The following is a 72,089-nucleotide window of genomic DNA, read 5'->3' on the forward strand; positions in this document are numbered from 1 at the left end:
AACAAAAAAATAGATAATTCAATAAATTACATAAAACTATTGTCCTTTAATCAGATCTTTACATATATATATATATATATAATATATATATATATATATATATATATATATATATATATATATATATATATATATATATATATATATATATATATATATATATATATATATATATATATATATATATATATATATATATATATATATATATATATATATATATATATATATATATATAATATATATATATATATATATATATATATATATATATATATATATATATATATATATATATATATATATATATATATATATATATAGTAAGCATCATAGCATGTCTATACATGTAGCTTCTTTATAATAGAATATTACTCCTACTCAATTCCTTCTTTCATAAAGCGGAGTTGACATTAATATGCAAATAAGTACAATTACAATGAGTTCGATCCGAATTGCAATTACATAACTTTCCATAATGAATTATTTGATGCATTTCAGATAACGATAAATCAAGGGGAAGTATGATGAAATCAACAGATTTTGCATCCGGTGGAATAGTTCATCAAGCACTCAATAAAGACAACTATGAAAGATGGAGCTGTGTTATACAAAACTATCTGCAGGGGCAAGGTCTATGGGACGATGTCATCCTGAATGTTGACGCTAATCATCTTCTTACTGATCATGCTTCCTCTTCCAACAAGATGCAGGCTGGAACTCGAAATGTTTTCCGTATCTTTAAACAATCCGGGAAAAATGATATCGAGCAAGGTGAACATAAAATAGAAAATAAATTTGTGTTTGTTAATATATGTAAATTTTAATTCATTTTATCATATTTATTATTAGCATTTTAAAATATACTGATTAATACTGTCCAAATATTTTACTGGATATTTTTGATTAAATATAAAAGGATATGATTGTTATGACGAGCAAAGTTTTTGGAGGGAAGTTGATATTGAAGCGGTAAGGAAAACAAAGAATGCGAAAGCTTTGCATATGATTCAACTATCATGTGGACGAGAGATTGTGGATGAAATTAGTCATTTCCCTACCGCCAAAGAAGCCTGGAATCATTTGAGAATACTATATGGCAAAGAGATAAAAGCCACTGCCCATATTGAACAAGGTACATATAGTTACACACATTTTAGTCTCCTTACTTTTTATTATTTTTTAATTTTAATGGTATGCAGCTGATTTAGAGAGTAGCATTGATCAACTGCATAAAGATGTGTTCAGGCGTGTTGAGAGAGGTCAAGATATTCAAAACACTGATATTGGTGAAGATGTATTATACATGACCTCGACTTTAGGTAGGACACTTCTTCACGTTGCAGTGATTGCTGGAAATGTGAGGAACGTAGAAACGTTAGTGGCAAAAGGGAAAGACACATTATTAGATATGCAAGACAGAAATGGTGACACGGCTCTAGCTCTGGTTGCTCGTTATACTGGAAACACCTATGTGGCAAAATGCATGGTCGAGACAAATAATTATAAGGGTTTCCGTCACAATTTGCTAGTGTTGCAGAACAATGAAAATGTTATCCCTATTCTTATGGCTGCTGCTAATGGACACAAACAACTCACTACCTATCTTTACACTAGAACGGATCTTTCTCAAGATAACAATTCACGTATTTTGCTTCTTTCATTATGTATCACTGCTGAAATATTTGGTAAGTAATAAACTTAAACTTTGTATATCATCATTAGAATTTTCGTTATTTCAAATGTGCGGTTTGATTTGATCTATCAGATGTCGCGTTAAGATTGCTCGTCAGTTACCCGGATCTCCCCAGGGAATCGTTACCATTATCCATCCCAAAGATGCTTAGACAATCCTTTCCTGATAAATTCTCTCCCTTAGTTGCATTATCCAAAATGCCTTCGGCTTTCCCAAGTGGCACCCGATTCGGTCGTCTAGAACAATTCTTTTATGATAGTAAGTTTTCACACTTTTCTCAACCTACAACCACTTTATGGTACATGATCAGAATGGCTATAGAGAGCCATTGGATTAAAACAAAAACCATGTATGGATCCTCTATCATAGTTGTGAGTACAGTTAGATGCTGGAGAGGATCTATATATATAGATATGAACCTCATTGACAAACACAAACAAATTATATATATATGTTGAATGCAGTTTTGAGTGTTGAAAGAGAATTCAGAGGAAACTATGAGATTCCTGACATTGCAAACTCCGTCCAAAGGGTAACACGTATCGCAGTTGTTAATGAGGAAAGAAAAAGAACACTAAAAAAATCTTCCGTACGTACGTACTTCTAACGAAATCATAACCAATTGTTTTATTTTATTTTAGTTCATTAGACAAAGATAATATTTCCTGAATCTTATCCTTCACTTTTTTCTCTCCTTCTCTCTTGATTATATTTTTATTTTAAAAGAGATAGTAAAATTAACCGAGAAAGATAGAGAGTAAGGAGAAAGAAGAAGAGAAAAATAAAGGAAAGGATCTAAAATCATCTCTTTGACTTATCTACATAACCTATATCGAAATGACTCAACTTTTTTTTTAGGTTGGCTTTCGTGCAAATGGTTGGTTTTGATATTTCTCGTTTGGCCCATAAAGTATTTGTGTATGTCGTCTCTCATTAACAGTTGTTAATATATATATATATATATATATATATATATATATATATATATATATATATATATATATATATATATATATATATATATATGATACACAGGTGGAATTTAATCAAATTTTTTAAATTTTTTTACTCTGATTGGTTGATTTGTCAGGTGTGATACTTCGGATAATATTTGGTGGAATTATATACTTGTTAGTTGGAAGTTTCAAATGGCTAAATATGTTTGGTAAGTTAAATTAAATGCAAAAGTTTAACTCATCTCTTTAGTTAAAATAACTAAAATGAATGACTCATATTTAAGCACCAAAAGGTCTATTATCAGCTTTTTACTCATTTTTTGAACAATATATTAGAATAACTAAATGATGATGCTTTATAATTCAAATTGATTTTGGGTTTAAGATGAAGAGAGGGATCATATTTGCAATAATTCTAAGGTAACAAGTGAAAGACTGATTATATGCTTTGAATTGTGACAGGAATCAGAAAAATATATGGCAAGAAATATAGTCATTATGAAGTTATAGGTATATTGTGTTACTTCTCCCGAAGTGTGAAAGCTTTTAGTGCTTCACGGCTGGAAGAGGCATCCGCATACGAAAGCATGTTGCATGGAGCCCAAAATGGAATAATTGAGTTCATAAATGCCATGAGGGAGGCTAATCCTCATTTGCTTTCAGCCGTTGATAGCTGCCATAGAGGCATATTTTCGCATGCAGTTTTGCATCGTAAGCAAAATGTGTTTCAACTCATACACTGTCTCCCTGGAGGGAAGGAGTTATTTAGATATAGTATAGACAAGTTTGGCAATAACTTGTTGCATCTCGCTGCACAGTTAGGTCCTTCCTCTGATCGCGATACAAGACCCGGTGCTGCTCTGCAAATGCAAAGAGAAATTCAATGGTTTAAGGTATTTATTCTACATATACACTATTACAAAAATATAACTCATATAATTAACATCATAATGACAACAGGCCGTGGAGAAAGTAGTGCATCCCAAGTTTAAAGAAGCCAAAAATGGTGACGGCAAGAAGCCTTACGAAATATTAGCAGAAAGCCACGAAGAGCTAGTGAAAGACGGAGAGAAATGGGCAAAAGAGACAGCTACATCGTTCACAATTGTAGGCACTCTCATCACTACCATCATGTTCGCCGCAGCATTTACCGTTCCAGGCGGAAACAATGGTAACGGTTTGCCCAACTTCTTGCACGACAAAAGGTTCATTACGTTTCTCATAGCAGACGCATTCTCTCTCTTCACGTCAACCACTTCGGTGTTGATTTTCATTGGGATTCTTACCTCCCGTTATGCTGAAAGAGATTTTCTCAGGACCTTGCCCGGGAAGTTATGGTTTGGTCTTTTGTTCCTTGTGCTCTCTGTTTGTTCCATGATAGTTGCATTTTGTGCTGCTATTGATATGATCTTAAAGGGATATAAAATCACTAGGTGGTTAATTATTGTACCAACCATGTCACTTGGGAGTCTTCCAATTACCTTTCTTGTACTATCGCAGCTGCCCCTCATGTATCAAATATTTCACTTTACAAGGAAGAATCCCATCAGCAGAATCAAAAACTGACCACAATGTATGTGCTTGAAAATCCTCAAAAATTTATTTACTCTTGACAACGATTCAGATTCTAGCAACTAGGGAAAACTTTCTACTGTTTCTCGTGATTTGTCATTTAGAGAATCGATAATCATGTGCCATGTTTTAGAAATATTTAGAAGTGCGAAACAAACACACAAGTTGAGCATGGATACATTCAGACCATATATGAGCAAGTAATAATGGATTCTTACAAAATTATGTGGAAAATTACACACCACCTTAAATTACTAAAACAACTTTGCAGTCTCTTAGACATCAAATGGATGATAGTAATAAAAAATATAATGAATATGATAACTCATCAAATGTCTACAACGTTCAATCCAATCCTAGATATTTCCACTGCATGCCGTACGTATTCCTGTAGAAAGTAATAATTAATTCCCAATATTTAGGATTGTTGAAAAATGCAACGGAAGAGAGCTAGTTATGTACACAAAAAATTGAAAATTAATTATTCGAAATAAATGATTTAATGAATGCATGTATTGGTGAGTTTTATTTGGAAAGATAAAGTAAATGGTGGATAAAATGAGGGTAGATAGGAATTTCTTTTTATAATAATCTATTATCTTGGTTAGAGAGATTTATGTTAAAATAACACTTAAAAAGAATTAAAAAGAATCGGAGAGAATAATAAATATTGATTACCCAACTAAGTAGAATCGTTGATGTTATGTGGGCGACAATTGAAGGTGTTAAGAATAATATGGTGATGAACAATGACATCCAACTAGGAATTCCATATCCCCACGTTTTACAAAGGCCACAAGTTGACCTTCTCAATGTAATGATGTCTAATAGAAACAATAATGCAAATATTCTAATCCATTAGATAAGGTATAATGTTGGTTGGTGTACAAGATGAAGAAGATGAAGATGGAAAAAGAGAGAGAAGAGAGAATAATAAACTTCCATTAGTCTATTAAAACGATTATAACGAAATGGTTGCACACACACTGCACTACAATACTCAGTGGATATAACTGTTGACAATTATAGTACTATATATAAACAAATAATAGTGTCACGTAGCGAAATACTAAAATACTGAATTATCCTTCAACATTATCCCTTAATTCAGGATTTAACTAATTAAAACTAATAACATCAATTTCATCCCTTAAGTGGAGAAATTGATCGGTCTTGTTTGCTTTTGTAAGAACATCTGTCATCTGCTTCTGAGTGCTACAGTGCATAACTTCTAGCACTCCATTCTGAACAGACTTCTCAAAAAATGATACTTAGTCTCAATATGCTTATTCTTCCATGCAACACTGGGTTATTGGCAAGATCGATTGCAGACTTGTTATCAATCATTAGCTTCAGATGCTTATTTACCTTGATCTTCAGATCCTGAAGTAAATTCAGAAGTCAGACAACTTGACATGCAACCACAACACCTGCAATATAGTCTGATTCACAGGTTGACAAAGTAACGACGAATTTCTTCTTGGAACACCAAGAAATAAGACTTCCCAAATACTTAAGCAAATATCCATAAGTACTTCTTCTGTCAACTTTATCTCCACACCAATTAAAGTTTGAGTAACACATCAACTTTGAATTAGTTCTCTCTTCAGAAGGGAACAAAACTCTATACTTCAGAGTTCTCTTTATATACATCAGAATCTTAATAGTAGCTTGGTAATGAGACCACTTTAGTTTACTCATGAACCTACTAACCATTCCAACTGCATAACAAATGCCAGGTCTGATATTACACAGATACCTCAGAGAGCCAACCAACTGCTTGAAAGTTGTGGCATCTACATCATCACCTTTAAAATCAGAATTCAATTTGTGATTTTTTTTACAGTGTGACAACAACCTTACAATTCAACAGCTCGAATCTCTTTAGAAACTCAAGTTTTTATTTCATGATCTCCAATAACACTTTCTTCTTGAGAGCTTCTTCAATACTCACTAGTTTAGAGTCTACTAACATGGCATACTGGGCGACTTCTCCCTCAAAGTCTACTTCAGTATCTTGCAACATGTTAAACTCTGCAAATCTTATTGGTATTTCTCTGATTCTTTGTGGCCTCTGAACTTGTTCAGAATCTCCTTCTGATTCTTGAACAGTATCAAATGCTTGACCACCCTCAAAAGTTTGACCACCTTCAGAGGCTCCGCCTTCAGAAGCTCTTCCTTTAGAAGCTCTACCTCCATAAGCTCCATCTCCAGAGATTGGATTGCTTCTAGATTTTGGATCATCATCAGAATCTGGATCAAAATCAGGTTTACCTTCAGAATCGGACTCGCCTCCATAGTCTTCTTCATCTTTAGAGTCACCTTAAGACTCTAACTCATCTTCAGCTTCAAAGTCATCTTCTGACTCTGACTCATCTTCAGAACCCTTAGATTCTGACTCTTCTTTAGAACCTTTAGATTTTGACTCATCTTCTGATTCTGACTCATATTCAGAATCAAACTCGACTTCAGATTCAGAGTCATCTTCTGACTTTGAATCATATTCAGAGTCATCTTCTGACTCTGAATCATATTCAGAGTTCATTCAGAATTAGAAATTCCCAGTCGCACAGGTTCATCACCATCAAATTCATAAGCCATCAATAACACAGGTTCATCATCATAATCTCCTCTGACTATGTTTGCTTCTTATGACTTCTTTTCCTTGTTTAACCAACAATCAGTAGCGAAGTGGCCAAAATTCTTATGATAGTAGCACTCAACTTTCTTCTTGTCATACTTCTCATTACCATTTCGAGCACTCTTTTGTCTTCCAAAAGTTGATATTTTTGACTTTTGAACACCATCAGATCTCTTCCTGGCTTCTGACCAAGACTGCTTATGATATTTCTTACCAGAAGCTGCTTTCAGAGCTTGCTGCTCTACCTCCATTTCAGAGCTTCTTTGACTCAGACATAATTCTTATGCCTCTAGACTACTTCGCAGCTCTTTTATCCTCATGGTGCTAAGATCCTTAGAATGTTCAATTGCTACAATGATGAAATCAAACTAAGGAGTAAGCGATCTAAGTACCTTCTCAATGATACTTTCTTCATAGAGAGTTTTTCCACACGACTTCATCTCATTTGTGATCAGAATCACTCTAGATATGTAGTCAGGTAACTTCTAATTGTTTTTTATGTTGAAATTCTCATACTGCGTACGTAAATACTAAAGCTTTACCTTCTTCACTGATGCATCACCGTACCAATATGTCTCACATAACCTTAATCATTGTTAAATCAACGATTGTATCGAACACGTTCATATCCACACACTGATGGATGTAGAACAACGCCTTCTGATCCTTCTTCCTCAGATCACGCCGAACATTTCTCCGCGGATCCGTTGCATTTGCTGGAAGTGCAACCTGAATGTAACCTTCATTGACGAGATCAAGAACATCTTGAGCGCCAAACAAAATACACATCTTAATCATCCAACATTTTTAGTTCTTTCCATTAAACATTGGAAGCTTGGTACTCAGATTACCATTTTTCATCTTCAACCTTGTGCAAAACTCAGATCTCACCAAACACTAATGTTTCCCAATCCCTCAGAATCAAGAAATATGATTTTGTTACGATTCCAATCAAAAGTTCACACGAACTCAAGAAACGAAATCAATCACACAACGCCTCACCGTTAACTCGTGTTTCTTTGTGTTTCTCTATGGATCTGAACCAGAGGTCTAAATATCAATTGTTGGTACACAAGATGAAGAAGATGAAGATGGAAGAAGAGAAAGAATAGAAAATAACAAACTTTCACCACTATACTAAAACGGTACAACAAAATGGTTGCACACGCATTGCACTATAATACTCAATAGATACAGTTGTTGACAACTATAGAATTATATGTACACAAATAATAATTTCATGTAGGCGAAATACTAAAATACTAAATTACCCTTCAACAATGTTGAGGGGGACATGTTGAGAATGCCGTAGAAAATGCTTTAAACAAATATGGATTCAACATAGGGTATGCCAATAAACATTATTATAAATATGCATTCTCAAATAATGTTTTGCAAGCAGAATATTCCTGAGGAACCAAAGTCCTCAATTTCACCAAATTTGCTGGTGAAGTATGGGGGGTCAATAGTAGAACACATATCCATATACCAAATTGAATGTGGAGATTTGGATAATGATGATTAATTGAAAACGAACCATATTCATAGCTCCTTAACTAAAGACATGTTTATATTGTTCATTAATTTGCCTATGAATTGAGTTTTAATGTCATAGACTTAGCCAAATCCAAAGAAAATATAATGAGTCTATTGATGATCACATTAGTAAGTTTAGGAAAATAAAGGTTAGATGCTTGACCATGATTCTAAAATAAGATCTAGTACAAATGGCCTCGCCATAATTAAATTATGATGTTCGAAAGAAAATAGCTAGTCAACAACTTAAAGACATGTCACAATTGACAGATATAGTGCCAAAAGGATTGAGAAATTGAATCTCTAAAAATAAAATATGAAGAAAAATGGGAGGTTTGGTATAGAGTAAAAAAATGTTAGATGACTCTTATAATGATTGAAGTTATCAAAGTGTTAATCTGACAAAATTAAAACCAGGGTTAGCTTATAAATGCCTAAATTTTAAATCTATAGAGTCGAGTACTAACTCAAAAATTTAATTAACAAAAGTATGCATTTGATATTAGTAAAGTTTGATCAAATTTTTGATATTTTGTTGAAAGATCGATAAATATTATTAAGTGGATGCCAAAACATCCCTTCTTTTGAATATATAAGAGGGAAAAAAAGATATTGTAATATGCATAACACTTTTGGACATCATAATTAATTTATGAATTTTTTTCAAGGATACAATCAAAAAGGAAATAAAAGAAGGCATAGTTGTGTTTGACGACAAGATAATGACACCAATGAAAGTAGATGGTGATAATTTCCATGTGGCAATGCACTTTGTTGAACCTGACCTCAACTTTTGTATGGTAGAATTTGTATTCATTAAAAACAGAGTATTGATACTATGATTTAGAAGTTCAAAGAAGATTCCTTGGATAAGGTGTATGATAAGAACAACGAGTGTCTATTGGAAGTCCTTCAAAAGAAATGTAACACCAACAAAGAGGTCATATCGGATCCTCGTTGGTATTCAGAGTTCGTCAAAGTTGTTGTAAAAACATTCAAAAAATTTGAAAGAAAGAAAAATTTCAAACATAAAAGGGCTTAAGAGGCAGTCAACCCAGAAATAAATTGACTCCACGAAAAGGATTATCAAAAGAAATTCCATTATTCACGAAGAAGGTATGAGCTTCTAAGAACATAAGAACTTATTTACTTTATATAGAAAGATAAAACACTTACACTTCTCCTTGTAATATCTCAATAAAGCATTGGTTCAGAGAAGATAAACGTTTGAGAAGCAGATAACTACAAACTTTAAGATATCCCCTATAACCACTTAGTATTTCCAAGATAACACTTTGATCAACGAAAATCTTGGAGCTCACCCAACCAGAACAGAGTGCCTACTCTTATGCCAATTGAATTTTTTTTAATAAGCGAAAAGATGTCACACACAATATTGAGACAATGTGTGAAATAATATGAAGTAGAAGTAGGAAGAACAAATAAACAAATTAAATAACACATATAATTGTTAATTGGGCTTGGTGCAACATCACATACATATGAAGGACATCAGGCTTATGAAAGGAAATCCACAAAATCAATAGTTAATATTACACGAAAGTCTTATCTGAACTCTCCCAATTAAGCGTTTTTTTCTTAATATTATCCATGAATTTTGACCCAAGGTATCCATGAAACTGAGACCCCTCACTTTCACTTAAGCACTCTCCCGAGTATTCACAAGATGACAATTATATGTGGCGTGATAAACCATAAAGTTACAAACTAAATAATATATCCTTCTAAAATAAGAAAGTCACTCAAGAATAAAGTATTGCAACAAAAATACAAAAACTCAATAGGAATAGAAAACAATGCACTAAAAGCTTCATGAGGTGAGTGTAACACCCCTTTTTCTACCCCAAATTATTTAGCATATAATCAGAGTAAATAAGCACGCATATAAAGAAAAGGGCGTTACATCGACGTTTTCGAAACTTAAAACTTTTCAAAAACCAACAATACACCTGGTCATTCAAAATAACACATTTCACTCATCATGAATATTCAAGCAATATGCGTTCGCAGCGGAAAATAAAGAATACTCATGTATTTCATAAGATGATCCATGTCCCATACCATGATCAAATAAAATAAAACAATTAATGACATAAAACATATCCAAATAAGATACGAGTTCAATACAACTAATCTACCCAGTGTTACATGACCAGAGCATTGACTCATTACCTAATTTTAAACTAAATACGGAAACTCTCCAGCTAATCTTGAGCGAGCTACCGTCCACCTACGCCAGCAATACTACTCTGTAGTATCTGCACGATACCCATGTAAAGGTAACATTCAAACAGAAAGGGTGAGAATTCAAATTATTATGAAATAGCATAATAAGGCACAATGAATTAAAACACAATTTAAGAATTCATCACACTTTGTATTATTATATCAATGATATTAACAGACAATCATTCCACATATTTCAAACATACATCACACTCACATTAATTATCACATAATTATAAACGACTTAATGCAAGACAATGTGACTCTATGCATGTGGTACCGTAATGTGAACTCAAAGTTTCACCGCTTTCCGATTCAATATCTAGAATCCATGCCACGCTTCCGATCCGGACAAGACCAAAGCCCTACGTCTGTTTCCAATAAAGGATCACCGCTTAATACTACGCCTAATCCCAATTAAGGATTAACGTCTGCTACGTCTGTTTCCAATGAAGGATCACCACTTAAATACTACGCCTAATCCCAATTAAGGATTAACGTCTGCTACGTTTGTTTCCAATGAAGGATCACCGCTTAAATACTACGCCTAATCCCAATTAAGGATTAACATCTGCTACGTCTGTTTCCAATGAAGGATCACCGCTTAACCACTTCCACAATGAAGTCAACCATGCTATGAATGAATGCACACATACCAACACATATGCAATTAAGACCATCTATATATCGTCTTAACATCCCACATATCACCATGACTCACAATTGGTACATATACACATTCATCACAACACATCAATTACGATTACATATACACATCCATAACCATAAATCATTCACAATTCGATAATGGTATACATACACATTCATACAATATATTATTCACCAATATAGGTCAATCATCAAATATGTACACATAGATTCCATTCCAAAACGCACACAACATTTAAATATCAATTTTTCACTTTTCAAACAGTGTTAACCGGTTAACGCCCTGGGTTAATCGGTTAACGCAAAACAGAATGCGCTTCTTGGCAATTTTTAATAGTGTTAACCGGTTAACGCCCTGGGTTAACCGGTTAACGCAAGACAAAATGTAATTTTTCAATTATCATAACAGTGTTAACCGGTTAACACCCTGGGTTAACCGGTTAACGCAAAACAGAAAGCTGTTCCTGCGCTAACAACGAAACAGAATGTAGATTTCCCCGCATTTTTCATCGTTGGAGGACTTCTGGACCTCCGATTTCGATTCCGTAAAAAGCTACACGTTCAGAAAATTATGACTCATCCAAATATATATTCATTCACAGTTTTAGCATAATTTAATCATCACAATTCAAGAGTATTTATCAAGACCTAATAATTCCAAAACCATGCCAATTAAGGATTTCAACCTAAAACATGTTCCTACCCATTGACCCAATCATACTAACCCAAAATAATAAGGATTTCCCCCCTTACCTCGTCAATCTGATGGAAACCCTAGCTCCTTTTTACGTTTCCTCTCCTTTTCCTCTATTGCCTTCAATGCTCAAGTGAATTCTAATTCTCACTTCCTTCACTCTTACTATTTATAATAGTATTCTAGTTGGGCTTAAATCCTCTAATTTAATCACCAGGCCCAAAATACCTAATATTTAAATACCTCTATTTAAATTCAAATAATTAACCACTCACTATGCACACCAAGTTAATTAATTAATTCAATTATTTAATTATTTCTCATATCCACTAGATAATGAATTAATACCCCCAATTAATTAATTAACACTCCACATAATTAAATTAAAATATAATAATAATAGTATAATAATTAAATACTAAAAAAATGGGCTGTTACAGTGAGTCTTCAAACAAGAAGAATCATCTCATTAAATAAAAACCATTATCCAGCCGAAAAGTGTAACACCCTGATTTAGTTAGTCGTTTTTCTAATTATTTAATTAATTAATTTAAACAATTATTTATGTGATTTTATGACGTGTTTGGATGGTATTGACATTTGTGGTGAGTTGTGCTTAATTAAATAGTTTATGTGGGGTTTAATTAATTAAATTAATAGAAAATTTGTAGAATATGAGAAGTTAAGCTAATTTTGTAAATTAAGAGAATTAGGTGGTTAGTGGAGAGAAGCTTATGTTTAGTTGGGGCAAAACTACAATTATAAAGAAACTAAGTAGGTTGTTATATAATTAGAAAATAGAAAATAAGGTTTTTGGAGAGCAATTGTCAACAACACGAAAAAGATAAGAAAAGAGAGCAAGAGGCATTGGAGAGCTAGAGCTTTGAGAAAAGAGAATCATAGAAGAGTTTGTTTTCTTGCTTTGCTTGTTGAATTCATAAGGTAGGAGGATTATTCATCTAAGGGTGCCTTAATCATGAAAGGATATATAGGTTTCCCTTAACCTCCAATATGGTTTTCTTCTTTTGTTTTGATTGAGATTTTGATGAGTTCGATGAATACAATTATGTTTTTATGCAACAAATTGATGAAAATTATTGGTTGAAGTTGTATGGTCTGTTGTTCATGTTGAATTGCTCATGAATGAAGTGTTGTGTTGAAATTGAGGAGTTTTTACGTATAATCATGAATTTGAATTTTTATGGTTAAATGATGAAATAACATGTTAATTTAATGGGAAATAATGTGCTAATATGTGTTAATCATATATGTATCAATTTTGTGTTGTTTTGGGATATTTGGAATTAAATTGGAGGAGTTTGGAGGTTCTACAATGGAAAAATCATGTTCTAGTTTTGCTGGTCTGGACGATCTCGCACAACGAGCCTTCGCCCAACGGGCTGCTATGCTGGCCTGACGAGGATGATAGTACATGGGTGTTTTTTTTGTGTTGAATTGTCGATTTGTTTTTCGATTCCAATGACTATTGGTTGCTGTTTGGTTGAGTTCAATGAGATAAATTAATATGTTTGAACGATGTTTAAATGTATGTTCGATGTGTGAATATACCTGGTGAAATACAAGTTTAATTATGTGAACTAGTGTACAGGCTTCCTAATGAATTGATGAGATGAATAATTTGGAGTGAGAACTATTGGTGATGTATTGAATGCATGATGGTTTACAGTCAATAATGGGGTTGTATTCATTGCTATGTTGTATGATTGTTTACACTCATAGTAAGGTTATATTCATTATTATGTTATTTTTGTTGCATTATTACATGTCATGTTTCATATGTTATCGTTGTTGTGAAAGAGACGGATCACGAATTCAGATAGGAGACTAGTGACTTGTCTCAAGCTCAGAATGGAGGTTTGAAACTCAAAGTAAGGGCTCAGGGTTCAGATGTTAGGACCAAGAGCGGAGCTACATTAAGCAATATGTGGGCACATGCCCCCACTTAAAATTTTAACTTGTAGTATTATAGTATAATGTATAATGTTAACTAACTATTTCTAACTCACAATCTTTCTCCAATTCTACAATAATATGAGTGGTATTTCAATAACTTACCATTGATGTTAGATTATTATATTTATTTTAAATAATTATAATATAATATATATTTTTTTATATTAAGTATATATATCCTTTAAATCATAAGAAATCATTAATAATTTTTTTTGATAAAATTTATAAATAAAAAAAAATCACAAAAAATATTTAATTTCTAAATAATTAACTTTTAATATAATTATTATATATTTTTTGTGAATAACTATTAGCAAGTTATCATTTATTTTTAAATATATTTACTTTGAATTTTTATTTTTCAAAATAAATTGATGGTTTTAATAAAGGATATATTTGAAAAAAATAATAATTAATGCATTTAAAAATTTGTAAATAATTTCTATTAAAGGACAAAATAATGTGAAAGATCCTTGTAAAATAAAGAGATTAATATTTTTTATTTTACAGATTTATATAAAATTTTGCCCCCGCAAACTAGACTTTCTAACTCCGTCACTGATTAGGATCCGGTTCGCATGAAGCACCAAATATTGAGTCGGTACCGCACCATATAGAGTTGAGTTGCGAGTTCGATTTAGAGAGGGGGACTGTGACGAGTATGAGTTGAGTCTATATCACATTACATAAAGGTTGTACAAATGAGATGTTTGAGTGTTGTTGAGAAATCTTGTATGGATTGGTGTGAGTTTGATTGTGAAGTGGGTGAAATGTGAATACATGATATTATGGTGCATATTTGCTATGTGCATAATTTTGTAGCATGTGAATCTACCCTGATGGTTTTTGTGCATCGATTATTATTTGAATGTATTCTCGCCCCCTTTTTATGTTGTTGCGTATGTGCTCCTCTAGAGTACATACAATCATGTACTTGAGTATGAGTTTAATGTTGAGGATGACGTTGTCCCTCTTTAGTTGCTTGTCGAATGAATCTTATATTTGGAATTACTCTTATATGTAACACGTGGGGAACATGATATTCTTTTATTTGTTTTCTTATGTTGCATATGTTTTTCAATTATTTGGATATTTAATCACTTTTTAAACTACTAATGTTGTTTAGACTTTTAATGTTAAGTATCTTATAATTTCCGCTGCTTATCAAATGATTTAATTTTCAATTATGCGGTTCATGTATGTTTTGTTGGCGTTTAAGTAGTATCCTACTTAAAGAATTTATATATTATACATGTTTTATTTAATTATTTGTCGAGTCGGGAAGTAAGGTGTTACAAAAAGTCAATAGAATTTTGACAAAAATCAATTGAATCTAAAAAGCTCAATTTCAATCTTCTCCATTGAAACCAAATTGGAATTTTTAACAAAATCAAATCCAATTAAATCTTTTCCAGACAAATTTAAGATTTTCTAGAATCTTTACCAAACGAATTCAAATCAAAAAGCTTTTCCAAATAATACACATTTATTCACACTTCTATTTGAACTAAAAAGGAAACACATTTGGATCAAAACACTGAACCGATATTCAAACAGATAGAGCATACACACCAAAGTCAAAGAGAGAAAGGATGTCTCACATTAAGTCAAGACATCTTGCTTAATATGTTGGTTAATTTTTTTTGTCAATCAAATCACTACGCCAAAAGAGGGAAAAGAGGACGCTTTTTTTGGCCTATAACAGCGCTTTAAAGCGCCCTCTAATCTGGCGCTGGCATAGGTAAAGACAACGCTTTTTTTCCTGGTGAAAGCGCTGTCTAAAGTGGCTCTTTAAGCCCTTTAAGGGCCACTTTAGAGGGCGCTTTTTAAAGAAAGCGCCCTCTAAAGTGGAAACATTTAAGGGTTTAGAGGGCGCTTTTACTGGAAAGCGCCCTCTAAAGTGGAAACTTTTAAGGGTTTAGAGGGCGCTTTTACTGGAAAGCGCCCTCTAAAGTGGAAATTTAAAGGGTTTAGAGGGCGCTTATTTTGGGAAGCGCCCTCTAAAGTGGGTGGTTATTTAATTTTTTTTTTTTTAAAAAGCGCTATATTTATTTATTTATTTTAGACAACCTGTATATTGAAGCAGTACACCCAAAACTGTATAATTTGAAGCCCTTTTTCACACATTGCATTCAACAAGCCTTATATACAACAATCCATACATATACAACAATCCACTGATATATAATTGTTTAACTTCTAAAGATTCTAAATATACAACCAATTCATAACTTAAAAAGAAATAAAACTAAGTAGCAAAAGCATCTCTGAGATGTATGTTTTTTTTGCTAGCAGCAGTCTTCTTAGCAACAACCTCTTTTTGTTCAATATCAATAGCATGAACCTAAAATATCATAAAATTAGTTAGGTGATGTATAAGATCAAGAATTAACATTTTCTATGCATAAATATCATATAATTGTGTTTATACCTTTTTTTTTTGATGCAACTGACTCGATTTGCTGCGTAATCCCCTTGTATTTTTGGTCTCTTATCTTTTGAAGATAGAATTGATATTTGTTTAGATGGACATGTTCCATTGTCGTAGAGGGATACTTTCAAATATCCAGCATCATCATCTACGCGAATGAGGCTTGACGACAATGGAACATCTCCATCTAAACAAATATCAATTGATACTTTCGAGTATCCCTTGCCCCTTGCACGAATGATTGACTTCATAATAGTCATTTTACCTGTAATAAAGAAAACAATTAAAATCAGATGACAAATGTAAAAACAATTAAAATCATAAAAGTCATTTTACCTGTAATAAAGAAAACAATTAAAATCATTTGACCTGTACCTTTTTCACTAAGTTCTCTTTCTTTTCTTGGTTGGAATATGTTCTACATGTCTCTTAACAACACAGACGGTTGGATTGATCCAAATACCCTCATTATGATCATTTCTAATATATGAATCATTTGATATAATATTCTCATCTTGATCATTTCTGGTAAATGATTCAATCTCAACATCAATATCACCTTGATCTCCAGTGTTTTCATCAATTACTTTGTTGGAAAAAAGAACTATAGACCATTTCGTACTTTTCGGATCATTGACATAGAACACTTGTCTAGCTTGAGAGGCTAGAATAAAAGACTCATCTTTGTATCCCACCCTATTAAGATCCACTTGCAAAAATCCTGACTTATCCATTCGAATGCCGTTATTATTTTCAACCCACTTGCAACCAAATATAGGAATCTGAAACTTCTCATAATCAAACACCCAAATGCGCTCGATAACACCAAAATACGACAGATTTGCAAATTTGGGGTTTAAGTCCTTCACACTTGATATGTGCATTGCTTCAGCTACCACGGTGACACCACTATTCTGCATAGTACTTTTATCATCTTGTTCTTTGGTATAAAATGTGTATCCATTAATCGCGTATGCGCTATAAGAAAAAACATGGAAACTTGGACCATATGCTAAGCATCTCAACCTTTCTGTTATTGAAGCGGGATCTGAATAATACTTTGAATAAATATGATCCTTAAACCAAGGTATAAAACATCGATTGTGCTCTCGTACTATCCAATTTTCATTTCTATTGGGATTTAAACCTCGGAGAACATCCTTGTGAATTTCAACATACGGCTCAACCTCATTCTCATTGTGCAGAACATACAAATACACTTGATCCCGTTCGACCCTTGATACTGCCACGATTTTATTTCCAATTAGATTTTTTCCTTCTTTCTTTTCGACAAGCTGAGACTTGGGGAGTCCGATTGACTGAACATTAGACAAATATTCAGTACAAAACTCAATCGCTTCTTCAACAATGTATCTTTCAACCATACAACCTTCTAGTCGACTTTGGTTCTTCACGTACCCTTTTAATATTTTCATATAATGTTCAACAGGGTACATCCATCTCATATAAGCTGGTCCACACAATTGTGTCTCTTTCACAAGATGAACAACTAGATGTACCATTATGTCAAAAAATGATGGAGGAAAAAACATTTCAAGCTCACACAAAGTAATAACGATTTCTTTTTGCAACATTGGTAAGATCGCAGGATTGATCACCTTACTGCAAATTGACTTGAAGAAAGAACACAACTTAGTTATAAAGCTTCTTACTTTTTCTGGAAGAATAGAACGTATACCTATTGGGAGAAAATGTTCCATTATAACATGGCAATCATGGGTCTTTAAACTCTTTAACTTGAGGTCTTTCATAGACACAAGTCTTCTAATATCTGAAGAGTACCCTTCTGGAACTTTAACTTCACTTAGAAACTTACACAATGTTTTTTTCTCCTTTCTAGATAGAGTATAAGCAGCAGGAGGTAGATATGTTCGTTTTCCTTTCTTCAAGGGTCCTAATTCAGTTCTTATTCCCATCGCTATCAAGTCCTTTCTTGCCTTAAGGCCATCCTTAGACTTTCCTTGTATATTGAGTAACGTGCCAATAACACTTTCAAATACATTTTTTTCAATATGCATAACATCAAGAAAATGTCTCACATACAAGGACTTCCAATACGGCAATTCAAAAAAAACTGACCTCTTCTTCCACCCACTTTTGACAAGTGTGTGGGCAAAAGGCTTGCCAAACTGAGTATCCAAATCTTTCACCTTTTCAAAAATTTGATCACCCGTCAATATAGGTGGAGCTCTGCCTTGTTCTGTCTCTCCATTGAACGCCTTTCTCCATCCACGGTAGTGATGATTTGAATTTAAGAATCTCCGATGACCGAGAAAGACATTCTTCTGACCAAACTCCAAGCGCTTCCAATCTGTTTTATCTTCACAAATAGGACACGCACATTGACCTTTTATGCTATACCCTGATAGATTTCCGTATGCTGGAAAATCATTAATTGTGCCAAACAACATCGCCCTCAAGTTAAAACTTTCTTTCCTATATCCATCATAAACCTCCACACCGGTCTCCCACAAAATCTTTAAATCTTCGATTAAGGGCTTCAAGTACACGTCTATGTCATTCCCTGGTTGTTTAGGTCCAGAAATCAACATAGACAACATCATGTACTTACGCTTCATACATAGCCATGGAGGTAGGTTATAAATCATAATAATCACAGGCCATGTACTGTGTGAGATACTCTGGATACCGTGTGGGTTCATTCCATCAGTAGATAATGCCAAGCGAAGGTTTCTTGATTCTTCTCCAAATTCAGGATAATCATTATCAATTTTCAACCACTGTGGTGAATCTGCCGGATGTCGATACTTTCCATCTATGATTCTTTCATCTGCATGCCAGGTCAAGTGTCTTGAATCGGTTTCACTACGAAACATGCGTCTAAATCTCGGAATAACAGGAAAATACCACAAGACTTTTGCTGGAGACAACTTGTTCTTATATCGCGAGACACCGCATTTAGGACACTCATTTAACGATGCATACTCATTTCGAAACAAAACGCAATCGTTTGGACATGCATGTATCTTATCATAGCTCATGCCAATAGAGCACAACATCTTTTTGGTCTCATATGTTCGATTGGGAAGAACATTATCCTCAGGAAGCATATCTTTCAAAAGGGCTAATAACTCTGTGAAACTTTTATCCGACCATCCATTGCCCGCCTTTAAGTTGTACAACTTTAATACCGCAGACAATCTTGTGAATTTAGTGCAACCATCATACAAAGGTTTCTCTGCATCACTTACCAACCTCTCAAACATTTCGGGACAATCCTTAAGATCTCCTTCAAGTGCTTCTACAATCTCTTCAACTCGATCACAATCGTATGTATCTGCGCCACTATAGTTTGAGGCATATGTCGTACTATCCCCCGGTTCAACATTCTCGTTACTTTTCTCACCATGCAAATTCCAACATGTATAACTTCGATCAATTCCATGCCTCATTAGATGCGATGTCAACTGAACTACGTCAACCCGTTTCCCATAACAACAACCCAAGCAAGGACATATCATTCTACTGGGGTCTTCGGCGTGCGCAACGGCAAACTTAACGAATTCTGATACCCCATTCTCGTACTCTCTCGACAATCGATTGGAAGACATCCATGTATTATCCATTACTAATTAGAATAAACAAAAAACAATTTCAGAAGAGTTCAAACACATTCGGACCTAGGTTTCTAATGATACTGGTGTTGACATAAAATCATATGTTCATAGGTCGTATAACCCTAACTACTGGGTAATGTAGTCCCATTGCATGCGCTATCATGGTCACTAAAAACCAACCGTCAATTTCCTAATAAACCCAAACTATTTAAATGACTATGAATATTGAAACTTTACAGGTCGAAACAAACGTAACATAGACAACAATAACATAAAACAGAAATTGGGCAAAGTTAAAACAAAGCAATAACATAAAACAGAAATTGGGCAAAGCGTGTACCTTTGATTGGTAGAAGGAGGAAACGCGCAGTAATAATGTAGATCTAACAGAGGTGGAAGGAAAACGCCTTAGAACCCTAACGTGAAAAAGAACGAAAATAACAGATAGTGAAATAACAAAACGCGCAGTATGTTATAATTTTAATGTTTACTAAAGGGGACATTAGAGGGCGCTTGTGGAAAAAAAGCGCCCTCTAAAGGGGGCCTAAGAGGGCGCTTATGGAAGCGCTCTCTAAGGCTTTCCAGAAGCGCTTTATAAGCTGGAAATGCACATGGACTTATAACAGCGCTTTTTTAAAAGCGCCCTCTAAGAATAACCTTAGAGGGCGCTTTCTAAAAAGCGCCATGTATTGTTGTCCCTCTATCTCCTCCTTATTTTTTCGTTTCACCTTAGAGGACGCTTGTGGAAAAAAAACGCCCTCTAAAGGGGGCCTAAGAGGGCGCTTATGGAAGCGCTCTCTAAGGCTTTCCAGAAGCGCTTTATAAGCTGGAAATGCACATGGACTTATAACAGCGCTTTAGTAAAAGCGCCCTCTAAGGATAACCTTAGAGGGCGCTTTCTAAAAAGCGCCATGTATTGTTGTCCCTCTATCTCCTCCTTATTTTTTCGCTTCACCTTAGAGGGCGCTTTATTACAAAAGCGTCCTCTAAAGTGCGCTGTCTATTGCTCCTTATTTTTCGCTTCACTTTAGAGAGCGCTTTTGTATTAAAGCGCCCTCTAAGGTGCGCTGTCTATTCCAGTTTTTGGTGTAGTGAATGTAATAACATGGATTCCTCTACATGTGAGCCAAAATTCTTTCTTGAAAGAGGAAAAACTTGTGAGAAAGTGTTAAGAGACAAAAAAGATTGATTCTAGAACTGTATTTCGTATTTCTTGAAATCATTCAAGGCAACTTCACCAGGACAGTTAAGGAAATATATTCTCCTCCTAGGTTTGACAGTTTGACGTAAGAGAATCGAAAGAGGATGATCGTTTCCCGACACCCTCTGTTGGACCGCCTACTCGCGGTTTTAACGCCATCTCACAACCTTTTGGATGTTTTTAATATTTTTTTATTTTTGCAATCTCGAAATATATATTCTTTATCTTCATCACTTAAGCTTTTAAGGTATTCTTCAACATTCTTATTGAGATAATCTTAATGCATGACAAGGATGAACAAGCTAACTATCCTAGAGAGGGATGATGTGAGGATATGATGGCATGTAGCACTACTCTAAGTACCCATCCAAACATTGGTTAAGAAACATCACATCCATTGTATTATCTCGAAGTACAATCTCACGATCAAGTCAGATGGTCCTCCTAAAAAGCCATATGTGGTATGCTCTCCTTCAGGGGCCCACTGATCCTCTACATCATGCCGAGACACATCATGCGGTTCAATTAACGCGTCCAAAAATTATGCTTTTGTACCACATATTTTTTTAATAAATGCAGATAACCGTTTAAGAAACCATGTTTATATACTTTGTACCAATTTCTTTTAGACATTATGATAAAGAAAATACATCCTATTCTTATGATATAACTAAAAATATATAAGTTAAAAAAATACAAACTTGTGAATATCTGTAATTAGTTCGAAGAAATGCAAAATTTTGTTGAAGTTTTTTAAAAGTGCTGAGGAGATAAAAAAAAATCAATTGTTTTACTTATTTTACATTAATGACAAAATTGTCATTTCATATATAATGTAAGGGTGTGAGGTATAAGACTAGGAGTGCTAGTAAACATTTCGATGAATTGAGAATTTCTCTCAAATTGATTGTGGAGGCCCAAATTGGCCTTTTATTGTTTTGTGGGCTTTGCATAAGAAAACACGTAGGAGAGAGAGGTCACAAACAAAACAGTAGAGAATTCGTCTCTCTCAAAAATCACAAACATTTGAAGGTAACCGTGCCTCTCTAAACCTCTCTCTAAACCCTAATTTTTTCTCTGCAGATTTTTGCAACTGTTTCAACGTAGAAAACGGTGAGTCCTTATGCGCTTCCGTTTTCCTTTTCCATTTTCATCTTAGTTAATAGTTTTCTTGTCACAAAAGTGCAAGCTATGCATGTTCTGAAATTGTAACTTTATTCGATTCTTATCTCACTGTATTCAGCTCTTTGATATTTTTGTGTGTGCTCTGAATGGGTTTCTGAGTTGAAGATGTTGGATTCTATTCCATTTTGAATCTCTATGATATTTTATTTCAATTGTTTTTTTTTCAAGTAAAATTTCACTTGCTCTTATGCCATTCTCATCGTGTAAAGAGATGAATTTGTGCTATTGTTCGGTTTCGTTGTTTGTGTTACGTCAGCCAGGAAAGGGTATTCTGTTTTGAGCTGCTAGGGCTAGGTTACAGTAATCACAAACACGGTTTTAAATTGCTGGTGCGGTTGCCTTTGTGGATGTATTGCGGTTGCTGCAATATGAACTGCGGTGTGAATCTTGATTCGGAAGTATTTGAAATATACTGTTGAAAAACTTTTAAAATTAAGATTGTTCACTATATTTTCGTCTGATGCGGTTTGTGTGTTGGTTTGTGTTGTGGTCACACACGTGATTTTAATTAACACCGTGATTGCGGGTTGTGGCCCGATACCATTGCCAGTGTTGCGATTGCGGGTTGTGGCCCGATACCATTGCCAGTGTTGCGATTGCGCCTTGTGGCCCAATACCATTGCCGTGTTGCGATTGCAGTAGCTGCAATGCGTATCCAAATAATGATTGATATGGCTCATGTATCTTAATATTTTGTTTTGAATGTGATGCATTTCCCTGACCTACGTGCTGTTGAACTTTTGTCTTTTGATGTTTTTAATTTTGTTTTTATCTTGTTTTTATATCGGAAATTATAGTTTTGCATGGCAGCTTGCATTATTTTGTTGTAAGATGATTTGTTTTCATTGCTATTTGTATAGATTGAAATGGTGGTGCCTTTGGTTAATGATGATCCAATGATTGATGGTGAAACTGAAGATCTGGACGAGGTACCGTCAGATTCAGATTCAGAAGAAGATGTTAAATTAGCTGAACCGTCAAAAAATGCAGTGAACAACAGAGAAGCTATATTAGATAAACTTGGAGACATAAGCTGGCCCGAGAATGTAGATTGGAAGCACAAACTCTCCGTTGATATTGATCAAGAGCAAGAAGTAGATGTGAACGATGACTTGGCACGAGAGCTATCGTTTTACACACAGGCATTGGAGGGAACTAGACAAGCCTTTGAGAAGCTTGAGTCAATGGGTCTCCCTTTCTTGAGACCTGCCGATTATTATGCAGAAATGGTCAAGGCAGATAGTCACATGGAAAAGGTGAAAAGTCGGCTATTAGAAGAGAAGCGGAAGATGGAAGAGGCTGATGAGAGAAGAAAGGCTAGGGAAGCAAAGAGATTGTCCAAAGAGATTCAGTCACAGAAATTGAAAGAAAGGGCCAAGCAGAAAAAGGACGACATTGAATCTGTTAAGAAGTGGAGGAAGCAGAGACAACAGAGTGGGTTTGCTGATGGCGGCGATGGTCCAGATAAGGCTTTGGGCTTTGAAGATGGGAAAGTGTTTGAGAGATCAAAGAAGAAAAGGCCCGGAGTGTCTCCAGGCGATCGATCAGGAGGTAAGGCAAAGCAAACCTTTGGAAAGGGAAAGATGCAAAAGAAACGAGATACTAAGAATTCCAAATTTGGTTTTGGAGGCCGAAAGGGATCGAAGAAGCAGAATACAGCTGACACAACTAATGATTTTGGTGGATTCAGTAAGGGTGCTGCTGCTGGAAATAAGAAGAGGAAGAGATGAACATAATCTTCATTTGATTTGTTTTCCCACAAAATGGATGTCATGGAATGTTTGTGGCCATGACACATTTTTGGGAATTTTCATCAAATCTGCAGTTGTATGTCTTTGATAGATTATGGTAAGTTGATAAACTTTATTGGCAGTTATAGATTCTTATATATCTACTCCAGTTTTGATGTTTTGTTAAACAATTTTATTACTTTGTTCTGCTCATTACTAAATTATGTGATAGCTCTTGATGTAATGTAGACATATCTAGAATTCTTATGTTATGTTATTTATCTATTGACCACTCTTTAAACTTTGTGCTGCTCATTAAACCAAGCAAAAGTTAAATTTCATTCAGTATTGTAATGTAATTTTGTTCATGAAAACGTCTGTTGTCAACATTGACACAAACATGCATCAAAAGGCAGGTAAAAATGTGCGTACAGGGTTGTTGATCAACGAAGAGTTGCTGATGAAAGAAAACAACAATTTAGATCATGATTATGTAATGTTGAATTCATGTTTTATTTATAAATTCTGGTATGGTCAAGGGGTGTAAACTTTGTCTATATCCTCAAATATCTATCGATAATTATATAATTTTTTAAAGGGTAATGCTAACTTGTGCTCTAGGCACAAATTAAGAAACCCTCTTATAGAAAGTTCTTATTGAAAAAATCAATAAGAAATTTAATTATATATTTTTATTAAAATCAGTATATAATTTTTAAAATACTATTTCTATATTTAGTTCTTAACTTGTCTCAGTTAGTATTATAAACAGGTATTTTTACCATACAGTTTTTTTTACACATTTGCAATACGCGTTTGGTATGGATAATAAGAGGCTAAGTTATCTTAAGCTAGTGCTTAGAGATTTCATCTCTAATTTCATCTCTAAGCTTCTTGTATAGAAAAATTCAATTGAGACTTGAAATACTTAAAATTATCAAAAAAAGTATAGAAGTGTATTTATTTATGGGATAATACAAATTCTCTCATCTTTTACCTTCGACACAGCTCATCAGAAAAAGTTGTGTATTTCAGTTTGTAAGATGACAAAAATTCAATTAAAAATAAAATCTTTAGATATGTGAGATCAATAACATATTTAAGTGTCAAAGGGATATATAAGATAAATAAAATGATAATGGCCAATTGAAGTGAAAGATCAAACTCATCTGAACAACATCTTTAAATCTTACAATCTTAATTATTAAATAATCAACTGCAAATCGAGAATACGTTTAGCTTTTTCATGATCAACACTCTCACACTCGATCTCATACAAAGTTTCAAAATCAAAATCAATCTTACCCATTTTCAATTTCAAACTTTTCCAATCATAAACATTCCTTACATTCCGAAAACCTCTCAACCCTAAAAACTCATTTTCACCCACCATCACAAATTCTCCATTCACCATTTTCAGATTCCTCGACTCCAATAAATCCAGCTTTTCCGTTCAGCAACACAATCACGACCAACCTTCGAATCCAAATTCTCTTCATCTTCTTCAACGCGACCCACACCGTTGACAAAAATCGTCTTTGCTTTGAGCGAAACAAGACATTGTTTGTCGTTACCGTAGAATCGAAGACGAAGAACGACGCAGCGAGAAGAGAGTTCAGATGCGGCACCGTCGAAGAAGAGGTGTGTTGGTGATGGGTTATGACGTGCAAGGGAGAGAGCAGGGTGGTGACGCGGTGATGAGATTCTGCGTTTGCGAAACGAAGCTTCACTTCGACTTCCATTTCAGATGGGGTAGAGAGAGGGAGAAGTTTGATAAGAGATTATGATTAAAGGCTGATGTGATTTGCTTTGGAAGATGGATCTTCTACGCGATCGAATTGAGGAAGGAGAGTAGCAGCGCAATGGTGGTTAATAATAATGTTACAACGACGAGCTTCTTCGAGTTCTTCCTTCACTTCAATCTCACATTAATTTTACAAGAGTTTAATTTTTAACACCGTTTGGTTTTGTTTTTACTTGGAGACATTTGTTTCATCTTACACACTAAAATACACATGTGGAAATTAGATTAAATAAAAAAATTATAAAAAATAATATCACATCAACTTTTTTTGATGAATTGGTCCGACAAAGGTAAAAAATGAGAGAATCTTCAAGTTTTCGGGGAGTTCATCAAATTTATTTTTATAAGGGATTTTTCGTGATCCATATGATAGGAAACATAAATATTAACCCTTTATTTATTTATTTTTGAAAATAATAATTAAAAAGAGACTAAAAATATACTAATTATTTTCGTATTTCTTGAAATCACTTGATTCTTTTATGAATGTCATAACTAACTAAGGTAATTTCGATAAGAAATTTGTATTTATATAAATATTTAATATTTAATATTTTTAGTTAAATTAAAAAATTAAAAAATGATTTAAAAAATCACAAAAATAATGGATGCTATTTTAGTTAAATAAATGTTCCTTTTAAATCTTTTAAAAACATTTTTATTAGTCAATGATGATAATTTTTTTAGTTTTTGTAAAAAAAACTTTTAAGTTATGGCTCATAATGATTAATGACTCAAAATATTCTTACCCAATTTATGTTGTTCATCTTCATGTTTAATACTATGTCTAAGCGTGGTTTGTAGCAAATCAACCACAACTTTGCTTCAATTGGATTTATATTAAGTAGACACATAAAAATTGCGTTCTTAAATTTGTTATGGATATGACATATTTTAATTTTGATTAAAAAAATCACGGGGTTATAGAAACTTTAAAAACCACGTTAATCAAAGATATAATTTTTTCAAATGGTTCATAGATGACATTATTGATAAAGAGATTTGAAGATTGATAGATGGAAGATGTTAATGGTGTTTGAGGTTGTTTTGAATTTAGTGTTATAGTAAATTGGCTAGTTTTATGGACGTAGGGAAAGAATCAAGTCTCTCTTTTTGGCCAAGTTTGACGGACGCAATGACCCTTATGAGCACGCTTGTCTCCACCAACATTCAGATGACCATTATCAGAGCGACTGACTCCCTGAAGTGCAGGTTGTTGTATGACACCTTCATAGATACCACCTTGCAATAGTATATGAGTTTACCCCGAGTTTCCATCATCGGTTATCAAGAATTGGTGAAGAAATTATTACACCAGTTCGCCGTCAGCTATCACAAAAAAATTTACATCACCAACCTGTTCAACGTACGATAAGGTCCATTAGAATTGTTGAGGGACTATCTCACCCGATTCAATGAAGCTGCCATAAGAGCCGTCCCCCTAAACAAAGAAATACCCGTGAGGGCGTTTTAGAATGGTCTCAAAGCGGGACAACACTTGGAAGAAATGGTCACCAGGGCAAACAGTTACATAAAAGTTTAGGAGAGCAACACTGAAAAGAAGGAATGAGACATCAAAGAACGTATTCCTAACACTGAAGGTTCGCACCATCATAGGTAGAAAAGTTACACCTCTCCCATCAAAGACAAAATTGCTTCTAAGAGAGTAAACAAGGTGGCAGATAACTTCACTCCTCTGAACACTCTCCGTGAATAGCTCTGGTGTGAGGGTTCTTCACATACATAACATCCCTACACCTCTAGCTCCTAAAACGGATGTGATGGGTCCCAAACTAGGTAGTTGGTGCAATTTCCATAGAGTTTAAGGAACCACACTGAAGACTGCTGCAAACTCAAGAAATAAATTGAGAGGTTGATCCAGAAAGGACACCTCAAGAAGTATGTCAATGGAGATTCTTCTCAGGATCATATAAATCTAGCTCCCATGGGCGATATGATGCAACGAGCCCTAGGCCCAAAAAGGAAAAAAAAGCTTCCACAAGCAAGGATAACAAATTTGTGTGTCACATGCTCAATACTACTGTAGGGGAATTCACTGGAGATGGGGAGACTAGCTTCACCCGTAGAAGGTACGTTCGCCAAATGTTGAACACATAAGAGTTTTCCAATAAGGAAGGAAAATGCGAGCTAAAGACGCCAAAAGCCGAAATCGAATTCTTTGAGAAGGATGCAATTGGAATCCATCCTCACAATGATGACCCCATGGTTATTACTGTTAGGTGCGATGATTAGAAGATCAAAAGAGTTCTCATAGATTAAGGAAGTTATGCAAATATCCTATACTAGGATGCGCTCGAAAGGCTTTTCTTTTAAGTAGATGACCTATAAAGCCCTTCAAGGGATCTATAGTTGGATCCTTCAAGGAGCATGTGAAAGTGAAATGCTACATCGCACTAAAGACCAACTTTGGAGAGCAGGAACATTCCAAAGAAATTAAGTTCATGTATTTGGTTATTGATGCCTCATTCATAAAATATGATTATAGGGCAGTCGACTTTCAATCCGCTAGGCCCCGCTTTGTCCACTTTATATTTATGTATGAAGTGCCCGCTCTCTAACGGGAGAGTAGGAGTTATCCAAGGAGATCATAAAATTGCCAGGAAGTGTTACATAGAGAGCCTTAAACTGAAAAGGATCCACACTCTAGGCACGAACACTTGGAATGTAGGCTTAGGAATAAAGCCATTGGGAGAAGCTTGTAAAGGCGAGGAGGCTCCCCCTTAAGCTAGCGAGGAGATCAAAGACTAAGAGCCCAAAGGGAATCCCCTCCGACGACATTTTCTCTACTGCCATTTGTTTGTTTTCCTTACTTTTATTTATTTATTTGATTGTTTTTTATTATGCGAGCATTACATCTATGTCGTGTGTAAGGACATGCTATTTTCGAGGGTGCATTCTTTTCACCATGTATCTTGCAGGTGGCAAGGGTTTTTAATGAGTCCCATCAATCTATTATTTTGAAGAATATGAATTTTGTTATTTATTTCCTTTCGTAGGAAACCTAAAAGTTCTAGAGAAGATCATCCATAAAGGCGATTAAAATGATGGATCCTTAAGTGAAAATTTTGACGCCCTTAGAGGTGATCAAAATGTTGGATCCATAAGATGAATCCTTGCCACCCTTAGAGGTGATAACAATATTGAATCCCTAAGAGAAATTCATTCCGCTCTTATAGGCAATAAAAATGTTGGATCCCTAGGAGGAATCCTTGTCGCCCTTAGAGGCGATCAAAATATTGGATCCCTAGGAGGAATCTATGTCTCTCTTAGAGGCGAGCAAAATGTTGAATCCCTAAGAAGAATCCTTTCCGCCCTTAGAGGAAATCAAAATGTTGGATCCCTAGGAGGAATCCTTGCCACCCTTAGAGGCGATCAAACTGCTTGATCCCTAGGAGGAATCCTTTCAGCCTTTATATGCGATCAAAACGTTAGATCCCTAAGAGGAATCCTTGTCGCCCTTGGAGGCAATGAAAATGTCAGATCCCTAAAAGGAATCTTTTTCGCCCTTAGGGGAGATCAATCACTGAATTCCCATAAGAGATCCTTATTGTCCCTCTAGTAACATGAGTAGTAGGTATGCGCTCTGCCTTAGGAGAGGATGATGTTTAAAAAAATTCCCAATTGAGCAACGCAATCATGTAGAAATGGCTATGGAAAAAAATAATAGTAAATGCAATTAATATAAAAAATGCCTAAAGGGCACCGCTGTCTTAATGCTTACAAAAATCCCATGCAGGGGCAGAGAAATACAACAAAGGCCAATAAGGTCCAAGGAATACCACCGAAATATCAAACAATTAATCCTTCTCCATAACTTCCTCCTTTTTGATGGCATCCTCCGAATGGGGAGCTTCAGGCCCACCTCCTTCCTATGCCGCATCAACATCTTAAGTGTCCTTGGCGAGAGAGTAACCTTTGGGCTCCAAGGAGACCACCACCTATTCATCCACCAATTGGGGATTAAAAAGGAAACATGTTCCTTTTCCCGTTTAAAATAGACACCAAAGGTCGACACCTGTTTGTCAGTGGGATCTAACATGTCTTCCTCATGATCTATTTTGGAACGGAGGGCGTCTTCCGGAGATTCCCTTAGATAATTCTCCTTAACAGAGATCTTTGTAGGCATGGCCTCTACGTCTGCTAGATTTTTCTCCCAGGTACCCTTGTCTTTGTGCAAGGCCTACAACAACCTTTGAATTTTAGTATATTTCTCCCAGGAGACAAAGGGAAAGAAGGGGCGCCATCAATCCATAACGCTACGAAAGAGTCCTCTCGCCCCTTCACTAATGCAAATATGTCTCTCCAATTCTTGTAGAGGTTGAAGCGAGGCTTAAAATGGGCCCTTCTTGGCAGGCCGCCTAAGGACACTTATCCACTTTTTGAATGCCTGATAGCATAAAATGAAAAGATATCCCTATAGTATGGGAGATCTTCAAACCTTCACATATCATCTCAAAGGCCCTAATAAAACCCCAACTGATAGGAAACAACTGGGAAAACACAATATTAAGGACCTTCAGGACCTCTACGATGAAAGGGGAAAAGAGAAGAAAAACCCCATATCCTTAAAAAAGGGGACATGAGAGTAGAAATAAGGGGAAGAATGATCAAAAGAGATGAGTATTGTAACCCTTCCTAATGATGAACAAGCCTCCAAGATAACATCCATTCATCTTATGAGGAAGAAACCTTCACTCTTGTTCAAAAAGAAAGGATATGTTCGTCAGAAGTATAGTAAGGCCCAATGTCCTTGGCGTCCTTAGGCACGATAAAAGGGGCAACCATTATCTTTTTTTCTTGGGAAAATACAAGAACAAAAAGAAATCACCACCACTATCACAATCGTCAAAGGGATGGCTACAATCCTCAAATTACACCACTTTATACTAACCTAAACCCTATTTTGAAATTTCCCTTATAATCCATACTTACAATATTACAAAGGGGAGGAAAATTAAAAGTCCATATCTAAAAGGGTTAGAGACAATGAATCAAGATCCTGTAAATAAGATTGGAAGATTCTAGAAGAGCATAGAGCAAGAAAATAAAAGGATAAGCTTTTGTAAAAGGGTTAAAGTCACAAGAAACCTTTTAGGCCCCCTTGGAGTTTTGAAAAGTTTAAAACGCTTCTAGCACATGTGTTTAGTGTCTCAAAAAATAGTCCATCATTGTTTATATTAAATAGAAGCAAGCATAACCGTCTGAAAGATTGATGTTGGGCATCCCCAACTTACATCCTGTTTAATCAGAAGACATCTAGCAAAGGTGGTGGTGACTCACCCCCAAGTAAGGGGTTTATCCCAATAGAAAAATAACTTATTTCCCATTTAAAAGGTCGTATTTAGCTGAGGGACTCGCCCCAAGCTGAGGGACTCACCTTCCATTTAAAATGCCACATTCAACTTAGGGACTCACCCCAAGTTGAGGGACTTGCCTCCCATTTAGAAGGTCGTTTTCAGCTAAGGGACTCACTTCAAGCTGAGAGACCTGCCTCCCATTCAAAAGAGTCACACTCTAAACAATGAAGCCTTAAAACACTTTGTCCTTTATAATGTCCTTGTGCTTGAGGGATTGTGTAATGTTATATTTGCGAGAGCCTCAAATAGGGTCGACAAAAGGGTCTCCGCCTCGCGAGGTGTCGTTTGAGCACTGCCTTTGCGTAACATGGGGGATCACCCTTAAAATAAGACACTTATATAATAACAATATCTCTCTACCAATCATGCAGACTGAGTTATGCCGAAAATAGGTAACTAACAATCTCTCACAATAAGGGGGGGGGGGGGGGGGGTTACCACTTCTTAGAATTTTCTAACCCTTAGGCCCTAGAGCCTTTATAAATATCTGATCCTTTGAGGATAGATGATAAATCGTAACTTAAATAACATTACAAATTATCACATAGTCTCTCACCTCACATGAGATGACCTCTCATACCACTATAAACATCGTAAACACCATCGTACAAGGTCTCTCGTCGTCGCGGGAATGTCCTAAATGTTATAAACAAACTAAGACTTCTGAGTATTCCCTACCCTTATAGGAATACCACACACACTTCTACTTTTTGACACGTAAAAACCTAAACACCTCAAGATTGACTTAAAATAAATTTTGACACTTATTTCAAAAAAAATCTTCTTCTTTACAACTAGGTGATTAAATGATGGTCCATGATTGATTGCTGGTGGTTCATTATGAGTTGGTGATGGCCCGAGTGGTATTGTTGTTGAGAAGATGAATGACTATTTGATTGAGAAATACAATAATTGATAAAGTCACCCAAATGTAATTAATGTGTTCATTGATGATGACATTCTAGACGAGGAAAACTCTTTGTTGGGTTCTGAGTTAAGTTCAAGGTGATGGGGCAAGGATACCAATGGAGAAACCCATAAATGAAGAGACAATTATTTTTCATGAAAAGACGACAGAAATCAACAATCGATTTTTAGAGATGGTATCATTGTTCCGCTCAAAGAATCTGTTCCGCTCAGAGAATCAAAATGAAGAAGTGATGAAATAGAGTTTAGACACGTTAGATCATATTGACTGTTAGTGCAATTTTAGAATTGACTGTTTTTATGCTTAGAAAAAAAGAAAGAAACGGTTACAGTGACAGACGTTACTCGGCAATCACATGTGGTAATGCTCCAGCTTGCAACATCATTTTAAAATTAGATTCTCGAGTTTGACACAAGTTGCCGGCGGGCAACTAGTTGATACCACCGATTACGCTTTCTTGTCAGATCAGATTGTCAAATTAAACATCATCAATCAATTAGTAATAATAAATCATAATCCATTTTTATATTCTATTGATTAAATCAAAATAGTAGAAAAATTTGGTGATTAGTACAAACAACAAGGATTAGTATCATCTTCTTCCAACCGTTTTTTAAACATTTTTAGAATTTCACAAACAAACAAAAAAATCAATGGACGTAGCCATGGTTGAACATTCCATCTCCAACATCCTACAATGGATGAACTCTCTCAAACCCTTGGCAAATCGTTTATCAGGAATTGACATCAATAGCATTGAAAGCAATCTTAATGAAATCAATGACAAAATCCAAAAACAGAGCCATTCCGAGAAGCTTCTTTTTCCTCTACCTTGGCTTCAAAAGGTTAAGGAACTAGTCATTGATTTGAATGATTTGATGGAGGATCTTCGTTACAAGGAGAGTACGAATGCTGCAACGAAGTCGCTTATCAGATCGGGTTTAAACATTAAGAATCGCGTCAAAGCGACTCTCCAGGTTAAGAAAGCAACTGAAGAATTGAAACGGTTGTTGAATGAGGAAGAGGCAAAGGTAGAAGCAGAAGAAGAAGCACTTATTATTAGTGATAGTAATGAGAAAAGAAAGTCTGCATACCAATTGTTTGAGGAAAATACCAGGTGTGTAGCGGTTGGTATAGAGAATGAGAAGAAGGAGATTATAGATCAACTGCTGAACATGAACAACTCTGCTGTTAATCCTGATGTGATTGTAGTTGTTGGTGTTCCGGGAATTGGGAAAACAAAACTTGTGCGTCTTGTTTGTGAGGATGAGCGAGTCAAAGCTCATTTTGGATTGCAGCCGATTTGGATCGAAAGCTTTGATGTTGAATCCATAGCAAAATGCTTGACTACCGACGATGGTACACGTCAGTTACTTGTTATAGATGATTTGCAATCTGGGATTGAGCATGATGATGATCTGGAGAAGTTGAAGAAGAATTTTATGGAGGCTGTTGGTTGTACTGATACCGCGATACTTATTACTACAAGTAGTAATCATGTTGCTAACAACATTGGTGCTAGACATGTTTTGAAGTTGCAGGGGCTTAATCAAGAGGAGTCTTGGGCCTTGTTTATGCAGATTCATGGACCAATTACTTCGACCAAAAAAGAACAAAGCAATGACGAACACCAACGGGAGATTGTGAGGGATTGTGGTGGAGTCCCTCTTTTGATAGTGATCATAGCAACAGTGATGAAGAAGCATAGTGATGGTGGTGGTGATGATGCCGAATGGATTCCAGAAGTACTACAAATGCTCAAGTTTATGTATTACGACAATCTTCCCACTTATAAGAAACTATGCTTTGCTTATTGTTCATTGTTTCCAGAAGATTATTTGATTGATGCTGAAAGAATAATTCAGCTCTGGACTGCTGAAGGATTTCTCACCGTTCCAGAACAACAATTTGGCCGAGCTTGTTTCAACGACTTTGTTCCTTTGCTTTTCTGTCAAGTGGAAGAAGAAAACAACCACCAAGGGTACTGTGGTGGTGTGAGGAACAACTGCTCATATAGAATGAACCGGTTAATGCATAAACTTGCAAGGCTGATTTCCGTCAGCAGTGATGAAAACTTAACCGTGGATTTGATGGGGGAGAGAGTTCATGGTGGAATGCTGCGAGTTTCGTTCAATTTTGCTCTAGATTTGTCGTGTGAGATCCCTGATTCGGTGTTTGAGAAAGCAAACAAACTAAGGACCATTCTTTTGCCATACAACACTAACAACCCTCGGCTTCCACACGAGGTAAAGATGACCACATCAACCTGTGATAACATCTTCAACACCTTCAAGTACTCGCTACGCGTGTTGGATCTACATGACTTGGGGATAAAGACGGTTCCTAGCTCTATTGAAGATGCAAAGTACTTGAGGTATCTAGATTTATCCCATAATAATATAGAGAAGCTTCCTAGTTGCATCACAAATCTTATCTACTTGCAAACATTGAAACTGTCTCAATGTCATATCCTCAAGGAATTGCCAAAAGACATAGAGGATTTGGGTTGCCTCAACCATCTTGACATTGAGGGATGCTTGCATCTAACTCATATGCCAAGTGGTATAAATAAGCTCACTTCTTTACAAACATTATCACTTTTCGTGGCCAGCAAGAAACAAGTTACGGGAGGACTCAGATCACTCACGGATCTTAACAATCTGAGAGGCCACTTGGAAATTTCGCAGCTTGAACAAGTCAAGTTCTCTCCATCCAAGGAAGCTGCTAAAGATGAGTTTTTGAAAAATAAACAACACCTTGAGTTCTTGACTCTAAGATGGGATCACGAGGAAGAGGAAGAGGAAGAAAGCGATGTTGACAAACACAAGAAGTCGCTTGAATGTCTCCAACCACATCCGAATCTGAGACTCCTATCAGTTGTCGGGTACAATGGTCAAACCTTGTCTAACTGGCTTGCTTCACTCCAATGCCTTGTTAAGTTTACTTTGAACGACTGTCCCAACTGCCAATCTCTCCCACCAATGGACCAGCTTCCGCATCTTAAGGTTCTTCAACTTCGGAGATTGGACTCTTTGAAATTCATTGCAAAAAACAATCAAGTCGCTGAATCCTCTAGACCAATATTCTTTCCATCCTTGAAGGAACTTACAATCTCAGATTGTCCTAATCTAAAAAGTTGGTGGGAAAATGAGATATGGGAAAATGATAGACCAACTTTCAGTTGCATTTCAAAGCTAAATATCCAATATTGTCCAAAGTTAGCCTGCACGCCGCTATATCCAGGTCTTGATGAAGAGTTGGTTCTGGTGGAGTCGAACGTAAGATCAATGAGGGATACAATGCATCATGGCGAAAGTGCCAAAAGCGAGACTTCTAATTCACAATCAGAGCCCTTCTCCAAATTGAAGTCCATGGTAATAGAACGAATTGATCATTCTCCACCAGAAAGGTGGCTTAAAAACTTCATTTCACTTGAAAAACTTCACATTCGAGATTGTTTTATTTTAGAGTCTCTACCACATGGTTTCAAGTATTTAAGTTCACTCATATCACTCTCTATTGAAAGATGTGAACAACTTGATCTTGGCATTGACAAATCCAAAACTGAACTGAAGGGTCTTACTGAATGGGAGGGTCTGAAAAACCTTGGTTCTCTTACATTAAGGAGTATTCCAAAACTCGAATCCCTTCCATGGGGAGTTGAAAAGGTGAAATATTTGAAAGATTTAAGAATTTATGATTGCCATGCTTTAACTTCTCTTCCTGAAAGCATAGGTGACCTCACTTCACTAGAAAAACTGGTAATTTCTGAATGCAGAAATTTAGATTCTCTGCCTAAAGGAATGGAAAAGATTGAGTCATTACATACTTTGATAATTATGGACTGTCCTTTGTTATTACCAAGGTGTCAACCAGACACAGGTGATGATTGGCCACAAATTGCTCATATCAAAAATAAACTGGTAAGGGAAACTTCTCAAGACTTAAGAGGTTACTTGTGATGAAGACTTGAATACTATTTTATTGATTATACTTTCATGATTACTTTCTTGTGATGTTATGTTATTTATTTGTATTGATTTTTAGAAAGATTAGGACGACAGAAATTAGAGGATAAAATGATATTTGTATTTTTTTTTTCTATTTTGGAAAACACCATGCAATAGTTTGATAATCAATCAACATTTGAACAATTATATTATAATTTTTCTTTTCCATTTTTTTAAGAGAGTATTTTTTTGTATAGAATGATAAATTTAAATTTATTATTAATATATTTTTAATATTTCTAATATTATGCTAAAATCTAAATTAAATTTTAATTCTTATCTTTATATCGGAGTTTATTTTAATCTATTATTTGGTTAAAAAATCATATTGATTCCTTAATTATATACAAAAGTTGTGATAGTCTTTTCTATTCAAATATCAATATTTGGTGACGAATCATGTAATTAAACATTTGTAACCCATTCTTCAATGCAAATTGTTTTTCTTCTTCTTCCATGGTCCATAGTTTTTTCATGGTAATCATTGGTTTTCTTCGTTAATCCCTAAGTTAACAATTTTATCTATAAAATGGTTTTAATTCGTTGATAGCTTCAAACATATCAAAATATATGACGAGGAATAAAGAACAACGACAACTAAACTAAAATTTTTGGTCTAACACAATACATTTAAATGTCAAGAGTGAAGGAAAATCCATAACAAGTAGGGGGAAGATAAAAGATAAAGATACATAAATTTGTTTATCTAACTCGATCAAACCGGTCTACTTCGAAAGAGAGTAGTTTTCTGATTCACTATTCTTCTAAGAATTTTTAAAGAGATTACAAATGAGTTACAAGAAAATAGCAAGGGTGTTCGCGATGCGGTTTGGACTGTTTTGACGCTAAACGTCATCCAAACCGTAAGGGAAAAAATGCGTGGTTCGGTTTCGTTCGGTTGACTTTTAAAAATAAAAGTCTTTATCTCTAGGTCTTTACTCTTCTTCCTCCCCTTACAAGACTCACGAAAAATAATACATTTACGAATAATAAACTTTGGTCTTCCAAATTCCACTTCCCACAACTCATAAACTTGTTTGCGTAATAGGAAAATCTTTTATGACCTTCAAAACAAACATTTCCTACTCCAAACCTCTCATGTGTATCTAGAAGTATATACTGGTGAATGGATACACGTCGATTAGGTAAGCTTATTTGGCCCCATTCTTACACTAGAAACTCCATGACAACCCAATGGTTAAATGCACTTTTATCTCCTATCTTCTACAAAACTCATTAAAGTATTTTAAATCAACCTCCATACATGTATCATGCATTTGCCTCTAATATCATAACTTGTTCTTGTCATGAAAGTGTTCACTAGATGATGAATGAACAACTACATTGGAACCTTCTAAAATATATAACCCACATATTTTAGACCCTTTAGTCATGATCACTCCACCATGCAAAATCTTAACACCCCATGTTCAAATCTAATGCAATAGCATAAATCATCAAACATGTTTATGGGTAACAAATTTCGTCTAAGATCTAAAACATACCTCACATTGGGTAGAAGACATTCACGATCATCGTACATTTTAAGTTTAACCTTATCAATACCGTGAACCTTGCAAGCCTTATTATCACAAAGGAGAACTATTTCACTTTCTCTACCTTCAAAGTCTCAAAATACTATTTTCTTGGACGCAAGTGATAAGAGAAACTTGAGTCCATTATCCAACTCTCTTCGGTATTCAAACTCGACACCATTAGTGCACTAACACTGTTATAACTATCCTCATATGAGGCAACTACAATCTGAAAAAAAAAACCCGTCATTGCCCATTCTCTTGGGAAAATCAGTCATGAAGTGACTAATTTTTTTTGACAAGTAAAACATTTTAACCTTGACTTTTCAAACCTCTTTAATTTGAAATTCTTCTATGCTCACTTCCTCCCATTGAAACGCTAAAGCCTTCACCATAATTGTCGGTCTTCAAATTTTTTTCTTTTAAAAATTTCTTGGATCCCACAGCCGTATGGACTTCATCCAAAGTAATAATACCTTCATTACAATAAAGAATGACATCCTTGATGTGCTCAAATGATAAGTATAATAAGCTTAATAAGAATAAAGTCTTGTTCTCAATATTCTGTAGATCATCGATGATCTTGTGAAATTATATCAAATATTGCACTATGGATTTGTTCTCTACCATTCAAAATGAGTAAAATTGTTGTTTTAAATAGAATCTATGAGCCAAATGATTAATGTTTTGCCCACATCGAAGTCGCAATTTTCTCCCTGGAGACTTCCCTTAGAAATTTATCCTCGAGGCACAAGAAAATGAAATTCTTTGATTTATCTATTATCCCGATCTTCTCTTCTTGTGTTAAGCGTGCATACATAAATGCTTCACCCTTCAATACTTCAATACATTTCTCTTGAGTTAATAATTCTTGCATCTTTACTTTCCACAATCCAAAATCGTGGTTTCTGAAAAACTTCTCAATCTACCATTTAGAACCTTGTGCTCATGTGTAAATAAAATCTCTTTTCCCCACGGTGGGCACCACTTGTTGTAAAAACTCTAACCATACTAGTGAATTTGTTGATAGCTTCAAATACACAAGAAATTTCATGTTAGGGACAAAGAATAATAACAACCAAAATATATGACATCAAGCAACACACTAACATGATAAGAGTGAAGACAAATTCACAGCAAATAAGAGAAAAATAAAAGACAAGAACATAAAGAAAATTGTTTATCCAGTTCGATTAAACCGATCTACACCGAGGAGAGTGAAACCCTCTGATTCACAATTCTTCCAAGAATTATTGCAAAGTATTACAAAAGAGTTATAACAAAATATTTACTTAAATTCCCAAGATCAAACCCTATGAATCACACAAGCACAAAGTGTTTAAAAGTGTTTTTCAATATCTTTAGACACCTCCAAAAGTTTCTTATATTCCAAGAACCTCAAAAAAATTCTACCATTGTCTCTCTAAGTTTTCCTACTAGGATTGTCACATATTCTCGTTGTCTTTCAGACCACATTATGAAGGATGTGAAGACAAGAATGATAGAAATACATATTTATAATAGTTGAAACGCAATGAATCCTTAACGAGAAAAAAATATAACTCAGTAATAAACAGATTTGCGAACCGAAGTGACTAAACCTGATACATGGGATCCGAATGAATCAGATATGATGTCTGACTAACACGGACAGATCCACCAATGCTACATGTCGTTGTTGTCAAAGCTCTGCCACTAATGGTTGGACGGTCGTCGACAACCCTCTATCGAACCACCGCTCTTTGACCTCCGCCACCGCAGCTCACGACGTCCCCGTTGGCCGTCATCTATCGGATCGCCCATGACCACCACCCTTCGAATTTTCCGGCAGCTCTCGACATCCTTGCTACTTTTCAACTTTTTAATTTTTAACAACCTCAAAGAATATATTCTTTTTCTCAAGCACTCGAAGTTTTAAAGTTTACTAAATTTTATTTTTATTTTTTATTTTTGCTTTCTTAAAGTAAATAATTATTTACATATTTTTAAATAATAAAAATAACAAAAAATAATGATTTTTAAAAATACACTATTCTTAAATAGCTAAAATATTTAATCTCATTTATAATAGATTCAAATTAAATATTTCATCACCTCTTAATTAAAATAATTCACTTCAAGAGTTTCATAGTTTCTATTAACAAATTAAAATGAATATATTGTAAATAATAGAAAAAAAATATTGAATAAAATAATTTTAGAGAGACTTTAAAAAATAACTTCTCATTAGTTTTTAAAAAGATTTTTCAAGTTTCCATTTTTTTTAAATCTTTAACAAATAAATTAAACTTTTAAAATTGACTAAGTTTTTTAGATTAATAGATAAACGAAAATCAAATTGTGTGTTTGCTTATAATTATAAAAATATAACAATTGGCCAAGTGTGCCCTGCTGGTTTCCCACATTTTTATTTTTTAAATAATATTTTCGATAATAAACACAAAAAATGAGCAGGATATATTTAATTAGCATTGCTAGAATTTGTCAAACAAACAAACTCTAGCAAAAAAAATTGTCAAACAAAAACTAGGATTGATTTACTCAAAATATAGACAAGTAAAATGAATATTAATATTTTCTTTGGATTAGAAAATCAAAGTATTAATTAAAGTATTTGTAAGTAAACAAATTTATTAGGTATTTTTCTATGAAAACCATAAGGCCAACTTGTTTGATCATGTGCCCCTGCTTGTTTCCTACTTGTTAATTTTCGACAATACTAACATATAAAAAGACCAGTATATACAAGTCTTCGATTAAGTATTGATCTTATTCAAACTTGATGGGATGAACCATTGGAGACTATTTACTTGCTTTTCAGCCAGTCTACTTAGAAGAGTAAATAAATTATTTCATCATGTTTGCATCAATCCATTAAAACCGGATCTTATGATTTGTTTTTTTGTTCTTTTTTTTCATAATAAATAATAATTTGTTGTGGAAAATTGCCAAGCTAAAACCTACTAAGCTTAGTGATTAAAAAATGGTCAAATTACTAAATGATTTGGATAGTTTCAAATGTGTGTTTTAGTTTTTACATGAGTTATTATATATTGTTATGTATCAGCCAAAAGTGCAATAAGGAAATGTCCACTCGTATATTAAAAAAGTTCAAGAATTCGTTTGATTCAAGGAAAAATATTCCTACGCGTGTGAGACCTAAAATATGGAAACTTTTCACATTTCACTCTATTTATTTATCTATTCCTATCATTGATTTCGGAATTGTAATGTTAATATTGCAGATTCATCTTTGTGATCCAGCACATCAGAGACTTGCAATGTTCTACTAGGAGTCTGACCTCCTAGATCAAGCATAATTTTGGTTTTGATCTGAAACAGTGGCACCGTATGTGGGAATCGAGCTTTGATTCTCACAAATTTCCACAATCAGGCACTATCTGATGCAAAAGCCAGTTCGCCATGATGTAACATCAGGATGAAAAAGATAACATTTGTGTAGAATTCCTTCACATCTTTCACCCCGACGTCCCTCCCAAGTCTTGATGTCGACGATGCCAAGGGGAATCACCATGCGAAGAAAATCTTTCACGATCAAACTCTTGTCGATGTGTGCAAACGGATCAAGGGATAAAATAGGGCATCCCGATGCACTAAGAGGATTGAAACCCTCGACATGAAATTGTCGAAACCACGACTTTGGCGACAACAGAGTTTCAATACGCCTCGGGATGACCCGACGCACAAAGAACACACCACATAACGTGGGTCGAATGAAAGAGTCGACTCTGTCAAGCATATATCGATCCTACCACTCGCTAATGTGAGAGAATAAACTCGTCAAAGTCGATCAAAAAAGAAAACAAACAGAAGAGTGGTAGGTTTATGCCTTATTGTTTACCTTCAAAGAAATTGTGGTTAAATTTGGCCCCTCAAGTCATACGCCATGGATCAACCATAAATCACAGCCTCGAGAAATACTCATGCTAAGTATTCTATAAAAGACACTCGATTTCTATAGGCGGTGTAGCCCGGTAAGCCCTAGAGGCCAATACTTTTGGTACTTGTATCGAATTATAAAAGGCTTTTTCTTTATTATGTTTCCTTAATAAAGTCCCTAGAATAGCTAGTCCGTTTAATGTATCAAGTGTGACTTGATCATGAGATCACATTAAACATAAGGACAATATTCTTAAAGTATCCGTAGTCGAGCTTTATTGTGAAGTGGGATAACATTAAAGCATTAAGACTATTATGTATATAGACTGATGATCACATCTCATGGATCATGGATAAGGAGTTATCAAGTCTTAAACATAGGTATGAATATTAAGAGTAATAGTTATACTGGATTGACCCGCTATGAGAATACTATATAGAATGTTATGCAAAGTGTCATAAGTTATTCTCATGGTGATAATGGTGTATACCACCCTTCGACCTGAAACCACTATGGACCCTAGATGTAGAGTCGAGTGCTTTATTGCTGATCAAACGTTGTTCATAACTGGATAACCATAAAGACAGTTGATGGGTACTCCACGAAGCATGCTGAGGAACATGAGTGACCTAGATGGAATTTGCCCATTCTGCATAATAGGATAAATGTCTATGGGTCCAATATTGAACTGGACAAGGATGACACGGTCTATGCCTTGTGTTCAATATAGACATAAGGGCAAAAGGGTAATTCTACGCATAAGTATTATCACAAAAGGAATTGTCAGATCACATGACACTTTCGTGTCTTGGATAGCAGTGATGTGTTGCTAGATACCGCTCACTATTTATTATGTTAAATACATGATTTAATATAATTGTCAATGCCGCGAAAACCTACAGGGTCACACACAAAGGACGAATTGATGAGAGATAGAGTAACTAAGGAACACCGTAAGGTACGGTGCACTTAAGTGAATTGTAGAACATCGTAAGGTACGGTGTACTTAAGTAGAATACGAAATATGGTAAGGTACCATGCGCTTAAGTGATTGTGGGCATATTATAAGATATGGGCCAAATACACTTAAGTGGGCTTTTTAGCTTGAAGCCCACACAAGTGGTTCTATAAATAGAACCCTTGTGCAGAAGCATTCATTGCGGTTGTATTTTCGTTTTCTTTCTTTCTCTCTCTCTCTCTCTCGCTCTCTCTCTCTCTCTCTCTCTCTCTCTCTCTCTCTCACTCACTCTCTCTCTCACTCAAAGCATTCATTCATAGCAGCTAGCACTGAGATTGGAGGAATCCGTTCGTGTGGAATGAGTAGAGACGTTGTCATCGTTCAACGTTCGTGATCGCTCCGTAGATCTACATCAAAGGTTTCAATCGTCACAAGAGATCTGCATCAAAGGTTTCAATCGTCATAAGAGGTAACCTTTCTATCACTGATCATGCCCATTCGTAAGGATCACTAAAGGAGAAAATTTTAATTTCCGATGCATTTTGGATCGCCAATTCTCCTTCACGGAGGTGTCCACGTCGAACCAGGCTCAAACCTGGGGGCGGGGAAAGGGACTACACTCTTGGTCGGGGACGTTCCCCAGTGACGCTGGAGAATTACATTATCTCCCAACTAAAAGGAGGAGTAAAACTTAAGCCAACTCCCAACCAAATGGGTGGTAAGACTCATGCCAGCTCCCGACGAATAAGACGAGTGAGAATTATGGTAGATCCTGGTTATTGGAATACGTTTGGCTCTACAACTATTCATGAGTTTTGATGATAACAAAGTATAAAAGAACAATTTTATTGTCTAACAATTTGTTGAGTGTGCAGACTCTGAGCTTACTTAAAGCAAAGAAAAGCTAAATTTGATCCAGAAAGAAGCTGAATCAAGATAGCTCTGAACAACTGAAATGCTGAAGTAGGTTGATCAGATCAGATTATGAACTCTGGATTTAAAAACTTTGGTCTATGATAAAAGAGAGTCTGAACTCTGGACTTCATCAGAATTTGAATCAATGCTCATTGTAGAAGTTCTGGAAATAATATCAACTATGGTTTTTCACCAGTAAACACTTATGAAGAAAGCGTCGTTGATACCTCAGTGCCATTCTTATCTTTATCATTGTTGTTTGATATATTGGGCTGCATACTTTTTAAATCTAAAAACCCAACTCAAACCCCCATTTTGTATGCTTCTTGCACCTTCAATTGGTATCAGAGCTCTGGTTATGGTATTGACTCGTTGTGTCAAACACTAAACACTGTCGGAAAAAGATATAGTTTCTTAAAACACAAATGGCTCATACTTACAATGATAAAGATTATCATTTTTCCAATCCTCCAAGTTTTGTTGGAGATGAATTTGAGTATTGGAAAGACAGGATATAAAGTTTCTTTCTTGGTCAGGATTCTGATTTATGGGATATGTTCTTAAATATCTATCACTTGGATGATAATGGCATAAGACTTGAAAGAAGTCAGATGAATAAGCAACAAAGAAAGGACTACACAAATCATCATGAATCCAGAAACATTTTGCTTCATGCCATTTTTTATTCAGAGTATGAGAAGATTTCAAATAAAGACTCTGCTAAGTCTATATTTGATTATTTACAAAGGACTCATGAAACGAATAAGCAAGTGGAGAAATCTAGAGCTTTGGATTCAATCCATAAGGATGAAACTATCATAACAAAAGAGGATGAGACTCCAGAGAAAGACTTGTTTGTGGCTTCAATGATCAAGACTCTTTTAGGCAAGAAGAAAGACTCTGAAGATAATTCTTAAGATAAAGGTGCCTACAAAGAAGAACATGCTTTCATGAATCTTAAAGTCTTCAAAAGATCAGGATCAGATTCTGAATCAGATTCAGACCATAACGAGATTCAAGCAGTCTTTTTTGAAGATCATAGTGAACTTCAGAAAGAGAACTCTGCTCTAGAAAGAAAGAGTAAAAATTTCAGAAAAGAAATCTCTTCAGAAGCCCATATGAACTCTGAATGTGCTTCCAAGATATATGATGTTTCTTTTCAAAGAATTTCTTACTAAAAACATAGATAGAAGCAAAAATGCTTCAATGATCTATTGGAATTAGTGGTGAATGGAAAAGAGGCATTAATTATCACAAACCAAAGAATTTATTGTCAAAACCTAAACTAAAAAAGTATGTGAAACATGCAAGAGCATTGCATCTCCATCCTACCTTTGGTTACTCTTTTTTTTCTTCATATTCTGCTTATAAACCCTGGGTTGATAAAACTTAGGGGAAAACTAATCTCATAGGACCCAAAATAATATAGGTGCCAAAAGATCAAATTATTTATGTTGCATGCTTTCTAAATAGAAAAGATGAGATGTCAATCATGGTGACTGGATATTGGATGCTCTCTACATGTAAATGAAAAGAAGACATATGTTCCAAGATCTGAACTTTAGTTAAAATGGTTCTATAGATCAAAGCCAAGAATGCAACATTATTGGTTCAAAATCTATTTGTATGAAGAATATGTGAATCTGACTATGAGGACATAATTTATGATGAACTCATGAGAAAGTAAACCATTAAAACTTGTGACGCTCATATAATCCCATAAGCTCCAACAATGTTTTCTGAATAAGAAAAGGTAAGCAAGTATATGTGTCGCGCTCAGATCCCTCTTATTTTGTGGTGAAAATCAAATGTTACATGCGTGGCTCTAATGTAATACAATTTCCATACATTTAGCCATATGAACAATTGAGGTGATCTATTGGGGATATTGTTTCTTGATTTTAGAGAAATCATTTCTTTTTGCCTCCCTTGTTAGATTGAGTGTTTTCAAATTAGTTTAATTATTACTTTCTATATTTGAACCCATGACACACTCACTTCTCACACATTATGAAACTTCTTCTAACAACCCACACTTGAAAGTTTTCATCCTCCAAAATCTCTCTCTCTCTCTCTCTCTCTCTCTCTCTCCTCAAAACCCTAATCATGGTTGACCAACAATATCAACAACAACAACAACAACTAAGTCAACAATATCAGTATTCTCAAAAGGAAGTTACTATGATTGAAGGCATCCATGAGATTTCTTTATCTACTCCAGTGGATCAATTAGAAGTTCTCTTTGAAACTATTATAGATTTTGATAATCTAGAGTGAAATGGGTTTGATCTCTCTAGCAATGTTGTAACCTAGGGATGGGAAGTCAATGTCAACAGGTTGAGTGGACCAGTCTAGCCGCCACTGGTAAAATATTTTTAGATTCATGCAGAAGCTATAGAAGTTCAGGTATTCTCTAGGGTTCTAGGTCAAAAGATTCAAATTTCTGAGAAATCCCTAACCAAGCTATTGAATCATGATGGGTCTTGCAAAATATGTTATCAAATGTTCAAAAAGGGAACAAAAATGAATGAAGTTGGGGCTACCATATTTCAGAAAAGATCATATTCAGGTGTCAAGAATCTTAAATCTAAGTCAAGGATTTGGGACAATATTATCTTGGGGTGCATTCATCATCGTCCTGCCAATAACCATGCTGACTACATTAATACTGATAAGAAATACATGTTATATTATTTGGCGAAAGGTATCAAGATGAATATTCTCTCCAGCTTGTTTAAATAATTAAGAGAGATGGTCAAAGAAACAATGAACGAAGGCAACAAACAAAGGAAATGGGTTCCTTTAGGCAAAATGGTATCAGATATCCTGGTTTAAAGCAAGCTAGTAGGCAGGTTGGAAGAAATGAACTTTTGTGATGACCTCTGCACAAATATGGGAATTTTTTTCAATGGAATGAATCTTAAAAACATGCTTATGATTAAAAATGTTATGAATCCTGATGGGATTGACATGGATTCTGTCTCCTCCAGAAGGGTTTAGATTAATGACTTTCCTCTATTCACTAAGCTGGATCCTCTAGAAGTTCTATGGGCTTACACGAAAAGTTGTTTAGCATAACTGATCCAGGTGTGGACATTCACAACTTACCGGATACTCCTCCTTATGTAACTCTCAATTGGAAAAGACAGTATAAAAAGGATAGTGAAGGAACTTCAAATCCCCCTCCTTCTCCAGCTAAGAAATCGAAGAAGTATGGCACCTCAAGAAGGATTTCGAGGTCTGCAGATATTGAAACTACTGAAGTCCATAAAACAGTAGCTACTAAAACTGCTAGTACTGCTGAAGTTTCTAGAGCCTCAGAGGCTGCTAAAGTTACTAAAGTCACAGAAATACCCAAGGAATTAAGTCATCCGACTAAGGAAGCGGAAAAAGAATTTGCTGAAGCCTCTGCTCGTCAGAATCCTAGTCTTCTAATGCTGAGAACTCCACTATTTATGACTCTATAATTGTTGATATTTCATTTGTCCTTGTTCCAATCACAACCATTTCCAATCACAACCATTTACAATCTATCAAATGAATCTCCATCCTCAAATGATCTAGAAACCACAAATACACTTGAGACAATCGAACTAGAAATCATAACCATAACTGAACAAACTCCACAAAGAACAATGCAACAACAACCTACATCTTAATCACAATTTCCATCTTCACCTCATAAAACACCACCCATTAAACAAAAAACAATACCCACCAGCCAACCTGAAATAATAATAGATATTGAATCAATCCAACAACAACCTCAACCACCAACTTCCTCTGAACACACCATTTCTGATCATCCAACCATCTTTGAAGCCACGCGCATGAACATCTCACCTTCTCCATCAAATCAAATTGATAAACCTATTCCTGATCCTATTCTTGAAGGCTTATCCCTATTAGAGGATCCATCTATTTAGAGAGAATTTTTCTCTAATAAGGATCCATCTGTTGTTGAACTTTCATCTTCCTCCTCTAGAATAGAAATTATTTCAAAAATGAGAACCCTTGCTAATTCATCTTAAAATGTCCCACTAAGACCCTCACTTGATGAAGCATTAACATATATAGAATCAAAAATTATGGAAGGTCTAAGATTGATGAGGCAGACTATCACAACTTGTGTCAACCCTGCTAAAAGTAATGCTTTATGGGATCAATTCATGGATTGGTCCAATCTGTGCTTCAGTTTCCTGAAAGATCTTTCCTCCAAGGTTGCTCTGGGAAGATTCAAAACCATTCTGAATCATTGTCTAAAGCTGTTAAGAGATGCTACTTTATTCCCAACCATGGCTAAGTTTCTAGCCCTCCCTGCACCAAATTAGAATGAAGCTGAAACCTCTATTATTCTGAACGCAACCATTCCGCTGGTTCCCAAAAAATTTAGGTTTCCTCTTCTTGAGAAGTACTAAATCTTAATATCAGGGGGAGCTTGCAAACCTCACTCTATGAAATTAAGCTAAGAAAATCTTGATGTCTAAAATTCAGGGGGAGCTAACAAATCTAACTTTGTTTTTTAGCTCATTAATTATTTTGGTCAAAAGTCAAAATCGCTCATCAAAATTATAATGTTTATCATCATCAAAAATAGGGAGATTGTTATAACAAGTTTGGTTCTATAACTATTCATGAGTTTTTATGATAACAAATTATAAAAGAACAATTTTGTTTTCTAACCATTTATTAAGTGTGCAGCCTCTGAGCTTACTTAAAGCAAAGAAAAACTAAATTTGATCCAAAAAGAAGTTGAATTAAGATAGCTCTGAACAAACTGAAATGCTGAAGTAGGTTGATCAGATCAAACTCTGAACTCTGGATATAGAGACTCTGGACTTTGATAAAAGAGACTATGAACTATGGACTTCATCAGAATATGAATCAATGCTCCTTGTAGAAGTTTTGAAAATAATACCAACTCTAGTTTTTACTAGTAAACACTTTTGAAGAAAGCGCCTCTGATACCTCTGTGCCATCCTTATATGTATCATTGTTGTTTGATATATTGGGCTACAAAAGCTTTTAACTCTAGAAATCCAATTCAAGCCCCTCTTTCTTGTGTTTCTTGCACCTTCACTGATAGGAAGGATGGATAATGACAAAATACTTAAAGCTTGCATTGACTTTTAACAAAGCAAGATGGACAAGCCAAATTATAACATGATTGCCTTTATCCTAACATGGAGGAAGCACTGAGCAAATCCAGTTTGCACAATGTTAAGTTCAAAGACGAACAAGCCTATAAAGAAAAAAAAACAACTCCAGGAAATCAAGCAAATTAAAGAAACCTAACAGTGTGCAAGAAGTTTAAATAGTAAAAAAAAGAAATCATTACAAAACCCTAAGGTATAACAACAGTGTGCAGGCTAACATAAAGTATTACAAATCGAGAACCTCTTTAGGATCCTCAGTATCCCCTACAATGGTCCCCATCATATTTTCTCCAGATCTAGCTTCTATCGAGGATCCACGATGCTCGGATTCAACAACTCCACTTGGTCGGCTACATCCTTAAAAGCATCGAAGACGTCTTTAAAATCCCCATCCATAACCTCATTGACCCTCTCCTGCATTATCTTCAACTTTTCAGCATGAATTTCTTGTTCCTTAGCATGATAATCCTTGTCTTTCCTTAAAACCTTTATAGTTGCGACCAGTTAGGAAGCCAAACCCGCCGAAGTAACCTTCGCCTCCTCAATGGTCTTCTCTTTGGCCTCTAAAGATGCCTGCAGTTTAGACACTTGGACAACCAGTACATGAGGTGTGCCATGAGCGGTCGCTTCCTCCTGTAGACCAAATAGCTTAGCCACTTCTTTCTGGAGCTCGATAAGCTTCTCCTGCAATTGCGACTGGTCGTGAACGGTACACCACCTAGACACCAGATTAGAACTTTAGTGTTGCGATGATAATTTTTTTTTGAAACAAACTGATTATTATCCTTTTATTCCTTGTATTGACACGATTATTATGATGTGATTGTTGAGAGAACATTCTATGTGGTGTCTCAACATAACCGGTCTTTGTGAATAAAGCATATATGACCATTTATTCGTTTGTGTACCCGTGGTCATTGCGTTGAATAGAGATGGTCATGTTTGACTTGGTACAAGTGATCATTTTTATTCCATGAACCGCGCATGGTCAACCTTGTTGGCTTATATACATATGATCAGATATCTACTCAAAACCTTAAAAGTGTGTTTGGATGAAACATTTTAATAAGAGAAAATATTTTGGTGAGGGAATTTAAAATGACTTGACCAAAATCAATTCTTTGGATAAAAATTATGGAGAATTGTTAAAATGATGTAAATTTATGAAGTATTTTATTCAAGTTAAATTTAAATAATTTTAAATGACACGAAAAAGTAAAGAATTTGAAATTACTCTTTCACTTTGTATAATGCAATTGTAAAATTGTTTATTATTAATTTTATAATTTTTATAAGATGGTCCTCATCTTTATTAAAATTTCGAATTTGCCCCCAAAATTTTCTAGAAATTGCAAATAAGTCCCTAATAATTTTTAAGTTTTATTACAAATTGTTCCCTTCAAATTTTCAAAAATTGCAAATTGGTCTATATTTTTCATATTTTAAATTTAGCCCAAAAATTTTAAAATTTATAAAAATAACCCCAATAATTTAATCATGAATCATTTTAATACTCCATCCAAACAAAATAATTTAAAAATAAATGAATTTCAATTAAATCATTTGAATTATTTAGAATTTTAATTCCTTAAAACTTTTCAATTCATCCAAAATTCTTTAAAAATTTCCATTTACTTCGTCCAAACACGTTCTAAGATAATGGGTATTGATCTTCTTTCTTATAAATCCAACTTAGGAATTAAACACTTTAAACACTTTCACACTTAAAACTACCACATTAAATTCAACCTTTAACTAAAAAACAACTCAAACAAGAATAAATCTGTAGAAGATTAATTAGTCCTATAAACATGTAGGTTTGCATTATCATAGTCAACACATATAAATATAAAAATACTGAGATCTGCCCATTGTAAGTCCTTAAAGAAACTAAACTGAGCAATCATACACTTATATTGTCATCTACAAAATATACATAACAGAAAAATGACAAGCATTGCCGCTACTGGAATAGTTCTTGAACCACTAACAAAAGACAACTACGATAACTGGAGCTGTCTGGTGAGAAACTATCTAGTTGGACATGGTCTATGGGGAGTTGTTACTTCAGTTTCAAAAATGGGCGTGGAATCTAAAGAAGCGGCTGAGACATGGAACATGATGAATGCTAAAGCTTTGCATATTATTCAACTAGCATGTGGATCAGAGAATCTTACTCATATTAGAAATCTTCAATCAGCCAAAGAAGCTTGGAATAAACTGGGTGCATCCTATGGTTCAGAATTGAAAGCCGACTCAGATATTGAGCAAGGTATGGTAATGTTAATGTAATTATAAATTCATATGCATAGATATTTGTAGCTTAAATTATACATGAATAATTTGCAGGTGTGGTAGATGATAGTCTCCTTCACTATAGATCACTCCATAGGTTCATTGAAAGTGGTGAATGGAATGATGCAAAAGCATTCATGAATAAGGATGAAACTGCTATGTTTTCGACGTCATCTTCGGGAAGAACTATTCTTCACGTTGCAGTGATTGCTGGACACGAGAAAATCGTGAAGAAGTTGGTGAAGGAAGGAAAAGACAAGTTAATGAAAATGAAAGAGAATCGCGGTTACACAGCCCTGGCTCTTGTTGCTGAGTTGACTGGAAACACCGAAATAGCAAAATGTATGGTAGAGAAAAAAGGACAGGTTATTGGACAAGACCTGTTATCTATGAAGACGAATGATGGAGAAATTCCGGTTCTTCTCGCAGCTGCTAAGGGGCACAAAGAAATGACTAGCTATCTTTATGCCAGAACCCGGTTGGAAGACTTGGCTGATAAAAACTCTCACAACGGTGTTTTGCTTCTTACGCGTTGCATCAATGCAGAAATATTTGGTATGTGGTGATTGGCGAGTGATATAACTCTAATTAAGTTAAGTTTTAAGAAATGCTAATGTATTGTGAATTAGGTGTGGCTTTGAGTTTACTCCAACGATTTCCGCAGCTTCCACTTGCTCATAAATCTGAATCAGATGGTGTGCAGCCCTTGTATGCATTGGCGCGTATGTCTTCTGTGTTCCCAAGTGGGAGCAGATATGGATTCATTCGGCGATTCCTATACAGAAGTATGTTTATATTTTGTTTTTGTACCAGTGTATTCACTATTAGCATAAATGCAAAGTAAAGGCTAAGATAATTCTGTTTTCAGTTTTGAGATTACCAGAAAGAAAAGTGCAAAACTTATATGGGATAACTGTGATTGTAACAAAGGTAGAGGAAAAACAACTCAAAACATATTTCTCAGGTACAGATCGCATATTTTCTCTAATTTGAAAGCATTGAACTGAACGGTTCTAAAGCTTATTCTCTCTTTCTTCTTTAGGAAGGATCTTTCGATGGATGTGGAACATTTTGCGAATTTCGAAAGTACAGCTCTTAGGTAGTTATTTTCCAATTCTAAGGCTGAATACTAACTATGATGATCCCTTCAGCAAATATCTATGATCATTCTTTTATGACTTTTTTCAGGTCGAATACTTATACATGTTCACTTGTCATTTCAGAATTTAGTAATATCAAACCTGTCTGGTAAGTCGGTTAAAATCGAAAAACATTTTTGCCTTCTTTTTTACATATATCTCCTTGAGAACTATTTAAGTACTCCTTTGAATTCTTTGATCAGGAATTAGAGAGATATATAATCAGAAAATGACTCACCGTCTAGTGCTTGAAATATTGAACTGCTTATACCAAAGAATTCAAGAATCTAAGGAATCAGAACTGCGAGAAGCTTCCGCATACGATGCAATGTTGCAAGCAGCTAAACATGGAAATATTGAGTTCATAGATGCAATGAGGAAAGCTAATCCTGACCTCTTATGGGCCATTGATAAAAATAAAAGAGGCATATTTTCACACGCAGTTTTGAACCGTAGAAAAGCTGTCTTCCAACTCATACATGACGCAACTGTAAATGGACGAAAGGAGATTGTTAGATGTCGCGTAGATGCATTTAATAATTCGCTGCTACACCTGGCTGGAAATTTAGGGCCTTCCTCTGACCTTCATCGCAGATCCGGTCCTGCTCTCCAAATGCAAAGAGAAATTTTATGGTTTAAGGTAAGTAACTCATGTGACATAGTATACATTTTCTTGCTACACACACGCACATGCGCACACACAAATGCGAAGTGATATATAAAATGCATCAATGCAGGCCGTGGAAAAAATTGTGCACCCCAAGTGTAAAGAAGCCAAAAATGTAGAAGACAAAAAACCTCGCGAGATATTTACAGAAAGCCACAAGGAACTTGTAAAAGCCGGAGAAAAATGGGCAAAAGACACAGCAGGTTCATTTACACTTGTAGCTACACTCATAACAACCATAATGTTTGCTGCAGCTTTCACTGTCCCTGGTGGAAACAATCAAGACAGTGGAGTTCCACTCTTTTTACATGACTACACATTCAATATATTCATCATAGCAGATGCAATATCTCTTTTCACTTCTTCAACTTCAGTACTTCTCTTCATTGGAATCCTCACGGCTCGTTATGCGGAAAAGGATTTCTTGAAGTCCTTGCCGCTCAAGTTACTTTTTGGCCTCATCGCGCTTTTCTTCTCTGTTGTGTCCATGATGGTTGCTTTCTGTGCTTCTCTTGCTATGCTGTTAAAGGGACATCAGGGAGTTATAATAACAGCTATGTCATTTGCTAGTATTCCGGTTATTGTTCTTGTTCCTTCGCAGTTGAGACTCTTCATCGAGATTTTCAAGTCAACAGTATTATCCAATTGAAACTTCTATTATGCATTTCTATCTTCATATATGTATATGATAGCATTCAAGAGCTAATTAACTCTCTATAGTTCTGTTGTTGGAGTTCAGTTAATGTGCTTTAGAATTCCACAAGTATCAACAATAAGGTAATTTTAATAATACTATGCGATTAATTAAGAAACTATCATTATTATATGAATTTATAATATATGATTCTTACATTTATAAAGATGTTTAATTTGTTCATGATGATGATTAAAGAAGACTATAATCTACCAAGAGCCAATCTATCTTTTTCTGATACATACTTCTTTAAAATCATTTCTCATTTGGTAGATAAAGAAATAGAACCCTCTTTGTGAAATAATGCACATTAACAAATATCACATGCATTGGTTCCATCCTGGACATGCATTGGTTCCATCCTGGTCATAATTAAGAATATAAATCCATAAGAGTTATGACACTTGTATTATTTTATCGACTTTTACCTCATATCATTTGTCACTTATTGGTCACTCATTAACAAACCTAGCATGCATGGGTTCCATCATTGGTCACTCACGCTTCACGCCTGACAACCTGGAGACAGGTACAACAATCTCTTATATATAAGTGTGACCCTAATTCACACACGTACAATTTAACTCATATTTTAAAAGTTTCACCCAATCTCATATTGATTTGAGCGTCAAAATGTTAATCTTTTTTCAGATATCCTATTCGGTTACCAGAGATCTATCCCCACCACACCGAAAGAATCTTCATAGTGGAATTAGGATTTACGGTTTAGAATTTAGGTAATTTTAATAATACTATGCGGTTAATTAAGAAACACTGATAATTTATTATTCCAATACAAAATAGTGGATGATAGGTCAAGGTTTACAAGAACAAAGAGGAAAATGACGGAGGCAAATCAAGTCATGCCTTCTTGGATCAAGGTATCATTTTAAATTTTGACAAAGAAGAAAGGATAAGTTCAAGACATGGCTACGATTAATAAAGAGAAATTTGTTGCCAATGGTTGTTGTTATTACATATGGATTGACTTATTTTTATCCGTAAAATATTAAGCAAGATGTCACATAAGTTGTTGAGACATCTTGACCTCGTTATCCACTTGTACATTATATTTGAAAAAATCTAGTTTGATTTCACATTCTTTGTGCTCTTTTAGAAATAAATAATATATGGATCGATGATGAGTGTCAAATTGGGTTATAATTGATATATAAAAATTTGGTATTTTTCAAATTATTTTGCGGTTTCGTTGATGAATTTCCTATGTTTGTCACAAATGTCATATAAATTGCAATTAGCTCTGGTATCCTTGATTTGTATGTTAGTGTGTAGGAAATGGTGCATGAAACCATAGGAAGAGACACAATTCAAAGAACAAGGAACAAAGCTAAGATGTGAAGTTCTAGCATGGTTTTCGAGCGCGAGTTGGAGAGAAGAAATCGAGCTCTCCCGGCGAGCTTTGACGAGCTCGGGACGAGACCAGAGAAATAAAATCCAAGGGCAAATCTCGTGCTGGTTGCCTGGCGAGGATCTAAGATTTTGAGTTCGTCGGGCGAAAATGTGATCGCCGGGCGAGAATAGATATTTTTGCCAATGAAGGTTTGCTGTGTTTGAGTCAGGTGGAAGACACTTAAAGCAAATTTCGTCGGGCAAGACCCTGCTCGTCGGACGAGACAGTAAATTCTCAAATTTGTATAAATAAGTCCAAATCAGATTTTTAGGTATGATTTTGGGAACTTTTAACCCCACTTCCATCAACACAATTCTTTGTGGAGAGTAGCTTAGAAACAATATCAGGGGTTGTATCTTGAAGATCTGGAGTTGGATTTGCATTAATCTGCTTGACACGTCGAGAGATTCTTCTTCATCTTCCTTCTTCTCTTTGTACCTTTCTTGTTGGGATTTTGTATGTAAGTTTACTTTGATAGTATGTATATTTATTGATCATGATGTTGTATACGATCCATTTTATGAATCTATATCGTGTCATCTTTGTTTACTTATTTTATATTTGAATTTGAACCGCTGTTGAAAAATACTCTTCAGATCTTGATCTAAGATGAACATCTGTTAGATTCTAAACTCTATACATAGATTTAGATCTAACATTTACCGTGGGTATCTATTCTTAATGCTCCGTATTATTTAATAGGCTGAGAGATCGTACATTAAACAATATGGTAGAACTCTCGTTAGTGCTTCAGACATGAACATTGATGTGAGGGATATGTCATAATATTGATGAGTGTTTTAGGTTGTGTACAACTGATTGGTAAATTTCAATATTAGATAGGTGGATGAAATTCATTCATGACGAGTTCTCTCCGTTACTTTAATTACTTATGCATATGTTTTACTTTCCGCATCTGTAGCTTTAAAAACAATTTTGTAAACATAAACTTAAAATCTCAGTAATTGTTGAATGACATTGATATCATACTAATCCCTGTGGAGACGATAAAAATCAAAATACTTACTTTTGCTTGTTGCTTTACCGCTTCAACAAAATGGTGTCGTTGCCAAGGATTGGTGTTTAGATATTGAAAGCATCTCAATAGTTTCTATCTTTTTTAAGCTTTGTACATTTGTGTATAATATATAGATACTTGTATATAAACTTGTCTATATTGTATAAATACTTGCTTTGTACTTGTTTAGTTTAATTTGTTTCAAGTAGATAGTATAGAGTTTAGTTTAATTTCAATAGTTTTAGAAATTTTTATGTTTGTTCTCAAAGTTTCTTTTTGAATGGCTTGAAAAAGTATTGAGTGATTATTTCAAGTTTGATTGTTTCAACTTGCATTTGTATGCTAATGATATGAGCTGAAAATTTGATACATTGTCAAGGTACATGTTTAATACTTTCTAGAACATAGAATGAATATGAAACTTCTAATTTGTACAAATAACATGTCATTCATTCTTTTGCAATACATGCTCATCTTTGAATCACTTTAGATCATAACCAAAGGCGAAGAAACTTCCATTGTTTACTATATGCATCGGATACCAACAATCCTTGTTTTAACTCGGTTTTATTATGTTTAATCTTTCATTTATGTTGAATTGTATGAAAGCATGAAAATGATTAAGGAATTTTGTTTGATTTTGAGCATAACCACTTGACCAAAAAGTAGTCTACCTTGTGAGTGAGTAAGAATTTTCTTACCCCCCTTTGAGCTTTGTGTTAAGATCCATTTTGATGTTAATTTTTGGAACTTATACATAACTAATTAGTTCATTGATAATTTTATATTGGATTTTGAACTTTTTTCTTGAACCCCCAAACATGAATTGTGGTTTGAATTTTTACCCTTGCCTTAAAAAGTTTGGGAGCATTCACATTGTAAGACCTGATTGCATTCAAGTTGGGGAGAAAAGGTAAGTTGCTAAGAGGTTGAGAAAGAAAAAGAAAATTTTGAAAAAAGAAAGAAAATAAAAGTGAAAAATAAAAGCAAAAAATAAAAAGCCTTGAAAAAACAATTTTTTTTTGTGTGTTAATAAGTTGTGTGAAAAGGTGTAACATTTGAGTAGTAAGAAAAAAGGTAAATGAAGTTATGAATGTTTGAGAATTTGAGAAGTTGTCACTCCCATATGATTAAGCAATGTTTTTGTTTCAATTACCTTAAGAAGTGACATTTCTTTGTTACCCAAGCCACATTATAACCCTTGAAGTCCTTGTTATTTGTGTTTTATACTTTTAATATGAGTTTTTTTAGATGAATGCATAATTTGATCAAGATGTAAGCAAGATTGTTGGGTGTGAGTTAAGTCCCTCATGTTTGTTTTTCATTCCTTGATGAATTTTGTGTCAGGTGTGATTCATTCTTGAATATGTATTGCATTAGAGTTTTGACATGTGTTTTGTGCTTAGAATGTGTTTCATGATCATGGTGTCGTTGTAGTATAGTGGTAAGCGTTACTTTGCTTGGAATTTTGCAATTTGAACCATACATTTGTTTTCGTTTCTAAAAACTTGTTGATCATGATTTCTTGGCAGTTGCTCTTGTTTCTTTAGGTTTGATTGACCATTGTTTGAGGGTAAACAAAGTTTTAAGTTGGGGAGAGTTTGATGAGTGCCGAATTGGGCTATAATTGATATATAAAAACTTGACATTTTTCGAACTATTTTGCAGTTTCGTTGATGAATTTGCCTATGTTTACCACAAATTTCATATAAATTGCAGTAAGCTTTGATATCCTTTATTTGTGTTTAGTGTGCAGGAAATGGTGCAAGAAACCATACGAAGAGACATAATTCAAAGAACAAGAAACAAAGCTAAGATGGGAAGTTATGGTATGGTCGTCGGGTGCGAGTTGGCGAGAAGAAAGCTAGCTCGCCAGCGAGCTTAAGGCGAGACCAGAGAAATGAAATCCAGGGGAAAATCTCATGTTGGTCGTCCTGCAAGGATCTGAGATAATGGTCAGGAGAAACAAACAAGTTATTAACATAAAACCGAAAGTTGAATATGCTTAGATAGCTCTGACGAGGAAAAAAAAGTACTATGGGGACGAATAACACGATAAATTCTAGAGCGATGAAAACGGGGTTGAGATTCAATGCTCTTGAAGAGGAACAATTATTGAAAATAATGATGACGAGGTAGTTAAGGAAAGTGAGACGAATAACGTGCATAAGATTGCATGCATTCTGGCGCAAAAAAAGGAGGCAGAAAAGACTTTAAAAGGTGCAATGGAAAAGATACAAGTAATGAAGGAAATAAGGAAAAAAAAATATAAAAAAAGAAAGGCAACAAAGGAAATAGAAGGAAAGACTTGTGGTTGTGTCACGTGGAATTGAAAAGGCAACCTCAAAAGGGCTACACGTGGGAAATGCATAATGGAAGTTGCAAAGTTAATTGAAGAGAAAGACGTGAATGACTTGGTGAAAGGTTTGTCTCTCTCTAAAGAGCGGCACATCGGAGGAAGCTGTAATGATGGTGTTCGAGACCAGCCCAATGTTTACCGTGAAAATTGATAAACAACAATTGATCTTCCAAATTACTAAATTTGATTACTTACAGGATCGATCAGATTGATCCTAAGACATGTGCTAATTATTTGTTAAAGTGAATTCTAGTAAACATAAACATTTTGACAGTGTTTGCAATGATAGTGATTAGTGAAAATACTTAAACAGTAAAAGACTAACACAAAATAAAGAGAAACATTGTAAGAACGAAGATAAATAGCAACAAAGATGAATCCTTAAATAAAGAAATATTTCTGGAAAAAAAGATGAATTGAATTACTTCAAAGTAAATGACAATGGTGTAAATCGAACGTACATTTCTCAATTTACTATTTCTCTATACGCAGATACTTGGTAAATTTTACAGATTTTGTACACACTTTAAACACACATGATCCTAACAATAAGACCCTCTATTTATACTAATCAAAATAACCGCTTCTAATGACCTTTCTACCACATGGAGACAAATGACGCTTTGCATGGATGCAACTATCCATTATGCTCCACGTGTACCTTCAGCAATTTCAGATAAGAACAAAGTTCCCTCCTTTATTTGAATTTGAATCTCTAGTCGAAAACCTCTTCAAACACTAAAGAATATTTCTAAGTCCTTATTGCATCTTGATCCTCTCATCTAGGAACTTTCGACTAGAGCTCCCAATATCATATTCAGTCAAAACATCTTCACAGGGAATTCCACTTTTAACTCTAAAATGGGCTTTGAAATTAGGAGCCAACAAATTACCCCCCAAAAATGTCGTTTTCGACACATAGAAGAAAAAGGCAGTTTTTGAGAACATGCTTCGACGCCTTGGATAATTCTGGCATGTTGCCAAATGTTCCAATGTTACGAAACTTTTCAGTTTCTTCCAGCTGTCTAGTGACGTCAGAGTCATCATTACCTTTTTTCTAACCACGTCTTTTCAGCCCACAACTGAATCTTCTTAATCATCACGCTTCCTAGACCCTGGGAGATCGTGGGCTTAGGAATTAATTACCACCTCTTCATCATACAATCCAGGAAAGACACATGTTCCACTAACTTGTCAACCATTAATGTTGATTTGAAACGTTTTTTTCTTCCAAACATGCTTATAAAAGCCACAAACTCATACCAATTTCGTTCTTTACGCTTTCTGAACTCTCAAACACTCTAACTATTCAACCTCAAACAATCTTCAATCAAAAACCCAGATTATCTCTTCTTCTTTCAACATTCAACAACAATGGCAACCTTAAGCAAAACCTCCAAGGAAGTAAGCAAAGCTACCAAGACGTCTATCAAATCAAACGATCCTAAGAAGATTTTGGAACTACCTCCTTTCACTATATTACCTGGTCCAGTAATGGCGGGAAATCAACAAGACATCCCAGAACTAAAAACTAAAGAACAACGCAGGATTTACGCCTCCCAGGTGCTTATCCATATTTCTGTTTCTGGTAAAACTCATGCGTTATTTGGACCTCTGGCTAATTTAGATACTGATTTTAGCAAACTTAAGGAATAATTCCCTTCTTACCATAAATGTGAACCCATAGGGCAACCGAAGAAACCTAGGGTTGAACTAACCACTGCTGAAGACCCAAAAACAAACGAAACCATAGATTTGAGATTTATGAACAATGGGTTTAGGGTTTTTCGTGCTACTCCCTCATTCAAAGACCCAACAGATTATTTAGAATGGTTAAACAAAATAGAAAAAACCAAATCCCAAAATTGGAAAGACATGGGGATTTATGACCTGATAATGCCGTCGAAATTAGGCTTAGAGTATATCTCATCTATGTTGGTCTCTTCGCTGTACTTTTGGAATAACACACATTACATCTTCCACCTCCCATGTGCCATGATCACGCCAACTCTTTTTGACCTAGCCGCTATCATAGGGCTAAAACCTACTAGACACACATATGACCCTGATATTGATTATGAGGACACCATAGCTTTTTCCACCTCCATAGCAGCATATTCGATCCATATTACGCACTATCATGACAAAGACACCGACACCGTTTCTGATGTGGAACACATAGCCTTCTTAGATCTGTGGCTATCCCATTCTGCGTTTTGCTCGAAGTCCCTATAAGTCGCCAAGAAGTACCTTACCCTGGCGAACTAACTGCATGTTGGACATGATGTTTGCTTAAGTGAGATGATACTAGCAAGCCTTTATGAGTCATTGAGTCATGGAGTCACTCAACTGAAGAACTTGGGGGAAAAAGGAAACCTCCTTATCTCTGGTCCCTTTTGGCTACTACAGCTCTGGCTCAATGCCACGTTTGAGGCAAGTCTCCCCAATAAAGGCCTCGCCGATGAAGAAGCCGAGGAAGTGAAAAATAGAGGAATCGAAGGAATTCGATTGGCCCAACTAACCCCCAACGAATAAGGACAAGCTCTTCAATCAAATTTCATGAGCTATACCAAGATGTTCGCCAAGCACCATGTATTTACATTGAGCATGGCCCCCTTCGCTTCCAGGAAGTATGGTCCATAATGGTTTACAAGGCCCTTCCCATCTCCTTCCAAAAAACGAGAGACATAATCTTTGCTGATTTGAGAAGCCTTTTTGACTCCTAGGGTCTTAACCCTTCGACTAAACCCCTTGAAGATTCAAGTTACTTTGATTTCCTATCATCCCAATCTTGTGGCTCGATAGTTTGGGTTAATTCAGGTTCTCCCAAAGTGCATGTATGCCAAAAAGGGCAGCCTCCTCCTCTACAATGCAATGCATAACGAAACCACCACTCTTAAATAGATAGCTAGATACACTAGTAAAACACAACTTACCCCTATCAACTTCGAGACTAGCTTCCTTTGTACTCGAGAATTTGGGAGATGGTGGAACGCATACTATACTGAAGAGTTTTATGACGTTCCCTCTTTTATCCAACACCTTGATAAAGCTTTTCTTCTTATGCAGGAAAGAACCAAAAAAGGTACTTATACGCTCATCAAATAAATTCAAGCGTTCCAAAATTACTTTGAAACTGTCTATAGGCCTGATGATCTTAGTCGAACCATCAGTGAAGCAGCTGTCACACTAAAGGAAAAATTTTCAAAGAAAAGGGAAACTTTGAAAATCCCTTCATACGTTCCTCATGAGAAACTCTGCGAAATGGCTTTCGAATTGTTTCCTCCAAAATTTCCTCAACTGCCAAATGTTGACTTTGGAGTGGCCCTTGCCCCTCCATTTCCAGACTGGTTTATCTGTGGGGACTCCATTAAAATCCTTCGACAACAGTCACAGAAAAAAGACCAACGGGTGGTTGCGACTAAGCATACTCTAGACAGTTTCAAAGGGCATCTTGATATAGGAATCAAAGATGTTTGCATCGAATCAGACATATATGAAGGTGTGACATGGGAGGTTTTTTCGAATCATACCCATCTATTAGGATATTCACCCCTTAGCTTGCACTAACTGTTCTGTGTTGTTTTTCTTTTAGCCACCAGGGTCACATCCAAGAAGCCAACAATCAGAAATCCAGTCGAATCGAAGACTGAGGGAGGCAGCAAGCCCACAAAGGTATATCTTTGTCTTACCCTTTTTTCTCTTCATTACGTCTAATGGTATTAACATTTCAGTATTAAATTCAGGTTTCTCAAAAACCTCCTCTAACTCCAATAAAAATACAAACCAAGATAACAGAAACTCCTATTGTAATAGACTCTGACGCAGAATACCTGTCACCTATTCTCGACCTTACCTCCAGGAAAATAAAACAACAACCAAAGATCACTTAAGATTTGAGACAACCTCAAACAAAACTTTCCAAGAAAAGGCCTATTGCATTAACTATTCAAGAGCCTACCCCTGAGGCCATGACGAAGATAGCAGCAGCTCAGAGCGAAAGTGATAACTCCAGCCCTGGGGTTGAAGGGGACAAGGTAAAAACATACCTCACTCTGTCTTGATTAGTTGATTTATTGTCTTCCACCATTTATCTTTCGATTGTTTTGGTTTCAGGATGGTGCAAGTACTACCTCCCGAACAACATCTACAACTTCCTCCGTTCCAGTTTCCATAGCAGATGTCCTCAATAGCACTGGCAAACCTACCTATCGACCATCATCCGAGAAAATCTCCATGAGTCAAATTAATCAACCCATTCTTGGTGAGCTTGAGACTTCGCCACCAAAGACCACTACCCAACATTCAAATACCATCGGTTCCGATCATGAAGCTAATTCAAGCGAAGAGGACCAAACTGGAGTGAACCAAGATACCATGGTGGTGTATGAAGAGGTTCAAGCTGGAGACAACCCTGAAGATGGTTCACCTAACATCGAAGGCACAATCGACACCAACTAAGAGGGTAACGATGGCGAATATACGGTAATGGAAGAGGAAGATGAAGGTAACCAGACCCCACTCAATGCTGGTGATGATGATGGAGGCTTCAATGAAGAGGACAACAATGGTGAGGGGAACCAATACACAGACGAAGGACAGACTCAGAGTCAAACTCTTACTGCTCCAACCGTTGCGGCTTTTCTAAAAGGCAAAGTTTAGACAGAAAGCACTAGGGGTTTCTCTTCAGAAGAACTAGCAATTCTGAAACGAAACCAACCCCTTGAATACCTGAAAGCTATGCTAAGCTGCAGAGAAAGCTCCTCTGAGAAAAGCCTTAGCACTGCTACGGCATCTGATGACCAACCTTCAAGTACACCTATAGATGAAGTGCTTTCAAAATTCAAGGAAAAGGTCTTTAAGGGTGACTTGTTCTTGCTTCTGCTGGCTGATCCTTCTGCCCCCTTAACATTGAAGGCCCTACTTAACCAAGTCAATCTACTGGAAGCTTCTCCTGAAGTTGCCAACATCATCCTGGAGCTAGGCACTATGATCGACCAAGTTGTCGAAGATCATAAGCTACTACCCCAGATAACCAGGGAGATCGAAAAGAAGGTTAGTTTTGAAGAAGCTGCTTGGGATGTCTCCACTAAATCTACCAACAAGGCAATGGAACTGGAGCAGACGAAATAAAAGAATAAGGAGGAGATCAAAGGCCATGACCGTGACATTGCTTCATGGAGAAAACAGATAGAGGAACTGCAAACCAAAATTTCTGAAGCCGAAAAGCGCAAAAGTGAACTTCTGGAGTTCGATGATGCCTTGATGGCTAAATATCTAGAGTTTGGTATGGAGTTCGTCGAAAAAGCGCGCAAACTTGAGTCAGAACTCATACTTCTCCGGTCGAAACGGTCCTTAAGTGAGAAATGCCTAGAACTTCTCAAAACAAAGTACCTCCATATAAAGGCCAATCTCCCTTTTTAGTTTTAATCTCCTTTTCCATTTTTGCCCATTTGATGTAATGAATATAAGTCTTGGTTGTAATGAATATTAGCCCTATGGGCCTTTAAAGCAAATTTAAGCCATTTCGGCACCCTTGACCATATTGGCTATACTTAACTTATACACAATTACTCGTTTCTTATTTTTATTTCTTGGAGTGCTGGCCTATATCTTTTCAAATATTTTCCATTTACTCTCAATATTCTTTTGTCTTCACTAACTTCCTCAATCTCATAGGCACCATTAGAGAATACTTGCAAAATTTGAAAAGGGTCTTTCCACTTGGGAGACTACTTCCCTAGGGTCCTATCCTTTCGATCCATTGGAAGGACAAATTTCCAGACCAAGTCTTCAGGCAAAAATGTTTTAATTTTTACCTTCTTATTATAAGAGTTATCTACTCTCTTCTTCCTCCGTTTTAATAATTCCAAGGCATTTAGTCTCTCTTCATCTAAATCGACTAGTTCATCCAACATCATGTTCCAATATGATTCTGATGGAATCTCATGATGCCTTTGAATTCTTGTGGATTGTAGATAAATTTCTACTAGTAAAACTGCATCATGATCAAAGGTCAGTCGAAAAGGGGTCGAATTAGTGGCTTTCTTGGGAGAGGTACGACATGCCCACAAAATTTGATCTAAAGTTTTGTGCCAATTTCTAGACTTCTTCTCCACATGCTTCTTAATCAAACCAATAATCACCTTATTAGCTGCTTCGACCTGACCATTAACCTGAGCATAATATGGCGTAGACGTTAACAATTTGAAGCCCATTTCCTTAGCAAATTCTTGCATCTTTCGACCAGTAAATATTGATCCTTGATCTGTTATGACAGTCTCTGGGATTCCAAATCTATAAATAATATGTTTCTGGATAAATTCGATCACATCTTCTTGGCTTACATTTGGTAAAGGTATAACTTCGATGCATTTCGTAAAATAATCAATGCCAACCAAGATATAGCTATGGTTCTTAAATGACGGCGTTCGAATTTTCCCAATGAAATCCAAATCCCAGCCTCTAAAAGGCCAAGGTTTGACTATAGAGTGCAATTCGCTCGCAGGGACATGTTGTATGCCTGCATGTGCCTGACATTCTTGGCATCTTTTGGCAAATTCGATGCAGTCTTTCAACATGGTCGGCCAATACATCCCTTGGAGAAATAAGATCCATTTCATCTTATGGCTAACTTGGTACGCCCTCACATGCCCCACTATGGACAGTCGAAAGGGCTAAGCATGCCTCTGACTCACTAAGGCATTTAAGCAAAACTCGCTCAGGAGTCTTTTTGAACAACTCCATCCCCAAAAGAAAATAACTTAATGCTCGATACTTGGTTTTTCGATCGGCAGACGCCATTGGATTCTGTAGATATTCCACTATTGAATTCCTCCAATCTCCGTCTGTCAGATTATCTATTGCCAATATTTCGAAGTTTTCTTTATCAGCGTATCCCAGCTTTGTCTTTTCCAAGTTTGATGGGGCTAATCTGGTTGACACAAATTTTCCTCTGACTTCAATGACTTTTTGCAATTTTTCCTTTGAAATTTTATACCCAGATGCAATTTGAGCTAAGTCATTAGCCACTTGATTTTCCAATCGAGGTATGTGTCGAATATTAGCCATCTCGAATCTTTTTAGAAATCGACTGGCTATTATGAAGTACATAATGAGATTCTCTTGAATACATTTGTACTCTTTTGTGATCTGTTTTATAACTAACTCTGAGTCACCCATTATTTTGACTCGAGTTTCCCCCAATTCCAACAATATCTCAAGTATTGCTATGAGAGCTTCATATTCAGCCTCATTGTTCGAGCAAAGGCCCTCCAGTTTGTATTTGAGTTTTGTTGTAATTTTATTAGGAGAAATGATTAGAACTCCTATGCTTGTTCCATCTTTGTGACTAGACCCATCGAAGTATAACTTCCAGGGGTCTAATTCGAGGTTGTCCAGTGCATTCTCAGCTATGGAGTGGTCGACTATAAAATCTGCTACCACTTGTCCCTTAACAACTTTTAATGGCATATACGTTAAGGAATATTCAGTTAAAGCTAGGGACCATTTTCTAATTCGATTGTGTAAAATTGGTTTAGATAACATATGTATAATGATATCAAAGTGATATGAAACATAAACATCAACGGATTTTATATAATGCTTCAACTTCGTACAAGAGAAATACAAGCATAAACACAATTTTTCAACTATGTTATACCTAGTTTCTGCATCATTTAAGACCCTACTGAGATAGTAGATGGCTCTTTCGACACCATTATCATCCTCTTGAGCCAACATGCTCCCTAAAGTCTTGTCAGATGCAAATATATACAATGTCATACTCATATTCCTACAAGGCGGTGTCAGAATTGGTGGATGACTCAGGTATACTTTAATTCTGTTGAACGCTTCTTGCTGAGCCTGCCGCCATTCGAATCCTTCCCTGTTGAGTCGAAGTAAAGGCGAAAAGTCTTGTGTTTTTCCATTAAGGTTTGAGATGAATCTCCTCAGGAAATTGATCTTGCCTAGTAGTGACTGCAATTCCTTCTTCGTTGATGGCGCTTTCGCCTCCATTATGGTCTTGGTCTTATTCTGGTTTATTTTAATTCCCTTTTTATGGACCACAAAGCCTAAGAAATCCTCTGTCTGCACACAAAAAGCGCTTTTGAGAGGGTTCATTTTCAAACCATGTCTTCTCATCCTTTCAAAGGACTGTCAAAGATGGTCTATATGGCTCTTCCCTGAAACTGACTTAACGACAATATCATTTATGTAAATTTGCATAAAAGTCTCTATGAATCATGGAAGATCGAATTCATTGCTCTCTGGTATGTTACCCCAGCATTCTTCAAACCAAAAGGCATCACCACCCATTCATAGGTGCCTAAGGCTCCAGGACATCGAAAGCCGGTTTTGGGACATCCTCTTCCGCAATGAATATCTGATTATATCCAGAATATCCATCGAGCATGCTAAGATACTCATGACCTGTGGCAAAATTGACTAGTATTTCCGCCACCGACATTGAATATTCATCCTTTGGGGTTGCAGTATTTAAGTCTCTAAAATCTATGCAAACCCTTAAAGTACCATTATTCTTAATAACATGCACAATATTAGCTAACCATTCTACATACCTTGTTGTACGGATGAAGTTACAGCAAAAAAGCCTTTTGACCTCCTCTTTGATCTTCGAGAGAATTGCATGTGCAAATCACCTTGGGTTCTTCTTGATAGGCTTTTTTCCAGGCTTGATTGGCAGCTTCAATTCGACCAGATCTCTGCTCAAACCAGGAATCTCATCGTAATCCCACACGAAACAGTCCTTGAATTACTTCAACAAGTAGATCTCTTCGACTTTGAGTTGGGGGTTGATATTGGTGCTAATGTAAGTTGTCCTTTTTATCAATCCTCCTCCCAAGTCTATTTCTTCAAGTGGATCCTGAGCCAGCATCTTAATATTTGTTGCTAGCGGATCCTTCTCGAAACCCAAAGGCTCATCATCATAGATGGTGTCGAGCCTCTGGCCTTGATCTTCATTCTGAACCTTATCATGTGGCTCTGGATCGAAGTCCTTTCCAGGACCTATTTGATGGAACTCCTTGCTGGCTTTGACATGCATGTTTTTGACTTCAGCCTCCAAGGCCGATTGCTGTTTGTTTTCGGCTATGTAAGCCGAAATCCTTTTTAGCGCTTCAAACTCAGTCATCAGCACTGAATTCGCTTCCCTAACCTGTGGGGTCAACTCCTGACGCTCCTAGATATCCAAAGTCGTCTTCGACAACAACTTCTTTGTCCCAACGAAAACCATTATTGGGGTGCAAATATAGGGAACAATAGGTATTATCGTCTGGAGTAAATGCAAAATCGGTCGGATCACATGAAGCGATATTGGCCAAATATTTGTCGAACTGGCGTCTGTCGATATGGTTGATAGGAGTCTTGAACTAACCTTGGTATGCTTCTATATTCTCCACAATACCATCTGGATACCATATGATGATTCGTTGGTGCATTGAGGATGGCACGACCCCGACCCCATGTATCCATTCTCTTCCAAGTAACATATTATAGTTGGCCTTCGTCTCCACAATCATAAACATTATGGATCTGGTGACAGTTCCTACAATTAACTCGACCTAGATTACACCAAGAGTGGAACCCACCTTTCCATCATAATTGGAAAGCACCATATTGTGGGGTTTGGCACCTGTATCGTACTTGCCAATTTTTCTCAGCATATTATGCGGTATCAAATTCACTGTTGTGTCGCAGTCCATTAAGATTTTATTAATTGGGACGTCTTCGATCTTCCCAGTAATAAAGAGAGGCTTAAGATGACTCTTCATAGACTCGTCGGGTCTCTCGAAGAAGGCATTTTGCTCCTCCACGCAACCATTGTTCATCACATAGTAGCATACTGGCTTGTGAGCAACCATTTCTCTTTCTGTATTATTGTCGGTGTCTTCGACCTCTGTGATTTGGTCGAACTTCCTATGCATCACAGATACCACACCGACTAAGATATCCAAAGAATCTTCTAACCTGGAGTCGAAATTATCTGTCAACATTTCGTCTTCTGTAGCCATTTGATCATATTTCTCTCTGGCCACCTCTGCTGGAGTATTAAACTTTCTTTTGTCAAGGCTTAAGTCCTCCTTTTTTATTGCAGGCGCATTGGTGTTGGACTCAACCTTTTCCTTTTTGCCAGCATCCCTATGTGCTTTCCTTCTTCTCTGTTCCCTTCTCCATTAAGACCTTGTCATGGGATCTTTTCCTTTGTAGTTTTTAGAGATGTGGGAGGTTTTTTTTGTCAGCCTGAAACTCCTTACGGTATGTTAATGATAAACCTCTATCCACCTCGAAGTTCTGCCATTTTCCTTGTCCTTGTTTCCTACCATTGACTGGCTTCACCCATTTTCCATTTGAAGCTTCAGCGTTGGGTTTGAAAGAGACGGGTTTAGCAGCAAGACTCTTTCGTTTTGTTTCACCAAGCTTCGCCATAAGCCTTCTTGGATCATAGTACCTTCTTGGGTTGAAATCCCTTATTGGTTGGACAACCTGTTGGTCTTGAAGGGCTTTCTGACACCCTTGGTGTTTTACCCTCCTTTCTCCTTCGAGGTTTTTGGCCGCTTTCTTGTCAAACACGGCGCTGCATCGGGGGCACAACATAACCTCTGATTTCTTCTTCGAGAACCTCCGGAAGAGATCAATCAGAGTTTCGTCTTCTTTGGGGAAGGCTATTTTATTATACTCTTCTTGTTGACACTCATTGTCAACTTCCATGGAGGTTTCTTGGGATACTTCAACCTTATTAACCTCCACGTTGACATCTTCAGTGATGTCTAACTTCTGGAATTGCAATTGAAGGCCCTCAGTAGCCTTATATATTTGTACGAAACCATCAACAGTTTCTTTGGTTACTATCATTAGGTTGGAATCTTCAATGATTCCAGTGTCGAAAACATCAGTGTTTCCATTGGTGGCATTTCCCACGGCTTCCTGAACGAAGTCATTGAAGAAAACCTAATCAAGATGCTCAGAAACCCTAACCATGACGGGTTCGTTGATGAAGTCCTCAATAACTTCGGTCATGTCGAAATCCTCAGTGACTTTGACCATGTTTACTTCCTCTGGTTCCGTGTAGTGGGCATCAGCTATTTGCAGAGGATTGGAGTCGATCTTCATTTGGCTCCTAGGTTTGTCTCCAAACTTGAGTCTCCCTTCTTGGATAGCATTCTGAACAAGATCCCTGAAAAGGAAACATTGAGATGTTTTATGACCCAGAAAACTATGGTACTTGCAAAACCCTCTTTTCTTTCTTTGTTCTAAAGGGGGCACTTTAGCACCCGGAGGCACTATCATTTGACCATCCTTAACTAACAAATCAAAGATTTCGTCACATTTTGTAATGTCGAAAGTGTAAGTTTTCTTAGGAAATTTATCATCCTTTTCTAGTTTAATAGGGTTTTTTCCATTCGATGATGCCAAGACCTTACAAGCGTAACGTGGACCTTGCTTCAACTCAGTAAGGTCGATTTCATTTTCGTCGAAGTCTAAAGGCCTATTATAGGATCCTTCTTCATCATTACTGAAATCGACGTAGGCTACTCTTTTATTCTTATTTGCTCTAGCCTTTTCTTCCTTCAAGCGTTCTAACTGTCGAACCCTATCAGCCAGTTGGGCCATATCTCTCAAATACTGGGTATCTAACTTCTTCCTGATAGAATAGTCAAGGCCCCCAACGGCCATTTCTACCAATTCATTCTCTGGTACTTGTGTAAAACACCTAGCTTTAAGTAATCGAAATCTATTTAGATAGTCATCAATTGGCTTAGTGAACTTTCGTTTAATACTAGCCAATTCCTTCAGACTTATCTTTGTTTGCCCCATGTAAAACTGCTCATGGAACATTCTCTCCAACTGATTCCAAGTATGAATTGAATTGTGTGGCAAAGTTGTGAACCACGTGAAGGAATTCTTTGTGAGAGAACTTGGGAAATATTTTATCCTAAGGCTTTCGTTGTTCAAAATGTCTCCTGCCTCTATTAAGTATCCAGCCACGTGTATTGCATTAGAGTTTTGACATGTGTTTTGTGCTTAGAATGTGTTTCATGATCATGGTGTCGTTGTAGTATAGTGGTAAGCATTACTTTGCTTGGAATTTTGCAATTTGAACCATACATTTGTTTTCGTTTCTAAAAACTTATTGATCATGATTTCTTGGTAGTTGCTCTTGTTTCTTTAGGTTTGATTGACCATTGTTTGAGGGTAAACAAAGTTTTAAGTTGGGGAGAGTTTGATGAGTGTCGAATTGGGCTATAACTGATATATAAAAACTTGACATTTTTCGAACTATTTTGCAGTTTCGTTGATGAATTTGCCTATGTTTACCATAAATTTCATATAAATTGCAGTTAGCTTTGGTATCCTTGATTTGTGTTTAGTGTGCAGGAAATGGTGCAAGAAACCATAGGAAGAGACATAATTCAAAGAACAAGGAATAAAGCTAAGATGGGAAGTTATGGTATGGTCGTCGGGCGCGAGTTGGCGAGAAGAAAGCTAGCTCGCCCGACGAGCTTAAGGCGAGACCAGAGAAATGAAATCCAGGGGAAAATCTCATGTTGGTCGTCCTGCTAGGATCTGAGAGAATGATCAGGAGAAACAAGAAAGTTATTAACATAGAACCGAAAGTTGAATATGCTTAGATAGCTCTAACGAGGAAAAAAAGTACTCTGGGGAAGAATAACACGATAAATTCTAGAGCGATGAAAACGGGGTTGAGATTCAATGCTCTTGAAGAGGAACAGTTATTGAAAATAATGATGATGAGGTAGTTAAGGAAAGTGAGACGAATAACGTGCATAAGATTGCATGCATTCTGGCGCAAAAAAAGGAGGCAGAAAAGACTTTAAAAGGTGTAATGGAAAAGATACAAGTAGTGAAGGAAATAAGGAAAAAAAATAATATAAAAAAAGAAAGGCAACAAAGGAAATAGAAGGAAAGACTTGTGGTTGTGTCACGTGGAATTGAAAAGGCAACCTCAAAAGGGCTACACGTGGGAAAGGCATAATGGAAGTTGCAAAGTTAATTGAAGAGAAAGACGTGAATGACTTGGTGAAAGGTTTGTCTCTCTCTAAAGAGCGGCACATCGGAGGAAGCTGTAAATCATACAAGTCGAGTCGCCACCGCACTTCTATTTATCCAAAGGAATGGTTAGAAAGCGAACAAAAACCTAAAAGTTTTATCGAATCAAAAACTAGTAAAAATGTCAGAGATCTGGGTAAGGGGGTTGGTTATGCAATGGGAAGGTTTTAAGCACCCAAAACATCCTAGGTACTCCTAGGGAGCCCTTTTCACATTTTGTTGTATGGTTGGTATTCAGTGAAATTTTTGTGTGCAAACAATGATTGAAGAGATGAGAAGAAAATATACAGGTTTATTTACATTTTGTGTTTGGATGGAAAAACCCATTGCCTACGTACCATCTTAAAAAAGATTAGGATCAAAACCTCGTAGTTCGGGGTAAAAATCTCAAAATGAGTTGGTGAGTTGATTGGTCCAAAAGCCTTAAGGTTTTTTGTTATCCAAGGGAGAAAACTCAACCTGAAACCACAAATCCACCATGTGAGGATAACTTCAACATGCTAGGGAGGGGTTAACCCTATAATAAGCATGGAAGACTCACTGTCCATCACTAAGGATATTGGTGAGTATTACATCTACCTCAAGGATAACTCAAACCTAATAGCTAAGGGTTATGAAAAGTTTGATTAAGAAAGTGCCCATTGAAACCACAAAAAGACATTTGAATGGGTTGTATTTTACCAATGAAAAGTATTCAC

At 35.8% G+C, this 72,089-nt stretch overlaps 6 protein-coding genes and 1 pseudogene across 7 annotated transcripts; 4 read left to right on the forward strand and 3 right to left on the reverse strand.

Annotated features, from left to right (window-relative positions):
* Positions 1 to 391: 391 nt before the first annotated feature.
* Positions 392 to 4,269, forward strand: LOC127119794 (uncharacterized). The gene is made up of 9 exons (XM_051050117.1): positions 392 to 774; positions 920 to 1,135; positions 1,203 to 1,688; positions 1,769 to 1,954; positions 2,161 to 2,289; positions 2,555 to 2,614; positions 2,787 to 2,861; positions 3,115 to 3,545; positions 3,613 to 4,269. The coding sequence occupies exons 1-9, from the start codon at positions 525 to 527 to the stop codon at positions 4,216 to 4,218; spliced, it is 2,439 nt and encodes an 812-aa protein (XP_050906074.1). The 5' UTR covers positions 392 to 524; the 3' UTR covers positions 4,219 to 4,269.
* A 17,861-nt stretch (positions 4,270 to 22,130) lies between these two features.
* LOC127119795 (probable rRNA-processing protein EBP2 homolog) lies at positions 22,131 to 24,435 on the forward strand. Of its 2 annotated transcripts, none has more exons than XM_051050119.1 (2): positions 22,131 to 22,248; positions 23,262 to 24,435. In XM_051050119.1, exon 2 carries the CDS (start codon positions 23,268 to 23,270, stop codon positions 24,129 to 24,131), a length of 864 nt encoding a protein of 287 aa, XP_050906076.1. In that variant the 5' UTR covers positions 22,131 to 22,248; positions 23,262 to 23,267; the 3' UTR covers positions 24,132 to 24,435. The 2 variants fall into 2 exon arrangements, with proteins under 2 accessions (XP_050906076.1, XP_050906075.1); XM_051050118.1 differs by having other exon boundaries at positions 22,167 to 22,329.
* A 900-nt stretch (positions 24,436 to 25,335) lies between these two features.
* On the reverse strand, positions 25,336 to 26,024 carry LOC127123475 (triphosphate tunnel metalloenzyme 3-like; annotated as a pseudogene).
* A 6,194-nt stretch (positions 26,025 to 32,218) lies between these two features.
* On the forward strand, positions 32,219 to 36,352 carry LOC127119796 (putative disease resistance protein RGA3). The gene has a single exon (XM_051050120.1). The coding sequence runs from the start codon at positions 32,895 to 32,897 to the stop codon at positions 36,201 to 36,203; it is 3,309 nt and encodes a 1,102-aa protein (XP_050906077.1). The 5' UTR covers positions 32,219 to 32,894; the 3' UTR covers positions 36,204 to 36,352.
* A 14,300-nt stretch (positions 36,353 to 50,652) lies between these two features.
* Positions 50,653 to 53,574, forward strand: LOC127123476 (uncharacterized). Its single transcript, XM_051053691.1, has 8 exons — positions 50,653 to 50,988; positions 51,066 to 51,566; positions 51,641 to 51,796; positions 51,880 to 51,975; positions 52,054 to 52,110; positions 52,200 to 52,259; positions 52,354 to 52,790; positions 52,888 to 53,574. Exons 1-8 carry the CDS (start codon positions 50,664 to 50,666, stop codon positions 53,464 to 53,466), a joined length of 2,211 nt encoding a protein of 736 aa, XP_050909648.1. The 5' UTR covers positions 50,653 to 50,663; the 3' UTR covers positions 53,467 to 53,574.
* A 10,457-nt stretch (positions 53,575 to 64,031) lies between these two features.
* Positions 64,032 to 64,538, reverse strand: LOC127123477 (uncharacterized). The gene has a single exon (XM_051053693.1). The coding sequence runs from the start codon at positions 64,536 to 64,538 to the stop codon at positions 64,032 to 64,034; it is 507 nt and encodes a 168-aa protein (XP_050909650.1).
* A 391-nt stretch (positions 64,539 to 64,929) lies between these two features.
* Positions 64,930 to 65,772, reverse strand: LOC127123478 (uncharacterized). Its single transcript, XM_051053694.1, has one exon. The coding sequence runs from the start codon at positions 65,770 to 65,772 to the stop codon at positions 64,930 to 64,932; it is 843 nt and encodes a 280-aa protein (XP_050909651.1).
* Between the last annotated feature and the right edge of the window lie 6,317 nt (positions 65,773 to 72,089).

The sequence above is a fragment of the Lathyrus oleraceus genome, chromosome 2 (genome assembly GCF_024323335.1).
Source record: "Lathyrus oleraceus cultivar Zhongwan6 chromosome 2, CAAS_Psat_ZW6_1.0, whole genome shotgun sequence".
Lineage (NCBI taxonomy): Eukaryota > Viridiplantae > Streptophyta > Magnoliopsida > Fabales > Fabaceae > Lathyrus > Lathyrus oleraceus.

Coding starts and splice junctions, on each gene's coding strand:
- LOC127119794 (XM_051050117.1), top strand. CDS start 525: ATGATGAAATCAACAGATTTTGCATCCGGTGGAATAGTTCATCAAGCA. Junction 2,615..2,786: donor TTGGCCCATAAAGTATTTGT/GTATGTCGTCTC, acceptor TTGATTTGTCAG/GTGTGATACTTCGGATAATA. Junction 2,862..3,114: donor CAAATGGCTAAATATGTTTG/GTAAGTTAAATT, acceptor GAATTGTGACAG/GAATCAGAAAAATATATGGC.
- LOC127123477 (XM_051053693.1), bottom strand. CDS start 64,538: ATGCAAGAATTTGCTAAGGAAATGGGCTTCAAATTGTTAACGTCTACG.
- LOC127119795 (XM_051050119.1), top strand. CDS start 23,268: ATGGTGGTGCCTTTGGTTAATGATGATCCAATGATTGATGGTGAAACT.
- LOC127123478 (XM_051053694.1), bottom strand. CDS start 65,772: ATGCCATTAAAAGTTGTTAAGGGACAAGTGGTAGCAGATTTTATAGTC.
- LOC127123476 (XM_051053691.1), top strand. CDS start 50,664: ATGACAAGCATTGCCGCTACTGGAATAGTTCTTGAACCACTAACAAAA. Junction 52,260..52,353: donor AGTAATATCAAACCTGTCTG/GTAAGTCGGTTA, acceptor TTCTTTGATCAG/GAATTAGAGAGATATATAAT. Junction 52,791..52,887: donor GAGAAATTTTATGGTTTAAG/GTAAGTAACTCA, acceptor GCATCAATGCAG/GCCGTGGAAAAAATTGTGCA.
- LOC127119796 (XM_051050120.1), top strand. CDS start 32,895: ATGGACGTAGCCATGGTTGAACATTCCATCTCCAACATCCTACAATGG.